Source organism: Pleurodeles waltl, chromosome 4_1 (genome assembly GCF_031143425.1).
Source record: "Pleurodeles waltl isolate 20211129_DDA chromosome 4_1, aPleWal1.hap1.20221129, whole genome shotgun sequence".
Classification (NCBI taxonomy): Eukaryota; Metazoa; Chordata; class Amphibia; order Caudata; family Salamandridae; genus Pleurodeles; species Pleurodeles waltl.
The window spans coordinates 28620426-28692514 of NC_090442.1; the positions used below are offsets into that span (position 1 = coordinate 28620426).

The 72089-nt window shown below is 47.7% G+C and overlaps 2 protein-coding genes across 3 annotated transcripts; one reads left to right on the plus strand and one right to left on the minus strand.

The window, feature by feature from the left end:
- Positions 1–17056: 17056 nt before the first annotated feature.
- LOC138287304 (zinc finger protein 624-like) lies at positions 17057–47229 on the plus strand. Of its 2 annotated transcripts, XM_069227657.1 has the most exons (3): positions 17057–17253; positions 44164–44241; positions 44722–47229. In XM_069227657.1, exon 3 carries the CDS (start codon positions 45391–45393, stop codon positions 47227–47229), a length of 1839 nt encoding a protein of 612 aa, XP_069083758.1. In that variant the 5' UTR covers positions 17057–17253; positions 44164–44241; positions 44722–45390. The 2 variants fall into 2 exon arrangements, with proteins under 2 accessions (XP_069083758.1, XP_069083760.1); XM_069227659.1 differs by lacking the exon at positions 44164–44241.
- A 3095-nt stretch (positions 47230–50324) lies between these two features.
- LOC138286947 (antifreeze protein Maxi-like) lies at positions 50325–50804 on the minus strand. Its single transcript, XM_069227320.1, has one exon. The coding sequence runs from the start codon at positions 50802–50804 to the stop codon at positions 50325–50327; it is 480 nt and encodes a 159-aa protein (XP_069083421.1).
- Positions 50805–72089: the final 21285 nt, after the last annotated feature.

Below are 72089 nucleotides of genomic sequence, written 5' to 3' on the forward strand. Positions count from 1 at the left end.
TTGACTTTGACTTTGATTGTAAAATATAACTGAAATCAGGAAAGCAAAGTTAAATACTGCCTGGAAGAAAGTCAGGCATGTGGTCACTTATGAATATGTACATATAAAAATTGTTTAAAATGGTGCCCCATTGGGACTAAGCCCTCAGCTCCCTGACCATTGTAAAGGTGAACAACGGTGACATGAAGTATAATTAAGCCGAAAACAAATATTTGTATATCTTTTTGCAGAGATAGCACTCTTCTGGTCTGAATGCAGATAGCATGGGTTGGAAGGAGCGAATCACAGCAGCATCTGCCCTGCCTCCTGACATTTTAATCTCTGAGCAGAACCACGCGCCATCCTCTTGCTTCAGATGTGAGCTCAGGTAAGGACCCCAGAGAGCTCAAGGTTTTGAGATTCTTAGGAACCAAAATTAATAAGCCAATTAACGACCTCACAGGAAGTGATGTCACATATCCTTTGCCTTTGATAATATCAGAGGAAGAGACATAAGTGGAATTATAGAATTGATCAGTATACAAGTAACATTCAAATCACTAATACCGACATCCAAATGAACATTAAACTGAATGTATAATCTGAGTAGGATTCAAGGTGGAATATTGAATAGGTGGCGCTATTTAAAAGTAGGACAGTGGGTATTCTGAATAGTTATTGTACTCTACGAAATCTCCCTCTTTAGCTGTGAGCAGCTCCTGTGCACACAGTAGAAGTGAATGCAAAGTCACATGTGGAGTTCTCGTTCTAGCCCCCGTCTCCCAGTCATAAGACTCAGCTGGGGTGAGTGAGACCTCAGCACGGACTCTAAATGTGTGAGTGTCACTTGCAATGACAGAGACTTGAAGGCCATGATGTGTGTGGCTGTCAGATCTGATCTCACTGCCGAGGCATCACATGCACCTTGCATGACAATGCGATGCTGCACTCGCTCATTGATGATGTGTGGACGAGGAGTGTCTTACGCTATAGGAGATATTGTTATTACCTGGCCGGCCTTTTACAGGCATGACCAGTATTTTAATGTTCTGGCCAGTGTAAAACAATAGAAAGATCACCTAAAGTTGGTATTTTTTCCTCGGTTGTATGATGGAACAATGCATTCTGTTGCAATGCATGCTGTTACTACCTATGTGTTACAACGCAAATGCCACCACCACACATAACCTTTAACACATTTTTTTCAATTAATATATGCCTTTACTATGCATGCCTTTACAACTAATTTCGTTGTAAAATCGTGAATGTTAAAGGTATATGTGCGGTAATGGTTTTGCCTGACCCCGACCCTGAGCCCTAAAACCAGACCCTAGTGTGACTCTCCTGGCCCCCAAACCTTGTAAAAGTATCCATCCCCTGCCCTGAGCCCTAAAATCAGATGCCAGCGTGACCCCTCCCCTCTTGACCCCTAGCCCTTCTAAAAATACTTGGCCCCTAGCCCTGAGCCCTAAAACCGGACCCTGGAGCGACCGATCCCCATGACCCCAGCCCTTCTAAAAAATACTCAACCCCTGCCTTGTGCCCTATAAACGAACCCCAGCACAACCCTCCTCTGGCCCCTGATGACGCAGAAATGAAGGTTTTACATTTATTAGCGCTTAAACGTAGAGAGAAATAATCATGTGTGACTTTAACCGAACTAATAAAGATTGTTCGGGGACAAAATGTGCCCTCAGAGTAGTTTGCCAACATTTATAAGCGTGCTTTTATAACGTAATGTATTAGAAGTGCACTAATCCGACATAACCGTAAACGTGTGCTATGATTTGCTTGCTTGAAATGTTTAGCTTAGCATAACTTTAGTAGAGGCTTCGGCCTAGTTGCCTGGTCTCACAGTTTAGATGCTCGTATTTTTCCAATGTGCTAATAAACGTGTATTTTTGCTTGAAGCTGTACTTTTCCACTGAGATCGTTCACATGCTTATCTTAAGGTTTCGTGCCAGCTTGGCATTTTTTTCTCTTTACTCCAAGGTCAATCTGCAGGTGCGGACAATGGAAGCTCTGAAAGTGAGTTAATTGGTATAAAATGTTGCAACTTGCGTACCCATCTCCAAGGATAATGTATGCTTAAGTAAAAGCTTGAGAACTGTTGTTTTTGATTGGACAATTTGAAGCCAACCTATGAACCCTCCAATGGAAGACCCTACTGGATTTGAACTATTGTCTATTTAAACCAGGTGCACGAGAAGAAAGTAGCCATTACCAGCTCGATACCCGCCATTTTGCAGGACATTGCAGCTATTATGGCCCACCTTGCTGCGACGCCATTTTGAAAGAGACTTTGATGCTTTCTCTAATCGAGAGAAAGAGACTTTAAATGATTCTTGCCCTAGAGACTTTAACTTTGATCCCTTTGCATGAAGTAGTAGTTTTATTTTGCCGCTGTGAGGCAATTGCCCCGTCCACCCCTGCCCCTTTGTCCCGTCCCATGCTGATCGAAACGGTACCCATGCTGATCGAGAAACGGTACCTGTGAGACGAAGACTTCCTTGAATGCTGATTGTAATTGGTAAATATGAAAGGAAATTGTACAATTGCATTGTGTTTCTTTTAGGTAACCAACTGCTGATTTTGATAAGATCCCTAGTTAGGAGTTTTTTTCCAAATTAATGTAACTAAATTGTTTTCGCATGAAGCCCCACATGCCAATGCTAATTTGAGGTTAGATGAGGATTCTTTTTGTTGCACGATGCAATTTGAGACCTTGTTATGCTGACTAAATGAATGCAATTAGTTCATTACAGATTATAGTATTAGTGATTTGCATTGCTATTATCGAATGCCTTGTTATTCAAATGCTGCATAGATTGCACTTGTTTCGCCGCTATGGACAGCTATTAATGTCCATTTATGTTTATCATTTGGTGTTGAGACACATCTATATTGTGCTAGCTTTGTTAATATAGGGAAATAAATTCACTAACTTTGAATAAACTGGTGTGGTTATTCCTGACTGAAAGGTCAGGGTTCGCCAAAATGTATTCTGGACTAATTGTCAAGTGTTATGTTGATCAGGGTATTGCTTATGTTCGTTATTGATTATTGATTTAATGAAATTGGCTGATTAAGGGTGTCGAGGGTCCCACTTAGCCAAAAGATTCATCGGCCTAAAGAGCGTCCAAATACAGGTAGATTATTAGTACGGAACGCTCTATCAGTAGATGGTAGCAGAGGACGGTTTCGCCTTTTGGGACCCCGTACTCTTAAAGTACATGGTGTTGAATTAACGGTTTCGACTTTTGACACTCCACTCGAGAAGTTGAATTAGATTTTTCTTGGGTAAAACTGATTGAGAAAATGATGATGGGCTAGGTCCACCGCGACTTTCCCGGGATCTCGGAGCTTGCGAATGAAGAGAATGGAGGTGTGGGATCAGCGTTGGCGGTACTAGTGATGGTATGAGTGAAATTAGGGTTTTGCGCTTGCACAGCTTATTGCCGCAGATTGGGTGAAAAGGTTGCGAGGAATTTTTTTTCTTTTAGAGGATAGCGGAGGTGCGACTCCGAGTGTAGAAGTAGAGAAGTCGTCGAACTTCATAGAAATAGCGGAGGTGCGACTCCGAGTGTGAGAGTAGGGAAGTCGTCGAACTTCATGTGCGTGTGGCGCTTTGTGCATAAAAAGGTCCACGTGGTTGTTGTTGTTGAGACGGGCCCTGCGAGGTCAAGAGACTCCGGAGTATGTTGTTTTATGTTGTGGTCTGGGCGGTTTAGTAGGTTGATCGGGCGTGGTCAACGAGTCGGTACGTGTGTTAAGGGAGTGAAAGGAACTTCGACTTCGGGCTTTGACAAAATTCTAAGTGCACTAGAATAGATCACTGACAAGTTGAGAGCAGTCTGCGGGTCAGATTTGCTTGCGAAAGTGGGGACCGAGAAAGATGGAATAACTGCCGAGGCTAGTGAAAAATCCCTAAGGTCCTGAAGCGATTGTGTTACCCTTCCTGTAGTAAACCGACAGATCTGTTTTATATTTTTGGTAGCTCGCGATACATGCAAGAATTTGTTACGAAAAGAGCTGAGTGAAGGAGGACTAGCCGCGAGGCTTTGTCAGCCGCAGTGTGTGTGAGTGTGACGTCACTAGGAGCCGCGCTGGGATAGGTTGGTTGTAGAGAAGGGTCGCGCACGGATTGGACGCAGTCCGTGGGGCTCGATTGGAAGGGGAAAGGCAAGCGAAGAGTATTCCGGGAATTAAAGTCACCTATTGATTACAAATTTTGTGAAATAAAAGACGAGAAAATGAAATTTTTTAAAGCATTAAAGAGTGCGATGAAGGGGGAGTCTTACATTAAAGCGAGCGTAGGAGAGGAAACGCCACCCGAAGGTACACCAGCTTACATTGTAATGGAGGAAAAAGGGGTAGCTCCGTGCCTTTGGCTAAAACAATGGCACAAGCTGACAGAGAAGCATGGGAGCGTAGCGTTCCCGATCCATGGGACATTCAATATAAGGATCCTAGAGATTTTGAGATTCGCGATGTACGACATGAAGGTACCTCCAAGGCCAGCAAAGTTTGAGGCTCTAGCGATTTGGGAACTGATGGCTAGACAGCAACAGCAAAATAAATTCGAGACCAGGATAAGGAAGGTAGAAAAGACACTAGCGGACGCTAGGTGGGATAATGCACAGAAGGTGTGGAGGTCAGATGTATTGCAGGGGATAAAATTGTTTCCCGCAATTACTAAGGAAGAAGAGGAGACAGGTAAGAAAGCTACCTGTAAGACAAACAGGAGGTGTTCCAAGGATAGAGAGGACGAGGAAAAGTTGAGAAGAGAAGAGGAGTTAGAGGATGAGGAGTTAATCATGCAATTGCTGAACGACCGTCCACCACCTTATGCAGAGAGTGGACAAGGTCCAAGTACCAGTTCTGCCCCTCCGGCATCGGTACAGAACAATGAAAGTCAGAGTTCAGGAGCATCATCGGGATCTAAGGACCCGAGTCTACTGTTCACCCCGCAGATACCGCAGGTTAGGAGAATATATCCAGATGTGCCCATGTTGAAACCAGCAGAAAATTATCCGCCGCAGATTCCAGGATACTATAGCAGTGACAACAGTGCAGGAATGATTCTAGATCCAACCGTAAGGGGAGTACAGAGTGGTCACAACCCGACATTGGCACAAGCCGAATCAACTCAGTTTCTGATGCCTCAAAAGAAAATGCAGGGGGGAAATGCACATGCTCAGATGACGGGGAGTCAGATGGGCATGCCGGCAATGATGACCCATAGTGTGGGAATGAACATGTCCCAGAACATGGGAAATGGACAGAACCCAGATGCGATATCCCTACCCATTACTGTAGGTCCACCGGTACCTTTGTACAGTCAGCCTAACTTAGGTATGAGCGGTCAGGGATCAATGCTGCAGAATGGGACAGAAAGGAGGTGCATAGAAAACACTCCAGGGATAACACCGATAGCGGCTCAGCCAACTGGATCTGGGTCCTTGATGGAGTTTAGTCCCATATGTGCTCAGTCAACACTGGTGAGGTCGAGTCCCCCACTGGTGATACCGCTGTCATCGAATACTGAAAAGTTGCCGCAACCATCGATGGCAGTCGATGTGAATGCTACACTGATGGGGTTGAATGCACAACAGCTGACACAGTGGTTCAACAGTCTGAATTCCACACAAAGCTCAGCCAGTGGGAAGGGAGAAGAATATCTGAATAGGGTCAGGTTGAGCATGGAAGCACAAGAATTGGTGGAAGGGACCATGGGTGTGAATAGGTTAGAGTCCTACTCGGAAGAAGAGCTGAGGTATCTATGTCCAAGGATTACGAGGGAAGTGGACAAGGTACATAGAAGGTTGCAAGAAATAGCAGACAAGAACGGGGTGGAGATAGACAAGATGAAACACTTGAGCAGGAGCTATAGGTTGGATTTCGGGACCACAGATTTTGAACACATGAGGTCAGCAGGCATGAAGGCGCACCTTAGAGAATTGCTGCAGAGTGCACAAGTGTGGAGGTGCTTAGACAAATGGGAAAGCAGATGGGTAAAGAGAAAGGAAAAGAGGAGGGACAGTGCTACAGAACTCAACGAGAAAAGACCACAGAGTAGTGATGCAGTAACCATGTTACCAATGAGGGAGACAGCAGGGGGAAAGTTAATACATGTACCATGGCACAGAAGCGACATTCAGTCTTTTACGGATGATTTTCCCAAACTGAGAGAGAAACCGATTGAATGGTATCAACAGACTGATAGGTTTGTGAAGCTTGCAAAATGTCTCTGGGAAGACCTGAACACTCTCTTTGAGATTGTGGTTCCGGCAGATTTGTGGGAGGATTGCAAAAGAGCTGTAGGTTGGCCGACAAGTGAACCAGAGAGAGACAGGGAGACGGGTGCACCATCACCTATGGTGATGAGCTTGTACTATAAGGTGATTGAGCATTTGAAGACGAAGGTTGCAGCGAAAAATGTGGATTGGCAGAAGATCGATCGAACTGCCCAAGAGGCTAAAGAGTCGATTCATAGTTACTAGGAGAGATTGTTGAAGGCGTTCAAGAACTACAGTGGCACGGAAACAATAGAGGCGAAGGACATGCTTCATTTCGTGTTTAGATTTGTGGAAGGGCTGAGACCAGAGATAAGTCAGATGATAAAGTCGCATTTGATTTGCTGGCAGTCGAAACCGATTGATGAGGTGTTGAATTATGCGAAATACTGTAGCGATGAAATTGAAGTGAAACAGAAAAGGTTGAAAGAGAAGGTGATGATGATGCATCTTAAAGCAGCTCAGACAGGTCTGCAAGGTTTGCAAGGGATACAAGGGTTCCAACAGCAGGTACCGCAACCGCAGCCGCAGTAGCAGGGAAATATGGTGTTTCAGCCACAGGCGAGAGGCAGAGGCAGAGGAGGTTTTGGGAATAATGGTCCGGATTTGAATACTGTTGTGACTTCGAATGGTGTGCAGGCATTGAAAAAGGTGATGCCGTGTCACGTGTGCGGAATCGTCGGTCATTGGAAACGCGAGTGCCCGATGGTGGTGCAGGAAGGTGCAGGTGTTGGTCAGCAAAGCAATGATGTCAATGCATTTCAGACAATGAGGGGACCGAAAATGAGAGGTCCTAACCCAAATTTCCAGACCGTAAATCAGTTGCAGGGATTACAACCTATGCAGCCGCAGCAGATGCAGATGCCCCGTATGCAGATGACGCAAATGCAGGCAATGCAACAGCAGTTTCCCATGGTACCTAATCAGCAAATGCAAATACCTTGGGCACCAATGAGTCAGCAGCAAGTGATGGTTCCTCCACAGGTCTCGGGTCAGGTAATGAGTACAAATGGCACAGTACAACAGTTCCCATTACACAGTGAGAGTGGAATAAACAATGTATGGGAGAGTGAAAGTTCAGGAGAGGAAGGAGATTGTGTGCTTGCAGCATCCTTGGAAGTTGATCAAAAGGGTCCGTACGTAGAGGGAAGAGTAATGGGTCATCGTGTTTCATTCTTGGTTGACACAGGAGCCACACGTTCAACTGTTAAGAGCAGTGAAGTACCAAATTTGCCACTCTCAGGGAGTACAGTTCAAGTGGTGGGAGTAGCAAACAGGCACCTGACAAACCCAATTACAGATCCGGTACCAGTCAGCATTGGCAACTATCAAGGGTTACACAAATTTGTGGTCTGTGACTCAAGCCCGATAGCACTGTTAGGGAGAGACCTATTGTGCAAATTGGGATGTTCGATTATGTGTTCGAACGAGGGAATTAAAATTCAGACGAGCAGTGATGGGGAAGAAGAGGACAGTGTAGAAGGGGACGAGATGGAAACTGTTGATGAAGAGTATCCTCTGATTTGCCTTTTCCCGATGATAACTGAAGAAGATATTCCAGCAGAATTACGGGAAACAGTCGGAAAGGAAGTGTGGGATATGACAGGGAAAGAGGTGGGATTGATGAAGGGAGTGGAACCAGTGAAAGTGACTGTAAAGCCCAATGCAATCTTTCCCCAGACCCCACAATACCACATGGCACAAGACACCCTCATGAAAGTTGCCCAACTCATTGACAAATTTGTAAGACAGGGGGTACTGAAAGAAGTGTTAAGCAGTCCATGTAATTCACCAATAATGGGACTAATAAAGCCAAGTGGAAAGGTCCGACTAGTGCAGGACTTGAGAAAAATAAATGACATCGTAATTAAATGTTGCCCTGTCGTACCAAATCCAGCTGTGATAATGTTTCAAGTCCCTTGCGATGCCGAGTGGTTCTCAGTCATCGACTTGTCACAAGCATTCTTCTCGGTGCCTCTTCATGAGGACAGCCAATTCCTCTTTTGCTTCAAGTTCTTAGACAGAGTGTACAGTTGGTGTCGAATTCCTCAAGGGTTTTCTGAGTCACCGTCAATCTTCAATCAGATTCTAAAGAAAGAATTGGAAGCATTAGAATTGCCATTCGAGTCAACCCTAGTACAGTACATTGATGACTTACTGGTTGCATCAAAGACAGAAAGTGGCTGCACAGCCGATACCATTGCCCTACTGAACCATTTGGGAAGGAATGGACACAAGGTGTCTCCTTCAAAGTTGCAGTTCTGTCAGAAGAAAGTGAAATACTTGGGTCACCAAATAGAGAAAGGGTCACAGAGAATAATGAAGGAAAGAATAACAAGTGTACTTCAAATGAGTCCACCCAAGACAAGGAGGGAGGTGAGGAAGTTTTGGGGAATGGTGGGCTACTGTCGCCAGTGGATTCCCAACTTCTCAACTCTAGCAAAGCCTTTACTGAAACTGACCCAGAAGGATGCGTTGGATCAAATTGAGCTGAAATGAGATGAGATGGATGCTTTTATTGAACTGAAAGAATGCATGTGCAGGGCTCCAGCTTTAGGTATGCCTGATTACACAAAGCCTTTCACATTGTTTTGTCATGAACGTGATGCATGTTCTCTGTCTGTCTTGACTCAAGCCCATGGTGGCATAAACAGACCAGTAGCGTATTTTTCAGCTACTTTGGATCCGGTCGCAGCAGCACTTCCAGGGTGTTTGCGCGCCGTAGCAGCAGTTGGTATCAGCCTCACTCAGAGTGAAGGAATAGTGATGGGACACCCAGTAACAGTCATGGTCCCTCACTCAGTTGAGATACTTTTGACCCGCTCCCGAACGCAACACATGAATGGAGCAAGACTCACAAGGTATGAAACGATAATTCTGGGCTCACCGAATGTGCAGCTGAAAAGGTGCACTACGTTGAATCCAGCAACCTTGCTTCCTGGTGAAAATGCTGAAATTGAGAACGCTGAGGACGTCGAGCATGACTGCCTTCAGGTGACTGAAATTTGCACAAAACCTCGACCTGACATTAAGGATACTAAGCTTGATGAAAATGACCAAATTGTTTTCGTTGATGGTTCATGTCTAAGAGATGGGATGGGAATTTTGAAAGCAGGATATGCTGTATGTACTGTAACAGGTCTTGGAAGCGGGCTGGCTTCAGGGAGTCTATTCGGCACAAGTAGCAGGACTTGTAGCCCTTACAAGAGCATGTCAACTGTCTGCATTGATGAAAGTCACCATTTACACTGATAGTCAGTACGGGTTTGGGATTGTGCACGACTTTGGCCAACTATGGTCACAGAGAGGTTTCCTGACTTCTTCAGGATCCCCAGTGAAAAACGGGGAGAGAATAAGGGAATTGTTACACGCCATTCAAATGCCAGCCGAAGTTGCAGTGGTAAAGTGTAGTGCTCATACAAAAGGACAGGACTATGTTTCTCTGGGAAATGCATATGCGGATCAAGTCGCAAGATTTTGTGCCTTGAACTGTATATTACTCAGGGATGAATGGAATTCGATAAATGAACCAGAACTCGAACCAGCTGAAGCATTTGCCTTGAAGGTCGTAGATACATTAGATGAACTAAAAGCATTACAGAATAATGTCCGGGAGGATGAAAGAGATTCCTGGATTAAATCACAATGTATAAGGAGACCAGATGAGTTATGGGTTTCAAATGAGGGAAAATTTGTTTTGCCAAATAGTCTCTTATCACAGCTTGCGCGGTTCTATCATGGGCAAGCTCACCTAGGGAGAGATGCCATGATAAGATTGTTCAAAACTGATTGGTTTAACCCCAGATTTCGCCAAGCTGCAGAAGCAGTTTGCCATCGATGTGTCACTTGCCAGCAGATGAACCCAGGAAAGGGAACAGTTGTGAACGCGAGCCACATTGGTAGAGCAAGTGGCCCGTTTAGTCGAATGCAAATAGACTTCATTGAGATGCCTGTGCATGGAGGTTTGAAATATGTGTTGGTGATTGTGTGCATTTTTAGTCACTGGATTGAGGCGTACCCCACACGTAGAAATGACAGCCTTACAGTTGCAAAGCTATTGTTGAGAGAGTTGATACCACGTTTCGGATTCCCGATCTCTTTAGAATCAGATAGAGGAAGTCACTTCAATAACGAGGTGATAAAGTTACTTTGCGAAGCGCTGAACATTGAGCAAAAACTGCATTGTAGCTATCACCCTGAAGCATCAGGATTGGTGGAGCAGATGAATGGTACACTGAAATCAAGAATGGCGAAAATATGTGCATCGACAAATTTGAAATGGCCTGACGCATTGCCTTTGGTGTTAATGTCAATGAGAAACACCCCTGACAGAAAGACTGGATTGTCCCCGCACGAAATTCTCATGGGCAGGGCCATGAGACTTCCTGCAGTTCCCGCAAACGCGCTTTTGAATATTACAGATGATATGGTGTTAGACTACTGCAAAGGTCTGGCTGACGTGGTTCGCTCTTTCTCTCACCAGGTGGAAGCACCCACCTTACCACCGATCCAAGGTCCAGGACACGCACTGAAAGCAGGTGACTGGGTCGTGGTAAAGAAGCACGTGAGGAAGTCGTGTCTGGAACCCCGTTGGAAAGGCCCTTTCCAAGTGATCCTAACGACAACTACCGCTGTGAAGTGTGCGGGAGTTCCCAACTGGATTCACGCCAGTCACACAAAGAAGGTGTTGTGTCCCACAGATGAGGAAGTTGAGGCGCTGAAACTGCCAGTGCCTGATAAAACAGTGCTGAGTGCTGAGACAGAACAAAACCGAACAGAAAGTGAACAGGCAGGAACGGAAGAGAGAGAGATATTCTCTGAGGACGAAGAGACCAACTCACTTGGGGAAGACCAAGGAGAAAGTTCAGACAGCGACGAAGCAGCTGAAGGTGACAAAGAACCTGAAGGCGCTGAGGGTAGCAAAGAGCCTGAAGCAGCTGAAGGTGACAAGGAACCTGAAGCAGCTGAAAGTGATAAAGAGCCTGAAGAAAGTAACGGTGACGAAGGGCTCGAAAAAGGTGAAAAAGCAGGAGAGCCTGATCAGAGGAGGGCTTTCCCAGAAGCAGACGATACAGAAAAAGAAAAAGAGAACGTGATCGATTCCCCAGAAGGAGGGGACAAGGCAGGACAGAACGAAAATGTTCAAACTTCCACAGAAAGGGTCGCAGGTCCATCAAATGGACATGGTGCAAAGAGGAGACTAAGTATATCACCAGTAAAACAAAGGACTGAAGAAAGTTTGAACGACGGAGAAAGGCCAAAAGTGAAAGAGAAAAGAAAAGAAGTAACTATCGTGGTACCATCCTCAAGTGAAGGAAAAGACTTGGCCAAAGAGGAAAGTACCAGCGAGGCAGAATCGAAAAGAGAAGCAAAATTGAAAAGGAAAAGGATACCGAATAGGAGATATTCCGGTCCAGAATGGGCATATGCAGTCAATGACGATTAGACTGACGAGTTTGTATCTCTAAGCCTCGAGAACGAAGAAGAAGAGATACCAATAGAAAAGAAAAGTTTTATGGACTCTGTTGATTGAAAGGGTGATAAATGACATTGCTTGCTACAATCTAACGTGATACAAACAACCAGCTGAGACATTGCTAAACCGGATGAGACACTTGCTGAACTGATAAAAGACTGAGTTAATGCCGAATTGAGACAAATGCTGCTAACTGATAAGTGACTGGCCTCCTGAAGAAGACGGTGTGAACACTGCGCTCGTTCAGCTCTGTAACTGAATTGCTAAATAGTTTCTTTTATAGGTGCTTCTAGCTCTCTGATTCTATACAGATCATGACGCAAAACAGCAGAAAGAAATATTGTAAATATGTGTGTATAGGCTTGATAATTGCATGTGTACTAATAATAATGGCAATAGTGCTTGCAATGCATGGAAAGGGTGAGAATGAGAAAATTGATGCTTCTACTTTTGCTCCTGTTACTGTCACTGAACTAACCGCATTGAAAAGACTAGAATTAGATGAGAGACACTTGCATGATAAGAAGGAGCTTTCGTATAATGTTTTCCATCCCTTATTAACAGAATATGTTGAGACTATGGATGCGAAAGATTGTTATGTGTGTACACAGATACCGACATCAGTAAAGGAAGGGGTGACATATCACCACATGCCTCTTACCTACGGGATTACATGTAGTATAGTAATGTCTAGATTTTATGGTCAAACTAACATACAGTATTTTTACTCGAATTATGATGTTACCTTTGCATATGTTCCTATAATAGCGCAGCTAAGCCAGATTGCTAAAGATTGGGATGCTAAAATAATGAGGGAATTTTTCGAGCCAATGCTACCTTTTGAAACGGCTCACGCTCATAGGGAAAACCTTACCTGCTCGCTCTCTGCAGTAGAAATAAGCTTTTTAGATCGCACAGATGATAGAAGGGCACAAATGAATGCGAAATTAGAAAAAGAGCTACATAAGAGGGCTTCAGTAGATAGTTATGATTTTGCCGCAATAAAAACACAAGGGAGAATAGCTTTAGATGCTTGGCATGTAGGGAAATTTTGTATATATCGTGGTGAGTCTTATTATGATAACATTTTTGTAGGAGCGAGTGAGTGTAAACATACGTTTATCTTTAAGGCCAAATGGACATTCATGATGAACGGACTTGACCCTGTCATTCCAGGTGTATATTACATTTGTGGGTATAATGCCTATTATCGTCTTCCGAAAGGATGGTGGGGGAGATGTTATTTGGGTATAGTGTTCCCAAAGGTTTATCAACTGGATGACTTATCGATGATTCCAAAGACATCTGGATCCCATCGTATCCAGAAAAGAGAGACCGCAGCTGCTGTGGTAGGAGATATATTTGGAGCCATGATTCCTTCATTGGGAGTTGTGCTGAATTCCATCAAAATAAGAAAGTTGTCTACTATAGTGGATAACATGTTGACAAAGTTTTCAGGTGCTATAATCCTGATAGATGCTGAACTTGCAGCGGAAAGAGCTATGACTCTTCAAAATAGGCTTGCTTTAGACATTCTTTTAGCAAAGGATGGCGGTGTTTGCAAAATGCTTGGTGCACGACACTGTTGTACGTATATTCCCGATAACAGTGTGAAAATTAAAACTATGCTTGCTATCTAACAAAAGAGAGTGCAGATTTGAAGGAATTGAAAGAACCAGGAGTGTGGGAGAAGGTTGGAAAAGGACTTGCTTCAGTGGGAAATTGGATTGGGGGAATTTGGAATGGAATATTACTAAAAATAATACAGGGAATATTAATTGTACTGATTTGCATATTTGGAATTTGGGGAATAAAAAGGGGAATAATAATGATTATGGAAAGAATTAAAAGAAGGAAGGAAGAGAAAATGATGAAAAGAATGGCAGAAGAATACAAAGCGAAAACTAGGGGAATTAAAAGGAAAAGAGAACTGACAGAATTTTAATGGAATAAAATTTGTGGAAATAGTTTGTGTGATGACAAGTAGTCATCAGAGGAGGGATTGATGACGCAGAAATGAAGGTTTTACATTTATTAGCGCTTAAACGTAGAGAGAAATAATCATGTGTGACTTTAACCGAACTAATAAAGATTGTACGGGGACAAATTGTGCCCTCAGAGTAGTTTGCCAACATTTATAAGCGTGCTTTATATAACGTAATGTATTAGAAGTGCACTAATCCGACATAACCGTAAACGTGTGCTATGATTTGCTTGCTTGAAATGTTTAGCTTAGCATAACTTTAGTAGAGGCTTCGGCCTAGTTGCCTGGTCTCACGGTTTAGATGCTCGTATTTTTCCAATGTGCTAATAAACGTGTATTTTTGCTTGAAGCTGTACTTTTCCACTGAGATCGTTCACATGCTTATCTTAAGGTTTCGTGCCAGCTTGGCATTTTTTTCTCTTTACTCCAAGGTCAATCTGCAGGTGCGGACAATGGAAGCTCTGAAAGTGAGTTAATTGGTATAAAATGTTGCAACTTGCGTACCCATCTCCAAGGATAATGTATGCTTAAGTAAAAGCTTGAGAACTGTTGTTTTTGATTGGACAATTTGAAGCCAACCTATGAACCCTCCAATGGAAGACCCTACTGGATTTGAACTATTGTCTATTTAAACCAGGTGCACGAGAAGAAAGTAGCCATTACCAGCTCGATACCCGCCATTTTGCAGGACATTGCAGCTATTATGGGCCACCTTGCTGCGACGCCATTTTGAAAGAGACTTTGATGCTTTCTCTAATCGAGAGAAAGAGACTTTAAATGATTCTTGCCCTAGAGACTTTAACTTTGATCCCTTTGCATGAAGTAGTCGTTTTATTTTGCCGCTGTGAGGCAATTGCCCCGTCCACCCCTGCCCCTTTGCCCCGTCCCATGCTGATCGAAACGGTACCCATGCTGATCGAGAAACGGTACCTGTGAGACGAAGACTTCCTTGAATGCTGATTGTAATTGGTAAATATGAAAGGAAATTGTACAATTGCATTGTGTTTCTTTTAGGTAACCAACTGCTGATTTTGATAAGATCCCTAGTTAGGAGTTTTTTTCCAAATTAATGTAACTAAATTGTTTTCGCATGAAGCCCCACATGCCAATGCTAATTTGAGGTTAGATGAGGATTCTTTTTGTTGCACGATGCAATTTGAGACCTTGTTATGCTGACTAAATGTATGCAATTAGTTCATTACAGATTATAGTATTAGTGATTTGCATTGCTATTATCGAATGCCTTGTTATTCAAATGCTGCATAGATTGCACTTGTTTCGACGTTATGGACAGCTATTAATGTCCATTTATGTTTATCATTTGGTGTTGAGACACATCTATATTGTGCTAGCTTTGTTAATATAGGGAAATAAATTCACTAACTTTGAATAAACTGGTGTGGTTATTCCTGACTGAAAGGTCAGGGTTCGCCGAAATGTATTCTGGACTAATTGTCAAGTGTTATGTTGATCAGGGTATTGCTTATGTTCGTTATTGATTATTGATTTAATGAAATTGGCTGATTAAGGGTGTCGAGGGTCCCACTTAGCCAAAAGATTCATCGGCCTAAAGAGCGTCCAAATACAGGTAGATTATTAGTACGGAACGCTCTATCACCCCCCACCCCAAAACCTAAAGCCGTACTCCCCACCCTAAACCATACCCCAAGCCATGAATCCGTATCCCCCCATCACCTCAGGCCCTAAAACCGTACCCCCCCTCACCTCACTCACCCCCACGGCGAGCCAGCTCTTCTGGTGCAGGTCGTAAAGAGGAAACAAAGGGCTCTCTCTGTTTCCTCTAATGATGCTGATAGCCTTTACCATACCGGTGCCTTTACCGTGCATATGCTCTTACCACCAGTACCACCCATATACCCTTACCACTCATACCTTCATAAGGTATATGCATTGGTAAAAACGTGTTTTAAAGGCTATGCGCACCTCAGCATACATTCAGACCTGCGACTGACACCCAGACCGCAGCCGCCACTTGAGAGTGGTGGTGCTTGCCTGAATCAATGCCTTGTGAGACGGTGCTGGGGGAGACCGGAATAAGTGTAACTCACAGCACTTCTTCTCATGGCTTCCTAATCTAATTTACTTTTTAGGAGCGCTTCACTCAGACTAAAGTTACAGCTGAGAGCTCTTCATTGCAGTCTGCACAAAGATGAGTTCAGTCCTTTGAGTGAAAGTTACAGCTGAGAGCTCTTCATTGCAGTCTGCACAAAGATGAGTTCAGTCCTTTGAGTGAAAGTTACAGCTGAGAGCTCTGCATTGCAGTCTGCACAAAGATGAGTTCAGCCCTTTGAGTGAAAGTTACAGCTGAGAGCTCTGCATTGCAGCGATCACACTGTCTGCACAAAGTAGAGCTCAGCCAGGTAAGTAGTTAGTACAGCTCTACATGGCAGTGAGACGCTGTCTGCAGTATGATCAGGTTACAAGGGCACCAGGTTAGTGCACTTCCATTTCTGATGATTTGCAGCAATTTACACATTTTCTTAGAGTTTCCCGTTGCTCAGATGGTTTCTGATATTTTTATGTTTCCCTAGTCTTCATTGCTTGATTTTGCTTTTGAGAAGGTGTCATTCATGGTCGTTGAATGTTGCTCCTAATTACACTGAAATTATGAAAATGTCACACATAAGTAGCCTGAAAGCTTGGAAGATATGTTTGTGTTTTATAAGTGAACCCTTGAAGGGATGGAAGGGGTCAACAAAGCAGCACAGATATGAAAACTTATTTCGGGCCAAAACTTCGGTGCGTTGTTTGCGGATATACAGCTTAATAAATATAAAGAAAAGGAAAATTAGAAAAAAAATGTCCAGTTTAATTGTTGCAGTTGCCTCCATTTTCACACTTTAACAATGAATTAAAAGTCATTATGTTAATTCACATTGACAATGCAATAAATAAAGAGAAATAAAGTCTCTGGTTACAAAGCCTGGTGAACAGAGGCCTCGGGAATAAAACTTTAAGAAGCAAATAATGTCCTTAATCCCACATGCCAAACTCAGTTTGGGCTAAACTGCCACAAAGATGTATGAAGATGAGCAGCTGTATTAAATATAAATAATATTACACACGAACGATAAAAATGAGTACAAAGTGCAGTTTAAATGCAGCAGCTGTCTACAATTTCATATATTTAATAATGAAACACAAGGTGTCATTTGTATTCCCTGCTGGAGCCTGGAGGCTGCGGTTCTCTCAGCGGTCACCAGAGGGCGCTCCTCGCCTGCTGATGAAATCCACTGAGCACATTGTTTGAAAGGGAGAAGGGTTTCCTCTTCCGGGTCAGCGGCGGCAGAGACAGCACCAGCAGCGGAAGCTGACATCACTTCCGGCCTCTCCCTCTGTGTCCAGCCTGCTGCAGAGGAGGAAGGACCCCCTGTCTGTGCAGTTATCTTCAGACCCTCACAGACCCCCTCAGACCCCAAATCTGCACCTGACCCCTCCCCCCCCCAGCCCCAGGAGGAGGAGAGAGCCTGGAAATGTCTGCACAGGTTTCTGCTCAGGTAGGAGATTGTCAGCACCTTCTGCTGTGTTTGTAGAAATAGACTGAATAATCCTGGAGGAAATCTCTGCCAGGAGCCGGGCTGAGCTGGGCTCTTCTATCCGGGGACCTCTGGGGGGCTTTCCTTCCGGCCCAGGGGGTGTTTGTGTCATCATTTGTGTTAAAGAGAGGATCTGTGCACTGCACCTTACTGCACTGTGAGAAATCTCTGCCAGGAGCCGGGCTGAGCTGGGCTCTTCTATCCGGGGACCTCTGGGGGCTTTCCTCCCGGCCCTGGGGGTGTTTGTGTCATCATTTGTGTTAAAGAGGGGATCTGTGCACTGTACTACATTTTACTGCACTGAGGAATCTGTGCACTACATCTTACTGCACTGTGAGGAATCTGTGCACTGCATCTTACTGCACTGTGAGGAGTCTGTGCACTGCACTGCATATTACTGCACTTCGAGGAATCTGTGCACTGCATCTTACTGCACTGTGAGGAGTCTGTGCACACTGCACGGCATCTTACTGCACTGTGAGGGATTTGTGCACTGCATCTTACAGCACTGAGGAATCTGTACTGCATATTACTGCACTGTGAGGAATCTGTGCACTGCATCTTACTGCACTGTGAGGAGCCTGTGCACTGCACTGCATCTTACTGCACTGCAAGGAATCTGTGCACTGCATCTTACTGCACTGTGAGGAGTCTGCACTGCAAGGAATCTGTGCACTGCATCTTACTGCACTGTGAGGAATCTCTGTACTGCATCTTACTGCACTGTGAGGAATCTGTGAACTGCATCTTATGGTACTGTGAGGGATCTGTGCACTGCATCTTACTGCACTGTGATGAGTCTGTGCACTGCATCTTACTGCAGTGTGAGGGACCTGTGCACTGCACTGCATCTTACTGCACTGTGAGGAATCTGTGCACTGCACTGCATTGTATTGTACTGCACTATGAGGAATCTGTGCACACTGCACTGCATCTTACTGCAGTATGAGGAATCTGTGCACACTGCACTGCATCTTAATGCACTGTGAGGGATCTGTATACTGCACCTTATTGTACTAGGAGGAATCTCTGCACTGCATCTTACTGCACTGTGAGGGATCTGTTTAGTGCATCTTACTGCAGGTGTTTGTGGTTATCACTTGTGTTAAAGAAGGAATCTCTGTGCGCTGCACTGTATCTTACTGCACTGTGAGGAATGTGTGCACTGCACTGCACCGTATTGTACTGCACTATGAGGAATCTGTGCACACTGCACTGATTCACACTGCATTGTGAGGAGTATGTGTACAATGCACTGCATATTACTGCACCGTGAGTAATCCGTACACGCTGCACTGCATCTTACTGTACTGTGAAGAATCTGTGTCACTGCACTGCATCGTACTGCACTATGAAGAAGCTGTGCCACTACACTGTATCTTACTGCACTGTTAGGAATCTGTGCACACTGCACTGCATCTTACTGCACTGTGCATAATCTCTGCACACTGCAGTGCACCATACCGCACTGTGAGGAATCTGTGCATGCAGGACTGCATCTTACTGTACTGTGAGGAATGTGAGACTGCTGCACTGCATCTTACTACACTGGGAGGAATCTGTGCACACTATATTGTATCTTACTGCACTGTGAAGAATCTGTGCACGCTCTACTGCTCACTGCACTATGAGCAGTCTGTACATGCTGCACTGCATCGTACTGCACTATTAGGAGTCTCTGCCACTACACTGCGCTATACTGCACGTTTGAGCAATCTGTGCATGCTGCACTGCATCTTACAGCACTTTTGAGCAATCTGTGCCCACTTCACTGCATCATACTGCACTTTTAAGCAATCTGTGCACACTGCACTGCGTTTTACTGCACTGAAGAAACTGCATGCTACACTGATTCTTACTGCAGAATTAGGAATCTGTGCACACTGCACTTTGTCTTACTGCATGGTGAGAAATATGTGCACTCTGCACTTCTTCTTACTATACTATGAGAAATCTATTCATTGTGCAATACTCTTTACTGCACTGTGAGATTTCTGTGCACGCTGCACTGCGTCTTACTGCACTATGAGGAATTTGGGTACACTACATTGTATCTTAGTGCACTATGAGGAACCTCTGCACATAGCACTGCTTTTTAAAGTTTGGGGGGGCATTGATAGAAGAGGAAATTTGGGCACACTGCACTGCTTTTAACTGTCCCATGAAAGCGGAAATTGATGCACACCGCTCTGCTTTTTGCCACACTAACAGGAGTGTTTCCAGCATGTAGGAAGTCTGCACTGCACTGCACTACACGCGGTGATTAAAAAAGAGAAAATCTGTGCACACCGTACGTTGTTTTGGTCACGCTATGGGTAATCTTTCTATAATGCGTTGCTTTTTCCTAGACTATGAGGAGTGTTTACAGAGCAGTTATTCTGTGCACACTGCACTTCTTTTTCCTAAATTACAAAGAGCAGTTACAGAAGACTAAGGGGCATGTTTATGAGCCCCTAACGCCACCTTGCAAATACGAACGAGCCCTTCACACGCAGCCCTTTGCGTGGAAGGGGCATACAATGGGTATTGCTGTGGGCGTGCCACAGCAACACCCATTGCATTTTGACGCTGCCTCAGATTTACGAGTTTTCATAAACCTGAGGCAGCAGCAAAATCTAACGCAACTCCAGGAGTGACGTTAGCAAGGCGCAACGAGGAGGAATACTTTTATTCCTCCTTGTTTTTTTCTTTTTCTATGTGTGCTGCATTCTGCAGCACACATAGAAAGAGCAAGATGCCAGAAATGATTATGCGAGGGAAGATGTCCCTTACTAAACACAAACAATCATTTGAAAAGAATGCAGCACTCACAGAAGCGCCAAATCGGCATTAGTGATTGTTTATGTGCAGGAAGGGACACCTTTCCGCACATAAGCAATCACACCCTTCAACGCAGACATCCTTGCACGAAGGTGCAAGGATGCCTTCGTTGACGCTGGCAGCTAAATGTAGCACCAGCACAGGGGGAAACGCAGGGGTGCACCGTATTCAATTAAATATGGCGCATCCCTGCGTTGAGAAAATGATGGAGCGCGGCGCTGCCAATTTTGGCGCAGCGTTGCTCATCATCACTTTCCTATAAATATGGGCCTAAATATGCACATTGTGATATTTTTTTAACCGGCACTGGAAGGGGTGTTTACAACTACAGGAGGAAATCCGTTTTTCAACTGAATGAAGAGTGGTTACAAGAGTTGATCTGTACACTGTGCTGTGCTGTTTACTGACACTGTGAGGCGCCTTTAAAGAGAAAAGCTGTAAACATTGCACTGCTTTTACCTGCACTATGAGAGGCAGAACAGGAGGAAAGCTGTAAACATTGCACTGCTTTTACCTGCACTATGAGAGGCAGTAACAGGAGGAAAGCTGTAAACATTGCACTGCTTTAACCTGCACTATGAGAGGCAGTAACAGGAGGAAAGCTGTAAACATTGCACTGCTTTTACCTGCACTATGAGAGGCAGTAACAGGAGGAAAGCTGTAAACATTACACTGCTTTTACCTGCACTATGAGAGGCAGTAACAGGAGGAAAGCTGTAAACATTGCACTGCTTTTACCTGCACTATGAGAGGCAGTAACAGGAGGAAGTCTGTGTACAGTGCATTGCTCTTTATTTCACTATGAGGGACATTTACAGAGGAAAACTGTGCACAGTGCAGTGTGTTTTTACAACACAGTGAGTGAGGGGTGTTTACAAAAGGGTGAATCTGTACATACTGCTCTGCTCTTTTACTACACTAAGACAGTGTTTAGAGTGGATTATATCTGTGCACAGCACACTGCTTTTTACTGCATTCTAAATGATATTTACAGATCTGTAATGCACTGATTATTACTCACACTGAGGGTGTTTAGCGTGGATTATATCTGTGCACAGCACACTGCTTTTTACTGCATTATAAATGATATTTACAGATCTGTAATGCACTGATTATTACTCACACTGAGGGTGTTTAGCGTGGATTATATCTGTGCACAGCACACTGCTTTTTACTGCATTATAAATGATATTTACAGATCTGTAAGGCAGTGAATATTACTCACACTGAGGGTGTTTAGCGTGGATTATATCTGTGTACCACACTGCTTTCTTCTCTGGTGTCCCCCTCCTAACCTTCTTCCTAGTTCCATCTGCGTAGATAAATATCTTTACACAGAGAGCCGATCATGGTGGTGGCTGGAGGATACCAACCTGGACTCGCATAAGTATGTTGGTCAAGTTGCCGTGGCCTATCACATGTAACCGACTGAACTGGTGGTGGACTTCAGGGCAATGAAACATACATTAGTGGAAGAGAAATCCAGCAGAGTCATGGGCAAAAGTTGATGAAAGGCATTTCCGATGGCCAACTCTAGGGGACTGCCAGCTCAGCTATTTAGGATGTGGCTCCCAACACATTTTTTCCTGTTAACCACATCATGAAATGAATGTTAGAACAAGATGACCACAGCACACAGAAGTGTATAGTCCATTGTGTAGCAAGGATAAGTATCCCTGATGGTGTATTTGAGGTCGGAGAAAGCTAAAAGTTGTAAAAGTCCCAAATCTTGATCGTAGAAAGTGTCTTTATTTGTAGGTACTATTGGTGAAAGGATTGTGCCTTCGTCGAGATACAGCCAACACGTGTTTCGTCACTCAGGTGACTTCATCAGGCCCGCCAGCACAACCTCAGCATCCTCACCTACGCCGACAACACACAACTCGTCCTCTCCCTGTCCAAAGATCCTCTCACCGCCAAAGCCAACCTCCACGAGGGACTGAAATCCATCGCCGAGTGGATGAACAACAGCCGCCTGACACTCAGCTCCGACAAGACGGAAGTCCTCATCCTTGGGCGCACCCCCTCGGCCTGGAACAACTCGTGGTGGCCCACCCCCCTGGGCCCCCCACCCACCCCAGCCAGCCATGCACGAAATCTCGGCTTCATCCTCGACTCCACCCTCACCATGTCCAAACAGGTCAACGCAATCTCATCCTCCTGTTTCAACACCCTCCGATTACTCCGCAGGATCTTCAAGTGGATTCCAACAGGAACCAGAAAGACAGTGACCCAAGCCCTCGTCAGTAGCAGACTCGACTACGGCAACGCACTCTACACAGGCATTCCAACAAAAGACATCAAACGACTCCAACGCATCCAGAACGCATCCGCAGCCTGATCCTCGACATACCTCGCCGATGTCACATCTCCCCTCACCTGAAGGACCTCCACTGGCTCCCCGTGGACAAGAGGATCACCTTTAAACTCCTCACCCACGCACACAAGGCTCTACACGACACCGGACCCGCCTACCTGAACACCAAACTCAACTTCTACATTCCCTCTCGACAACTTCGCTCTGCCAACCTTGCCCTCGCCATCGTCCCCCGAATCCAGCGCAAGACCTCTGGCGGCAGATCCTTCTCCTATCTCGCCGCCAAAACCTGGAACTCACTCCTGACCTCACTGCGCCAGACCCAGGACCTCCTCACCTTCAGGAGACTCCTCAAGACATGGCTCTTCGAACAATAGCAGCACACAAACCCCCCCCAGCGCCTCGAAACCCTAACGGGTACATAGCGCGCTTTATAAATTATTGATTGATTGATTGATTGACTTCATCAAGGCTGGGCCGTCCTGCCAGAAAGGTAGGTTGTGAAAGAACCCTGCGGTAAGGTGAGTAGGCCTTAGGTGGTGGGTTAAATCTTAATATAATTGAACTGTGAGTTGGCGATAGTGCCCAAACAGCAGCAGGGGAGTACAAATGGTAACCGTGTATAGTTAGGGAATTGAATGTTGGTCACAAAGATACTAATGTTGTCCAATCCTATGAGAAGTATTTCAAGATTTTGCTGTTTTACCGCTTGAAGAGAATCACCTAAGGATATAGTCAGGGCCTCTGGAACTGTGTGTCCAGGCTGTCTAATTTGTGTGGCACGTAAAGGCAAAGTATGCATTACATTTTTCATAGTATTACTTCATTATTTTGTAATTTTTACAAATGGTAATACTGTCAAGGCAAAGATTTCACATCATTAGCACCAGTGTAACAACCAAATGCAGAGAAAAGCAAGAAAGATGAACTGTTAACCTTTGCGAAGGGCCTTCCACTGAGCGCAAACACAGGTGGTCACGTGTGATCCATTTGCGTAAGAAATCTCCATAATGTGCAAAATCTGGATATTATGCAGCAGAACAGGGATCATGTGACAGATCCATAATTATGCAAACAAAAGCCATGGCTGCAGAATCTCATAATTGCAGTGCGCCTGCATATAGGAATCTCTTTCTCTATAGAGAGGAACTTGAGGGTATGGTAGTCTCGCCCCCCGTCAGATCCTGTTCTCTTTCCTTGAGCACATTCCTCTCCTTTCTTTTACCTTCTCTCTCCTTTCCTCTTGTCCCTGGTGAGCTAATCCCACCTTTCCGTCTCAGACTCTCTGGCTTTCTCACCTTTCTCAGTCTTAGTTTTATGGATAGTTCAGGGTCTCAGTCAGACATAACCTACCCGAGGGAATAACTCCTGGAGTTTGTGACAGTGGTACCCTTGAAATCTGAAGGGAGGGAGAATGTCTGTAGGAAACCTTAGAAAGGAAACATGAGGTGCGTCTGATGAAAACCTGTGGTAAGAGACTAAGACAGACTGACGCCACAGCACTCCAGTTTCCCAAATTGTCCTTAATAAACGCACAAGAATCTTCCTACCCTTGTTTCTGAGATTCCTCCATGTTACCTCAAAAGACAAAGGCCCTCATTACAACCCTGGCAGTCGGTGATAAAGTGGCGTTAATACCGACAACAGGCCAGCGGTAATACCCGCGGAATTATGACCACGGCAGAAACAGCTCTGACAGACAGCCACTTTAACACACCGACCGCCAGAGTGGAATCAACAGGCACCACGGAATAATGCAAGGACAACTACTATAGAGTAAAAAGAGTGTAATAAGATAAATTAGTAGCAAGATGTGCATCCAAATCAAAAAGTATATACATATTTACAAATCAAGGGACACTGCCCAGTCCTCAATGTTCGTGGGCCATAGGGCCACATCACAAAGTCCAAGGCCCCACCTCACTCCTGCAACAACACGGAGAGAACACTGCCCGGGGCGTCAGGTCGAAAATAGCCAGGCACCTCAGGGGGACAGGGAACGGGTGGGGGCACCTCAGCCAGAAGATGGTACAACGCCACTGGTCCAGGTGGGTGAATCATGCCCTGTCCTGGGGAGTGCAAGGCCACAGTCTCTCAAGTGGGTGACTTGCCCACATGCTCTGGAGGGGGCAACATGCCCTGTGCTTCGTCCTGGGGAATGCAAGGCCACAGTCTCTCGAGTGGGTGATTTGCCCACATGCTCTGGAGGGGGCAACATGCCCAGTGAGCTTCATCCTGGGGAGTATGGGGTGAGTGGAAGGCTTCTCCACTGGTTCTGGAGGGGGCATTGTGCCCAGTGATCTTCATCCTGGTGAGGATGGGGTGAGTGGAAGCTACTTCACTGGTTCAGGAGGGAGCATCGTGCCCAGTGAGTTTCATCTTGGGGAGGATGGGGGTGAGTGGAAGGCTTCTCCACTGGTTCTGGAGGGGGCATCGTGACCTGTGATGTAGATCTTGGTGAGTGCAAGGTCACAGTCTCTCAGGTGGGTGTCAGACCCACAGGATTTGCAGGGGCCAGGCCGCACAACAGCCCATTGACGCAGGGCTACACACTGTCCGCTGGCGGTGACGGCTGCTCAGAGGTGGCAGTGGTGGTGCTGCTGGTGGAGCTGGTAGTGGTGGGGGGAGGCTCCAGCCCATCCCCTGCAGCCTCGGACAGGTTGCCCACTAGGGCTGCTGCTGCAGGTGGTGGTGCTGGTGGTGGTGCTGCTGGTGGAGATGGTAGTGGTGGGGGAGGCTCAAGGCCATCCCCTGCAGCCTCGGACGGCTGCACCACCATGGCTGTTGGTGGTGGATACGACTGAGTCCCAGCACCAGGCCCCTTGACTCTACTGCCTGCTGTTGCAGGCCCCTTGCCCTTCCTTTCTGCAGCTGGGGCTGCCTCCTTGCCCTTCCCTCCTGCAGCTGGGTCTGGCCCCTTGCCCTTCCCTCCTGCAGCTGGGACTGGCTCCTTGCCCTTCCTGCAGCTGGGGCTGCCTCCTTGCCCTTCCTTCCTGTAGGAAGGTAGCCTCTTTCTAGCCTTGTTACCCCCACTTTTGGCCTGTTTGTGAGTATATGTCAGGGTATTTTCACTGTCTCACTGGGATCCTGCTAGCCAGGGCCCAGTGCTCATAGTGAAAAACCTATGTTTCAGTGTGTTTGTTATGTGTCACTGGGATCCTGCTAGCCAGGACCCCAGTGCTCATAAGTTTGTGACCTGTATGTGTTCCCTGTGTGGTGCCTAACTGTATCACTGAGGCTCTGCTAACCAGAACCTCACTGTTTATGCTCTCTCTGCTTTCCAAATTTGTCACTGCAGGCTAGTGACTAAATTTACCAATTTACATTGGCATAATGGTACACCCATATAATTCCCTTGTATATGGTACTGAGGTACCCAGGGTATTGGGGTTCCAGGAGATCCCTATGGGCTGCAGCATTTCTTTTGCCACCCATAGGGAGCTCTGACAATTCTTACACAGGCCTTCCACTGCAGCCTGAGTGAAATAACGTCCACATTATTTCACAGCCATTTACCACTGCACACAAGTAACGTATAAGTCACCTATATGTCTAACCTTCACTTAATGAAGGTTGGGTGCCAAGTTACTTAGGGGGTGATTCTAACCCCGGCGGTCGGCGGAGAGGCGGCGGTCGGACCGCGAACAGACCGGCGGTCCAAAAAATGGCATTCTGACCGCGGTGGTCACCGCCGCGATCAACCGCTACTTTCCCACTCCGACCGCCACGGCGGTCATGACCGACGGGCTGGAGTTTGCGCACTCCGGCCCGGCGGTCGACCCAAGACCGCCACCCGCATCATGACCCTGCTTACCGCCGCGGTTTTTGGCGGTCGGGAACCGCCATGCGAACCATGGCGGTAGGCACTATCGGGGCCAGGGAATTCCATCCCTGGCACTGATAGGGGTCTCACCCACCCCCCACTACCCCCCACGAGTCCCCCCCCCACACCCTCCACCCCCTGCCACCCCCCAGAGATGTTACAAACCCCCTGCCCCCCCCACCCCGACATGCACATACACGCACCCCGACATGCACGCACCCCCAACATGCACATATGCACACCCCCTACACACACACATACACAATGGGGGCACATACCCGCACACATACATGCCAACATGCGCACCCGCCGAACTACACACATTGCCCATAGGCACAGCAGCACCCCCCGCCCGCATGCACGCACACACCCCCTCTACACACCCCCATGCACGCACACATCACACAACACCCCCCCCACCCCCTCCCCTCACGGACGATCAACTTACCTTGCGTTGGTCCTCCGGGAGGCGACGGGAGCCATAGGGACGTGACCGCCAACAGAAGACCGCCAACAGAAGACCGCCACACAGAAATGTGGGTCGTAATTCTGTGGGCGGTGTTCTGCTGGCGTGGCGGTGGGGGTTGACCAGTCTCCACTTTCCCGCCGACCGCCAGTGTGGCTGCTGGCGGTTTTCCGGCGGAACGCTCCCAGCGGTCGGAATACGCGCCGCGGCATACCGCCGCGGTCGGCGGTCTTTACCGCGGCGGTAACTCAGCGGTCTTGCGAAAAGACCGCCAAGGTCAGAATCACCCCCTTAGTGTGTGGGCACCCTGGCACTAGCCAAGGTGCCCCCACATTGTTCATGGCAAATTCCCCGGACTTTGTGAGTGCGGGGACACCATTACACGTGTGCACTATACATAGGTCACTACCTATGTATAGCGTCACAATGGTAACTCCGAACATGGCCATGTAACATGTCTAAGATCATGGAATTGTCACCCCAATACCATTCTGGTATTGGCTGGACAATTCCATGATCCCTCGGGTCTCTAGCACAGAACTCGGGTACTGCCAAACTGCCTTTCCGGGGTTTCCACTGCAGCTGCTGCTGCTGCCAACCCCTCAGACAGGTTTCTGCCCTCCTGGGGTCCAGGCAGCCCTGGCCCAGGAAGGCAGAACAAAGGATTTCTTCTGAGAGAGGGTGTTACACCCTCTCCGTTTGGAAATAGGTGTGAAGGGATGGGGAGGAGTAGCCTCCCCAAGCCTCTGGAAATGCTTTGATGGGCACAGATGGTGCCCATCTCTGCATAAGCCAGTCTACACCAGTTCAGGGATCCCCCAGTCCTGCTCTGGCGCAAAACTGGACAAAGGAAAGGGGAGTGACCACTCCCCTGACCAGTACCTCCCAGGGGAGGTGCCCAGAGCTCCTCCAGTGTGTCCCAGACCTCTGCCATCTTGGAAACAGAGGTGTTGGAGGCACACTAGACTGCTCTGAGTGGCCAGTGCCAGCAGGTGACGTCAGAGACCCCCTCTGATAGGCTCTTACATTTCTTGGTAGCCAATCCTCCTTTCTTGGTAGCCAAACCTCCTTTTCTGGCTATTTAGGGTCTATGCTTTGGGGAATTCTGATAACGAATGCAAGAGCTCATCTGCATCTCCCTCTTCGACTTCTACCAAGGATCGACCACTGACTGCTCCAGGATGCCTGCAAAACCGCAACAAAGTAGCAAGACGACTACCAGCAACATTGTAGCGCCTAATCCTGCCGGCTTTCTCGACTGTTTCCTTGTGGTGCATGCTCTGGGGGTCACCCGCCTTCACCCTGCACTGGAAGCCAAGAAGAAATCTCCTGTGGGTTGATGGAATCTTCCCCCTGCTAACGCAGGCACCAAAAAGCTGCATCACTGATCCTCTGGGTCCCCTCTTATCCTGATGAACGTGGTCCCTAGAACACAGGAACTCTATCAAAGTGACTCCCACAGTCCAGTGACTCTTCAGTCAAAGTTTGGTGGAGGTAAGTCCTTGCCTCCCCACGCCAGACTGCAAACCTGTGTACTGCGTGATTTGCAGCTGCTCCGGCTTCTGTGCACTCTTCCAGGATTTCCTTCGTGCACAGTCTAGCCTGGGTCCCCAGCACTCCGTCCTGCAGTGCTCAACCCGCTGAGTTGGCCTCTGACATCGTGGGACCCCCTTTTGTAACTCTGTGAGGACTCCGGTTCACAAATCTTCCAAGTGCCTGTTCAGGTACTTCTGCGGGTGCTGCCTGCTTCTGTTAGGGCTCTCTGAGTTGCTGAACGCCCATTCTGTCTCCTCTTCCAAAAGGCGACATCCTGGTCCTCAGCAGCACCCAAAAACCTCTACTGCGACCCTTGCAGCTAGCAAGGCTTGTTTGCGGTATTTCTGCGTGGGAACACCTCTGCAAGCTTCATCGCAACGTGGGACAATTACCCCCTCCACGTTCCATGCATCGTACTCATGGTGTACTCACCTGTTGGTCTGGAGGCCCATAAAGCAGTCGGTACCGGGGTAGTCACCCCATCCACCAGTCGCTCCAACTCTGCCGAGGTGAAGGCAGGGGCCCTTTCCCCTGTAACACGAGCCATGGTCGGTTCCAGACACAGGTCACAGCAACACATGCAGTGTAGGTCCTCTCCTGTTGAAGGTGAGGTAGTAAGTGAGTGAACAGATAGAAAATGGCGGTCACGACTGCTGCGGTGCGTACCGTCACCGCCGGCGTACTTCACCATTGGCCACTGTACCCCATAGGGCCCAATGAAAACCAATGAGGAGTTGCACGGCGGTTCTCGGCCGCCTCCCGCAACAGTGCACAACGCCAGCGGAATTACCTAATTTCTACCTGTCCCTCCATACTCGACAGGTGGACGCCATTTCAGGGTTGGGCAGGCCATAGATCCTAATTGCGTCACAGTACACAAATTAAAATTATGGACATATCCCACCACAATCATGTTACATTCACAATATGCATTGCATTGTAGTGGTTCGAATGTACAGATAATGACCAGCTGCTCACTCATAGATTGCAACCGCTGCGGATGAATAGGAGATGGAGACATCCCCCCGTGTACACACCCCTGGTGGACTTGGCAACAATGGAGGACAGGCACATTATCCTCACCTATAGACTTGACAGGGCCACAATCACTGAGCTGTGTGCCCAATTGGAACCTGACCTCATATCTGCTATCCGTCACCCCACCGGGATCCCCCCTCTTGTGCAAGCGCTATCTGGGCTCCATTTCCTGGCAACAGTTTTTTTCCAAGTGACTGTGGGCTTAGCAGCAGGAATGTCACAGCCAATGTTCTCAATAGTGCTGACCAGAGTGTTGTCTGCCCTGATTAAACACATGTGCAGCTACATCGTTTTCCCCCAGGTGGAGGATTTGGCCTCAGTGAAAGCTGAATTCTGTGCAATGGGACATATCCCCAATGTCATTGGGGCAATAGATGGAACACATATTGCATGTGTCCCCCCCTGGCGAAATGAACAGGTGTTCAGAAATCGAAAGAGCCCAGATGGTGTGCCTGGCAGGCCAGTACATCTCCTACGTCAATGCTAAGTATCTTGGGTCTGTGCATGATGCCTTTATCCTGAGGAATAGCAGCATCCCAAATGTGATGGCCCAACTACAGAGGTACAGGGTGTGGCTAATAGGTGAGCCCTGGTTCCCAACCAGTTGGTGTATGGGTATGGTGTGGGCCCTAAGGGTGAGTGTGTGGCTAACAGTTGTCACTCAATATTTGCAGATGACTCTGGTTACACCAACCTCTCATGGCTACTGACCCCTGTGAGGAATGCCAGGACAAGGGCAGAGGAACGTTACAATGAGGCACATGGGCGAACAAGAAGGATTATGGAAAGGACCTTTGGCCTCCTGAAGGCCAGGTTTCGGTGCTTCCATCTAACTGGTGGATCCATGTGCTACTCACCCAAGAAGGTCTGCCAGATCATCGTGGCATGCTGTATGTTGCACAACCTTGCCTTGCGACACCATGTGCCTTTTCTGCAGGAGGAGGAGGCTGGAGATGGCTGTGTGGTAGCAGTGGACCTTGTGGACAGTGAAGATGAGGAGGCAGAGTATGAGGATGAGGACAACAGGAGTGCAGTCATTCGTACATTTTTCCAATGAGACACAGGTAAGACAGTGTTATTTCGCATATTATAGACAGTTTGATGTGTGACATTGTCAGTGGCAGGCTGTGGATTCCTACTTCTATGCCCACTCACTGTACTCTTTGGCATCTCTTTTTGCAGATGTTAGTGCCCCACTATAGCTCCTGGTGTGTACAGTGCAGCCAACTACAGGTCTTTCCTATGTAAACATTACTGTACAGTTGAACTGCAATGTTTGAACCTTGTTAAACAAATAGATTTTGAAATCATTTGGCATACACCATACTTGCATTTTATCAAAGTGTGTTTATTGCAGTGCTCTGAAGAAGGGGGGTAGTGTAATGGGCTGGGAGTGATGATGGAGGAAAGTCCAGGTTAGAGTCCAGTCTATTTGTATCACAGGTGCAGTGTCCAAGGGGGCATAGGAAGGGGAGCAATGGCAGTTCAAGGTGGACAGGGTGACAGAGTGGGACACAAGAGTGACAATCAGGAGAATCTTATTTCCTGGCGGGGTCTTGGCAGTGGTCTCTGGCTTCTGCCTGGATCACAGGGAACGTTTGTGGGGTGGTTCTCAATCTGCAGGGGAGGGGTGCTGGTGGCCTGTTGGTCCTGTGTTGGGGCCTCCTGTCCACTAGCGGCAGCGGAGGTGGAGGGCTGTTCAGTAGTGTGGCTAGTGTAGTGTAGGGCCTGGCCACTGTGAACCTCTCTACCATAATACAGAGTGAAGAGCTGGCGTGCCACTGCCTTCCTCATACTGTTGGCCATGTCTGCCAGCACCCCTGCAATGGAGACCAGGGTGGTGTTAATGGCCTTCAAGTCCTCCCTGATCGCCAGGTACTGTCCCTCCTGCAGCCGCATGTTCTCCTGCATCTTGTCCATGATCTGGCCCAGCGTATCCTTGGAATTTTGATATGCTCCCAGGATCGCAGTGAGTGCCTCCCGGAGGGTCAGTTCCCTGGGCCTGTCCTCCCCCTGTCGCACAGCAGTCCTCCCAGCTTCTCTGTTGTCCTGTGCCACTGTCCCCTAGCCCACTGCCACTGACCCCAGGTCCCTGATTGTCCTGTGTTTGTGGGGTGGCCTGGTGTCCCTGTAGTGGTGGACACACTGCTGATTGACATGTCCTGGGAATAGAGGTATGGGCCCGCTGGGTGGGTGCTGTGGTGGTGTTTCCTGAGGGGGGGGCTCTGTGCTGGTGTGAGAGTGTGCATAGGTAACCGACTGTCCGGAGGTCCTTAATGGGCCAGGTTGGTCATCAAGATCCAGGCGACCAGAGCTGCTGTCATCACTGTGGGCCTCTTCTGGGGAGGGACTGGATGTTGCTGGCACCTCTTCGCCAGTGACATTGGCTGGGTTACCTGTGGGGATGTAAATGCAGTGTTATTGTTTCTGCGTGTGACATCTTGTGCATGGGTATGTTGCCCTCTATGGTTGTTATTGCCCTGGCAGATTTGCCTTGTGTGAGTTGTTATTTGGTGGGCTAGGTAATTCTCTCTAGTGTGCATGCTTTAGTGATAGGTATCCATGCAGGTTTGTGAGTGGTGTGCATGCAGGGCTTGGCATTGGGATGAGTTGGTTGTGATGGTGGGGTGATGGGAGTGAGGGTAAGGGTGGTATTATGTGATGGCATACAGGTAGGGGGGTGAAAGTAGTAAGGAGTTGACTTACCAGAGTCCAGTCCTCCTCCTACTCCTGCCAGGCCCTCAGGATGCATGATTGCCAAGACTTGCTCCTCCCTTGTTGTAAGTTGTTGGGGAGGAGGTGGGGGTCCACCGCCAGTCCTCTGTACAGTCAGTTGGTGTCTTGCTGTAATGGAACCCACCTTCCCCCATAGGTCGTTCCACCTCTTCCTGACGTCGTCCCTTGTTCTGGGGTGCTGTCCCATGGCATTGACCCTGTCCACGATCCTCCGCCATAGCTCCATCTTCCTAGCAATAGATATCTGCTGCATCTGTGATCCAAATAGCTGTGGCTCTACCCAGATGATTTCCTCCACCATGACCCTTAACTCCTCCTCAGAGAACCTGGGGTGTCGTTGTGGTGCCATGAGTGTAGTGTGAGTGGTGTGGATGAGGGTGTGTAGGATGGTGTGTTGGGGTGTATGATGTGGGGTGCGTGAGTGGTGTATAGGTGATGGTGGTGTGTGGCTGTGGTCTTGTCTGTGGTCGTGGTGTCAGTCTTGTGCCAATTGCTTGTAGTTGTAAGGGGTTGTGGGTAATGTGGGTTTGTGTTTTATAGTGGTGTGGATGTGTGGGTGTGGTGTGTGTGTATAGGTGTCAGGTACGGTATGTAGTGCCAATGGTTTATCGCCATTGAATGTCCGCCATGGTGATTCGTAGATCATAATGTTGTGGATGTAGTTCTGTTGGCGTAACGGTGTGTGTTTTGATACCGCCAGTTTATTATTAACCTTTGGGCTGGTGGACTTTTGTGTGTGGCTGTATAGTGACGGATTGTTATGTGTATGTCATAATATGGTAAGCGGATATCTACAGCGAGGGCGGTATGTTAGTGGCAGTCGGCATGGCGGTAAGTGGGATTTACCGCCAATGTCATAATGAGGGCCAAATTCTTTAACTGACTGACTGTGAGAAAGTAGCCTCTTTCTAGCCTTGTTACCCCCACTTTTGGCCTGTTTGTGAGTGTATGTCAGGGTGTTTTCACTGTCTCACTGGGATCCTGCCAGACAGGGCCCAGTGCTCATAGTGAAAACCCTATGTTTTCAGTATGTTTGTTATGTGTCACTGGGACCCTGCTAGCCAGGACCCCAGTGCTCATAAGTTTGTGACCTATATGTATGTGTTCCCTGTGTGATGCCTAACTGTCTCACTGAGGCTCTGCTAACCAGAACCTCAGTGGTTATGCTCTCTCTTTACAAATTGTCACTAACAGGCTAGTGACCATTTCACCAATTCAGATTGGCATACTGGAAAACCCTTATAATTCCCTAGTATATGGTACTGAGATACCCAGGGTATTGGGGTTCCAGGAGATCCCTATGGGCTGCAGCATTTCTTGTGCCACCCATAGGGAGATCTGACAATTCTTACACAGGCCTGCCAGTGCAGCCTGAGTGAAATAACGTCCACGTTATTTCACAGCCATTTACCACTGCACTTAAGTAACTTATAAGTCACCTATATGTCTAACCTTTACCTGGTAAAGGTTGGGTGCTAAGTTACTTAGGGGGTCATTCTGACCCTGGCGGCCGGTGACCGCCAGGGTCACCGACCACGGGAGCACCGCCAACAGGCTGGCGGTGCTCCCTCGAGCATTCTGACCGCGGCGGTTCAGCCGCGGTCAGAAACGGAAAGTCGGCGGTCTCCCGCCGACTTTCCGCTGCTCGGGAGAATCCTCCATGGCGGCAGAGCGCGCTCCGCCGCCATGGGGATTCTGACACCCCCTACCGCCATCCTGTTCCTGGCGGGTCTCCCGCCAGGAACAGGATGGCGGTAGGGTGTGCCGCGGGGCCCCTGGGGGCCCCTGCAGTGCCCATGCCAATGGCATGGGCACTGCAGGGGCCCCCGTAAGAGGGCCCCACAAAGTATTTCAGTGTCTGCATTGCAGACACTGAAATACGCGACGGGTGCAACTGCACCCGTCGCACCTTCCCACTACGCCGGCTCAATTCTGAGCCGGCGTCCTCGTGGGAAGGTAGATTTGCCCTGGGCTGGCGGGCGGCTGCCCGCCAGACCAGGGCAAATCTCAAAATACCCTCAGCGGTCTTGCGACCGCGGAGCGGTATTTTGTCGGGGGAACTTCGGCGGGCGGCGGAGTTAGAATGACCCCCTTAGTGTGTGGGCACCCTGGCACTAGCCAAGGTGCCCCCACATTGTTCATGGCAAATTCCCCGGACTTTGTGAGTGCGGGGACACCATTACACGCGTGCACTACACATAGGTCACTACCTGTGTGTAGCTTCACAATGGTAACTCCGAATATGGCCATGTAACATGTCTATGATCATGGAATTGCCCCCGCAATGCCCTCCTGGCATTGTTGGCACAATCCCATGATCCCACGGGTCTCTAGCACAGACCCGGGTACTGCCAAACTGCCTTTTCAGGGGTTTCACTGCAGCTGCTGCTGCTGCCAACCCCTCAGACAGGTTTCTGCCCTCCTGGGGTCCAGCCAGGCTTGGCCCAGGAAGGCAGAACAAAGGACTTCCTCAGAGAGAGGGTGTTACACCCTCTCCCTTTGGAAAATGGTGTTAAGGCAGAGCTGGAGTAGCCTCCCCCAGCCTCTGGAAATGCTTTCATGGGCACAGATGGTGCCCATTTCTGCATAAGCCAGTCTACACCGGTTCAGGGACCCCTCAGCCCTGCTCTGGCGTGAAACTGGACAAAGGAAAGGGGAGTGACCACTCCCCTGACCTGCACCTCCCCTGGGAGGTGCCCAGAGTTCCTCCAGTGTGCTCCAGACATCTGCCATCTTGGAAACAGAGGTGCTGCTGGCACACTGGACTGCTCTGAGTGGCCAGGGCCAGCAGGTGACGTCAGAGACTCCTTCTGATAGGCTCCTTCAGGTGTTGCTAGCCTATCCTCTCTCCTAAGTAGCCAAACCCTCTTTTCTGGCTATTTAGGGTCTCTGCTTTGGGGAATTCCTTAGATAACGAATGCAAGAGCTCATTGTAGGAGGCTGGACTGGCTTGTAGTGAGTATCAAGGGGTACTTACACCTTGCACCAGGCCCAGGTATCCCTTATTAGTGTATAGGGTGTCTAGCAGCTTAGGCTGATAGATAATGGTAGCTTAGCAGAGCAGCTTAGGCTGAACTAGGAGACGTGTGAAGCTACTACAGTACCACAAGTGTCACTTGCACAATACCATAAGAGAACACAATACACAGTTATACTAAAAATAAAGGTACTTTATTTTTATGACAATATGCCAAAGTATCTCAGAGTGTACCCTCAGAGTGAGGATAGCAAATATACACAAGTTATATGTACACAGTACTAAAAATATGCAGTATAGTCTTAGAAAACAGTGCAAACAATGTATAGTTACAATAGGATGCAATGGAGACACATAGGGATAGGGGCAACACAAACCATATACTCCAAAAGTGGAATGCGAACCACGAATGGACCCCAAACCTATGTGACCTTGTAGAGGGTCGCTGGGACTATTAGAAAATAGTGAGGGTTAGAAAAATAGCCCACCCCAAGACCCTGAAAAGTGAGTGCAAAGTGCACTAAAGTTCCCCCAAAGACAAAGAAGTTGTGATAGAGGAATAATGCAGGAAAGACACAAACCAACAATGCAACAACAATGGATTTCCAATCTAGGGTACCTGTGGAACAAGGGGACCAAGTCCAAAAGTCACAAGCAAGTCGGAGATGGGCAAATGCCCAGGAAATGCCAGCTGTGGGTGCAAAGAAGCTTCTACTGGACAGAAGAAGCAGAGGTTTCTGCAGGAACGAAAAGGGCTAGGGACTTCCCCTTTGGTGGACGGATCCCTCTCGCAGTGGAGAGTCGTGCAGAAGTGTTTTCCCGCCGAAAGAACGCCAACAAGGCTTGCTAGCTGCAAATCGTGCGGTTAGCGTTTTTGGACGCTGCAGTGGCCCAGGAGGTCGCAAATTGGACCAGGAGGTAGAGGGGACATCGAGCAAGACAAGGAGCCCTCTTAGCAGCAGGTAGCACCCGGAGAAGTGCCAGGAACAGGCACTACGAGGATGCGTGAAACGGTGCTCACCCGAAGTTACACAAAGGAGTCCCACGTCGCCGGAGACCAACTTAGAAAGTCGTGCAATGCAGGTTAGAGTGCCGTGGACCCAGGCTTGGCTGTGCACAAAGGATTTCCGCCGGAAGTGCACAGGGGCCGGAGAAGTTGCAAAAGTCGCGGTTACCAACAATGCAGTCTGGCATGGGGAGGCATGGACCTACCTCCACCAAACTTGGACTGAAGAGTCACTGGACTGTGGGAGTCACTTGGACAGAGTTGCTGGATTCAAGGGACCTCGCTCGTCGTGCTGAGAGGAGACCCAAGGGACCGGTAATGCAGCTTTTTGGTGCCTGCGGTTGCAGGAGGAAGATTCCGTCGACCCACGGGAGATTTCTTCGGAGCTTCTAGTGCAGAGAGGAGGCAGACTACCCCCACAGCATGCACCACCAGGAAAACAGTAGAGAAGGCGGCAGGATCAGCGTTAGAGTTGCAGTAGTCGTCTTTGCTACTATGTTGCAGTTTTGCAGGCTTCCAGCGCGGTCAGCAGTCGATCCCTTGGCAGAAGGTGAAGAGAGAGATGCAGAGGAACTCTGATGAGCTCTTGCATTCATTATCTAAAGTTTCCCCAGAGACAGAGACCCTAAATTGCCAGAAAAGAGGGTTTGGCTACCTAGGAGAGAGGATGGGCTACTAACACCTGAAGGAGCCTATCAGAAGGAGTCTCTGACGTCACCTGGTGGCACTGGCCACTCAGAGCAGTCCAGTGTGCCAGCAGAACCTCTGTTTCCAAGATGGCAGAGGTCTGGAGCACACTGGAGGAGCTCTGGACACCTCCCAGGGGAGGTGCAGGTCAGGGGAGTGGTCCCTCCCCTTTCCTTTGTCCAGTTTCGCGCCAGAGCAGGGGCTAAGGGGTCCCTGAACCGGTGTAGACTGGCTTATGCAGAATTGGGCACATCTGTGCCAAAGAAAGCATTTCCAGAGGCTGGGGGAGGCTACTCCTCTCCTGCCTTCACACCATTTTCCAAAGGGAGAGGGTGTAACACCCTCTCTCAGAGGAAATCCTTTGTTCTGCCATCCTGGGACAAGCCTGGCTTGACCCCAGGAGGGCAGAAACCTGTCTGAGGGGTTGGCAGCAGCTGCAGTGAAACCCCAGGAAAGGCAGTTTGGCAGTACCAGGGTCTGTGCTACAGACCACTGGGATCATGCAATTGTACCAACAATGCCAGGATGGCATAGAGGGGGCAATTCCATGATCTTAGACATGTTACATGGCCATATTCGGAGTTACCATTGTGAAGCTACATATAGGTAGTGACCTATATGTAGTGCACGCGTGTAATGGTGTCCCCGCACTCACAAAGTTCAGGGAATTGGCCCTGAACAATGTGGGGGCACCTTGGCTAGTGCCAGGGTGCCCTCACACTAAGTAACTTTGCACCTAACCTTTACCAGGTAAAGGTTAGACATATAGGTGACTTATAAGTTACTTAAGTGCAGTGTAAAATGGCTGTGAAATAACGTGGACGTTATTTCACTCAGGCTGCAGTGGCAGGCCTGTGTAAGAATTGTCAGAGCTCCCTATAGGTGGCAAAAGAAATGCTGCAGCCCATAGGGATCTCCTGGAACCCCAATACCCTGGGTACCTCAGTACCATATACTAGGGAATTATAAGGGTGTTCCAGTAGCCAATGTAAATTGGTAAAATTGGTCACTAGCCTGTTAGTGACAATTTGAAAGAAATGAGAGAGCATAACCACTGAGGTTCTGATTAGCAGAGCCTCAGTGAGACAGTTAGTCACTACACAGGTAACACATTCAGGCACACTTATGAGCACTGGGGCCCTGGAGAACAGGGTCCCAGTGACACATACAGCTAAAACAACATATATACAGTGAAAAATGGGGGTAACATGCCAGGCAAGATGGTACTTTCCTACACTCATCAGAGTTCCTCTGCATCTCTCTCTTCACCTTCTGCCAAGGAATCGACTGCTGACCGCGCTGGAAGCCTGCAAAACTGCAACAAAGTACAAAGACGACTACTGCGACACTGTAACGCTGATCCTGCCGCCTTCTCGACTGTTTTCCTGGTGATGCATGCTGTGGGGGTAGTCTGCCTCCTCTCTGCACTAGAAGCTCCGAAGAAATCTCCCGTGGGTCGACGGAATCGTCCCCCTGCAACCGCAGGCACCAAAGAACTGCATCACCGGTCCTCTGGGTCTCCTCTCAGCACGACGAGCGAGGTCCCTTGAACTCAGCAACTCTGTCCAAGTGACTCCCACAGTCCAGTGACTCTACAGTCCAAGTTTGGTGGAGGTAAGTCCTTGCCTTCCCACGCCAGACTGCATTGCTGGGAACCGCGTGTTTTGCAGCTACTGCGGCTCCTGTGCACATTTCCAGGATTTCCTTTGGCACAGCCAAGCCTGGGTCCACGGCACTCTAACCTGCATTGCACGACCTCCTGAGTTGTCCTCCGGCGGCGTGGGACTCTCTTGTGCAACTTCGGGTGAGCACCGTTTCACTCCACTTCGTAGTGCCTGTTCCGGCACTTCTGCGGGTGCTGCTTGCTTCTGAGAGGGCTCCTTGTCTTGCTGGACACCCCCTCTGTCCCCTCACGCAATTGGCGACATCCTGGTCCCTCCTGGGCCACAGCAGCATCCATAAACCCTAACCGCGAGCTTTGCAGCTAGCAAGGCTTGTTTGCGGTCTTTCTGCAGGAAAACACTTCTTCATGACTCTTCACGACGTGGGACATCCATCCTCCAAAGGGGAAGTTTCTAGCCCTTGTCATTGTTGCAGAATCCTCAGCTCCTACTGTCCAGTAGCAGCTTCTTTGCACCCACAGCTGGTATTTCCTGGGCATCTGCCCACTCTCGACTTGATCGTGACTTTTGGACTTGGTCCCCTTGTTCCACAGGTACTCTCGTCTGGAAATCCATCGTTGTTGCATTGCTGGTTTTGGTCTTTCCTGCAGGATTCCCCTATCACAAATTCTGTGCTCTTTGGGGAACTTTAGTGCACTTTGCACTCACTTTTCAGGGTCTTGGGGTGGGCTATTTTTCTAACCCTCACTGTTTTCTTACAGTCCTAGCGACCCTCTACAAGGTCACATAGGTTTGGGGTCCATTCGTGGTTCGCATTCCACTTCTAGAGTATATGGTTTGTGTTGCCCCTATTCCTATGTGCCCCCATTGCATCCTATTGTAACTATATATTGTTTGCACTGTTTTCTATTGCTATACTGCATATTTTTGGTATTGTTTTCATATATCTTGTGTATATTTGCTATCCTCATACTGAGGGTACTCACTGGGATACTTTGGCATATTGTCATAAAAATAAAGTACCTTTATTTTTAGTATATCTCTGTATTGTGTTTTCTTATGATATTGTGCAAGTGACACTAGTGGTACTGTAGGAACTTCACTCGTCTCATAGTTCAGCCTAAGCTGCTCTGCTAAGCTACCATTTTCTATCAGCTAAGCTGCTAGACACCCCTATACACTAATAAGGGATACCTGGGCCTGGTGCAAGGTGTAAATACCCCTTGGTACTCACTACAAGCCAGTCCAGCCTCCTACACTGACGTCAAGGTCTAATCCCACAAAGCTTGTATCTGCTACTGTTCCGCGCAGGTAATGCTATGTTTAAATTGAACATATTGTTCTGTCCAAGACAGTTGGAGATAGGACTTGCAGATATTCCACCATTTACTAACTATTTGGGGGTCACAGCACAGATCTGCTACGGACCCCAGCCGTGGTGGGTGTGATTGTTTATCACTGGCATCCTGGGGTCCGTCCTAAGATGGCTCTGGAAGATGGAAAAAGCTTACCACACTTTATTCCAAAGGCAACAAGGCTGAGCAGTCTCAGGCTTCTCTGGGAGGTGGTGTGGGGGTGCCAAGATACAGAAGTCAACAATCATCCATCAGGCGCAATAACATGATGTGCAGCCTAGTGCTTATCTTTTACATGAAAATAAAGTATTTAATGACACAGCATAACTAAATACTACACAACACAATAAGAATATAAAATGGGGTAATAATCAGTAGCATCTGAAAGTGAACGTTACGCCATCTTCTTTTCTCTAGCAGCCTTCTTCCTGCTATAGTCAAGTTCTGTCTCTAACGTTCCCAAAGCTTTATGGAGTAGGCAAGAATGAGGCACAGTTGCAGACCACTCAAAGCAGCCTCACTCAGCGGACCACTCAAGGCAGCCTCACTCAGTGACTGGCCATAACTGTACAGAGTAGGCAAGAGTGAGGCACAGGTGCGGAGCACTCAAAGCAGCCTCTCAGTGACTGGCCATAGCTGTATGGAGTAGGCAAGAATGAGGCTCAGGTGCGGACCACTCAAACCAGTCTCACTCAGCGGACCACTCAAAGCAGCCTCACTCAGCGGACCACTCAAAGAAGCCTCACTCAGTGACTGGCCATAACTGTATGGAGTAGGCAAGAGTGAGGCACAGGTGCGGAGCACTTAAAGCAGCCTCTCAGTGATGGCCATAGTTGTATGGAGTAGGCAAGAATGAGGCTCAGGTGCGGACCACTCAAAGCAGCCTCACTCAGTGACTGGCCATGGCTTCAAGGCTTTGCATACATCTGTTGTTGCAAAGCTGGCACACTGCATTCTAAAATGTATTGAATGATAGCACTGTAGCCTACAACACACACTGACTGCTGTCTCTCTGCTGGTGACCTGGAGCTATGCCCCTCCACCCTCAGTGGGACAGAGGGGAAATCAGACCTAGTCACAGGAGATAACATACCTGACATACCTCACTGTTCTACTGTAAGGAGGCACAATATTTTTGCACTTTTCCTTGCCAAGCCTTATAACTTTTCACATAGTTTAAGAAAGATTGTTTCTTGATTTCATAGTCCCCTGTGCAGTCACCGAGAAAAAGTCTCTATGTTCCCATTTCTATGCTTGGTGAACAGCTTGGTCCATCCGCTCTCATAGCAGATGCAGAGTTGGGACTGGCCTCTTTGGACATCTCTACCATAACATAGAGTGCAGAGCTTGGCTTCTCCAGGTCTGTGCTCCAGTACACTAGGGGCAGAACCTGGCTTTGCTAAGTGTCTCTCTCATAATGGGTGCAGATCCAAGCCTCTTCAGGTTTTTCTCCCATCATATTGGGTGCAAATCCAGGCATCTCCGGGTCTCTTCTCCATACACAGTGTAGGGCCTGGCCACTCTGAACCTCTCTACCATCATACAGAGTGAAGAGATTGGCCTCTCCAAGTCTCTCTCTTACATTACACTGGGTTTATAGCCTGGATCTCCCCTCTATCACAGTTGGTGCAGGCGTCTCTGGTTCTCTCCTCTGTCACACCGGATGCAGAACCTGGTGTCTCTGGGTCTCTCTTCTGTTACACTTGCTATACAGTGGGTGCAGAGATGGTTCTCTTTCTACCCCTTCCTTGTCACACTGACAGGAAAGCCTGGGCTCATGCTTTCTCCTCTGTTATATCTGGCAAAGCGCATTCCATCCCTGGAATCCCAGCCCCAGTATCAATGGAAATGTGGCAAAATAAGGGAATTGCTAGAATTCAAACCGTACTATAATAGTAGGCCTTACATAATTAGAGAGGCTATAATCAGAGCTATTATAAAAAGAGATTGCTTCCATAATTTGTCACCGCAATATGTGGCACCAAAGGGGCAAGTAGATATATGAAGCAACCTGTCCCACGGACAAGTAGATATTTTATTAAATTCCACACATCTGAATGTAACACATTGCAGGCTGTGTGGGACAGACAGTGAAACACGCTCTTCCCTTCATGTACGGGTAATACATTGCAGACTGTGTGATGTGGGGGGGTTGAAACATGCTCTCACCTTCATGTATGGGTAAAACATTGAAGGCCGGGCGGGGCAGTGGAAAATGCTCTTACCTTCTTGTATGGGTAAAACATTGCAGGCTGCGCAGAGCGGGGTGGTGGAACTTGTTCTTACCTTCATGTATGGGTAACACGTGGAATTGCGGTTAAATACTGTGATACAAGCACTATATTTTGACTAAGGGATCTATTTGAAGTATCTAAAGTCAAGGTATATTTTCACTCTGTACTGTGAGTGTTTGTGCATCACATCTGAGCTGGTTAATTGTTGCTAGAGAACAGCACCTTATGACTGTCTCCAGTGATGCCACTCTTGACCTGGTGTGCTACCTGTGCTGTCACAGAGACAGAGGACAGGACATGTGTTCTAGGTAGACCTGCGTCACCCTTGAGGGGGACTGTTCCTCCTCCTGGAAGTCCTGGACTCAGGGCACAGGCCCTGGGTGAGAAATCAGTCTCAAGCCACCACCCCTGAGATGGCAGCAGTGTGAGTGGAAGGAGGGTGTCTACCATTTGAGGGTGTAGCCCACCCCCCACTATGAGAAACCTAAAAGGCCAGGGAGACCTCCGGAGAATGGGAGGGACTTGTTGCTAGACTTTGGCCTGGAGATGGGGCCTGCCCAAAGCCTCCAGACTGGAACTTTTACCTGGCCTGACCCTTGACACTGATGTCAGTGCCCTCTGTTGGTTACTGTCTTTGGGGACAGACGTTTTTCTGGGTTGAGCACAGAAATGTGACTCAGGGGCAGAATGGGCTGCACCACCTAGTTGGACATAGTGGTACTATCTCCTTAGTGGAATCACAGAGGAAGCCTCACAGATGATGTCTGAAGATGATAAGTGTTGCCCAGTAGCCCAGGAGGGCGGTGACAGGGGTACAGATAGGTTCAAAGGAGCCTAGAACAGACATGTTCCACTGCAGAAGAAAATTTACCACATTCCATCGCCTGAACATGGTGATGATCAGTCTATGATAGTTTGTGGCTACGTGGCGGAGTAACTCTTCGCTGAAAAACTTAGTGCACTTTACCCCTGCCAACCAGTAGTAAAGTGATTTTACTCCTCCTTTCCACACTATACAATTGGTATACACCAGATTGGTTTGTTCAATTTCCCATACGTCCCTAGTATATGGTACAAAGTCTACACCGGGCCTGTAAATTAAATGCTACCATTGGTCTCAGCACACATTGTGGCATCCACTGCAGTGGCCCTGTTAAGCAGGTCTCTCAGCTTACCATTTCAGTCTAGCCATGCATTTTTAAACTGCAAATTCGACTCAACAAAATAACTCCTTTTGGCAGGTCCTGCTTTCCTTATAAATATGAATAAGACCCCCCTATTTAGGCCTTATTCCCCATAAGGTATAGTACACCGCATTTAAAAGTAGGACATGTTAAGGTTTATTGTTCTATATGTCAGTGCAATGAAAAACATCTAAAAGGCATTTTTACTCTAGCAAGGCTGTGTGCTCTGTAGGAAACCACTGGGTTACATTATTGCATCTAAGCAGATAGAAAAACAATTCAAGAACTCTTTTCAAGAAATATTCAAACTTCAATTTGATGGTAAATTTCCCTGCCTGAGAAGATCCCAGAGAACTGGGCCTTCTTGCTCTTCTACCCAGGACAAAGAAGTGGACTGCAAGGGTTATAAAGCTGACCTCCGGTTCAAGCTGCAGTGATCCATCAAAAAACCTTTCTGCAACTTTCCAGTTGATCAGTGGCAACTGGGCCTGAGCTGGACTCTGCTGAACACCTCGTAAGTCTCTAATTGCCTCCGCTGAGGTCCTGGGGGGGCTTTCGAAGTGTACTCATGTGGTTAGTTGGAATTTGAAGGACTAAAGCCAGGAGGTAAAATCTGTGACCGCAGCAAACCCGGTTAGTGTATCTGACCAGCGCTGCTTTGTGGTTCTACAGGTGATGTCATTGGTATTTTGTGCTTTGTGATGCTTTAGGAAAAATGATTAATATGGAGGATGTGGGGATTTGTCAGGTAAATTGTTGGTTGTCATAGATTCTCTGTTATCAAAATTGAATGACTGATATCGTTAATTAATATTAAATTATGAATCAATGTTTTTTTGCCTTATCTGCGCGCATAATGTGAAAGCATGACATAGCAATGAACCCCTCGCTCTGCTTTACAAGAAAAGTCCTGGAAGGAGCTGAACTTTATTTTCTTTAGGAAGAACTAAAGTATCTCTTTTCTTTATAATGTGTTTGGGCCAGAACCAGGCACTAGTTTTAGGGAGAAATATGGATGATACGGCAAAAACAAATCCCCCTCAAAGAACAGTAATGCTTTAATTTTTCAGGTTAGAAGAAGCCTGAAATACTTGAACTAACCAGAGGGGGAATGGGAGAGTGGCAAAGGATACTTAACAAACAGCAAGGTAAAGACATGAATTGGCACTTAAGCTGATACGAAGCGAACAAAAAAAGCATTGAAGTTTGTGAATGCAGTTACCTTTGTTGTATACTTCCTGAAGAGTTATCTTTGTTATTCACTTCTTGAAACTTAAGTATCAGCAGCATATCCTGCTCCATCTCTTTTTCCACAGTCTGTTCTTGTATAAATGAAATCCTGTCCATGTGCATCTTCTAAAGCTGTACCTGTAGCATGTGTGGGCTCCCTGAGCGCCCGTTCTTTACTGAGTTCCGCTGTGAACAGTAAATCACCTCCTTTTCTGAAGTAAATACAATGAGACGTATTCAACAGAGCATGTATTTAAATATCTGTGTATGGTGAAATATCCTTTGGTACGATTCAAAGATAGCAAAGAAGAGATGTCTTTTACAGCCAGATAAATATTGTGTATTCACAGTACATTACGTTTGCATTTATTAATTTTGAATCTCTTTGCAATCAACAGGAACACATTGAATGCACAAAATGATTTTGAATAATGAAGGTAATACTTGAAATCTGCAAAACAGCTGTATGAAACAATTTGTTTCAGTATTCCGGTAAAGATCAGTGCAGTCAGAGAGAGAGGAGTCTTACCATAAACTGACAGATCCTGGAAGAATCAGTCAACGGCAGTTCAGTGAAAGTCTGAGCTGCGCACCTTCCCGCCACACGACCAAAGAAATTAACTCTAGAAAATTAAGGCAACAACCCTCATAAACCACCAGCTTGGAATGGATCTGTATGAACTGGTTACCGCAGTGCTCTGCTTCCTAAAATGATGACAGACCATCATTCAGCGCTCTAGGTGTATTGTAAACTCTTTCTGGCCAAACCACAGAACCGGAGAAATTCACAATGGAGTGGAGACAAACAACTGAAGGGTGAAGGTAAGAGGGGTTCTGCTGTTTAAAATACAGAGTACAGTCCCCTTTTGTACCGACCAGAAGGAAGATTAATCTTTAATCACAACCGTCAGAAACTGTTATCTATTCTAAAGACGCCGTCACTCACAAAGAAGCCTGACACATATTGTGTGTGTGGCAAGAATTTAGTGACTGTTGAATGGAAATCAAAGGTCCTAAATATCAGCTCTTATAGGAAATGTGAGAATAGCACAAGTGCTTTATCAACCATGTTGGCCCGTCAGGAAACACAGTCGTGGGAAGTGGACAAATATATACCCAACCCAGAGACACCAACCAAGAAAGAAGAATCATACACGTGCAGTGAGAGCTTTAGTTTGTCATCACCACTAAAAGAGCATCAGCGAACACACACAAGAGAAACACTGTTCTATTGCACTGAATGTGTGAAAAGCTTTAGTCAATTAGCAATCCTGAAAGAGCATCAGCGAACTCACACAGGGGAAAAGCCATTCAGATGCAGTGAATGTGTGAAGAGCTTTAGTCTATTATCACACCTACAAAGACATCAGCGAACACACACAGGAGAAGAACCATACCACTGCAGTGCATGCATGAAGAGCTTTAGTCGGTTATCACACCTACAGCAACATGAACGAACACACACAGGGGAAAAACCATACCACTGCAGTGAATGTGTGAAGAGCTTTAGTCAGTTACCACACCTACAGCTACATGAGCGAACACACAGAGGAGAAAAACCTTACCATTGTAATGAATGTGTCAAGAACTTTAGCTGTTTATCAGACCTCCAAAGACATCATCGAACACACACACAGGAGAAACCATACCATTGCAATGAATGTGTGAAGAGCTATAACCTGTTATCACACCTTCAAAGACATCAGCGAACACACACAGGAAAAAAACCATACCATTGCAGTGAATGTGCGAAGACCTTTAGATGTTTTTCAAACTTACAAACACATCAGCGAACGCACACAGGGGAAAAGCCATTCAAGTGCAGTGAATGTGAAAAAATCTTTAATCAGTTATCAAATCTGCAAACACATCTACGGACACACACAGGGGAAAAGCCATTCCAGTGCAATAAATGTGTGAAGAGCTTTAGTCATTTATCAAATCTAAAAAGACACCAGCGAACACACAGGGAAAAAACCATACCATACCATTGCAGTGAATGTGGGAGTAGTTTCAATGACTCTTCCGCATTAAGGAATCATCAGCGAACGCACACAGGAGAAAAACAATTCAAGTGCACTGAATGTGTAAAAAGCTACAGTCGGTTATCAAACCTACATTGTCATCAACGATTGCACACAGGAGAAAATCTGTTCTATTGCACTGAATGTGTGCAAAGCTTTAGTCAATATGCACTCCTAAAAGAGCATCAGCAAATTCACATGGGGGAAAAGCCATTCAGATGCAGTGAATGTGTAAAGAGCTTTAGTCAATCATCAGACCTCCGAAGACATCATCAAACACACACTGGAGAAAAACCATACCATTGCAGTGAATGTGTGAAGAGCTTTAGTCTGTTATCACACCTACGAATACATCAGCGAACACACACTGGGGAAAAACCATACCATTGCAATGAATGTGTGAAGAGCTTCAGTCAGTTATCACACCTACGAATACATCAGCGAACACACACTGGGGAAAAACCATACCATTGCAGTGAATGTGTGAAAAGCTTTAGTCTGTTATCACGCCTACGAATACATCAGCGAACACACACTGGGGAAAAACCATACCATTGCAATGAATGTGTGAAGAGCTTCAGTCAGTTATCACACCTAAGAATACATCAGCGAACACACACTGGGGAAAAACCATACCATTGTAGTGAATGTGTGAAGAGCTTTAGTCACTTATTAACCCTGCAACAACATCAGCGAACACACACCGGGGTAAAGCCATACCAATGCAGTGAGTGTGGAAGTAGCTTTAGTGACGCATCAACATTAAGGAATCATCAGCGAATACACACAGGAGAAAAGCCATTCAAGTGCAGTGAATGTGTGAAGAGCTTTACTCGATTCTCAAAAATTACAAACACATCAGCGAACACACACCATCACTGAACAAACATAGAAATAATTTATAGAGATGCAGCAAATTTGGCAAGAATTTAAGTTCAACAACAATAATACTAACCCATCTGCAGACACACACAGGAGCAAAAAAGTGCAGTCTTGTGTGAGATGAAGGCATTACAGAAAGGGATAACATTACAAATATGTGGAACATTCAAATACTAGGTGATAAAAAGCAGATGATAGAAGACCAGACTACTCAGAATGAAGAAAAGCATGGATCTTTATAGGATTATAAAAGTGTCTGTAAGAAATAGGATTATTTGTTGAAGGGGTGACAATCCTGTTCTAATAATAATCACAGTTTTTGTCAGGGTGATACACAAAAGGGACTAAATGAACCTGAGGTTAACCCTCTGGTGAAGCAGTCGAGCTTAACTTATGGGCAACGTGTAAAGTACTCATGTAACACTCTAAGAGTAATAAAGTGAAAATGCCACACAAGAAGAATAAGAATCCCAAACCAATTTAGAAAAATAGAGGATATTTTCATAAATAAGCTGGTGCCATGACAACAAAAATCCAATCAGGAGAATCGGTGTTATGTTTGTTTTAGTAAAAAAAAGCACCAATTGTGAGTATCTAATTGCACCAAACCGGGACAAGTTCAGGCTGATCAGGATGGAGCGCGGGCCGGGTGAAAGACTAGGTTTATCTTGCTGGAAGTTTTACCTTATGACTTTGGTGCGAAGACAGCGCGGTGTGGCTCTGCAAGGCTCTGCATCACCCTGTGCATGAAAAAAACAAATATCCATAAAATCATAAAAGTGTCTGTTCTCAGCGATTGCTCATTTCTCCATAGATAAGAAAAAGACATGAAATAGCACGAAACACATTGGGACTTTGGCACAGTGCCGACTAAAACAAGATACTGTGTTGGTTTTTATTAATTGAAGTAGAGATCTAAAGAAAAACATCCAAGCACACCGGATCACGCTACCTGTGTAAACACTGTGAACAATGCTTAGACTAACAAGGGTATTTTCAGCTAACTGGAGGGATTAGTGATAAAACCCATAAACCCAACACACTTGAACCGATTTAACAAGCGCACACTGTGGAATCTTTGTAGCTGATTGTGGTGTTTCTTCATTTTATGCAGCATTTGTGGTTCTGTGACAGCAGCCAGAGAACACTGTCGGAAAGTAGAAGTGAAAGTAGTTAAATGTGAGAAGTGATGCTCGTTTCCATCATCACATCCGTCTGTAAATGCACTCACTATAGTAGCACTTCCCCAGAGGTGCCCAACAGCTTCATCCTTGGAACCCTCAAGTACTCAGGGGCATATTTACAAGCCCCTTGCGCAGCCCTAGTGTCTTTTTAGATTTTTTTACGCTAAGGCGGCGTACAAAGATTTATAAAGTGATGCAATGCAAGCATTGTGCCACTTTGTAACCCCTTGCATAAAGGATGGAATTCAGCAATCAAATATGCATGTCAGTAGTAAGAAAAGGAAACATCTTCAGTAGCCAAAGATGGTAAAAACTTATGCATTCCACTGAATTAATTTTAACAAAGTGCTGAGTCCCTGCTGCCGACCATCTTTACCAACACCTAGTAGTGGTAGTTTGGGACGAGGTCACTTTTAGAAATTAGAAAAAAAACTGTTACTTGCTGCTAAATACCAGAGTGAGCACAGCACATCTATGCCCCAGAGATTGTCCATGCAGGCGTTTTTCGTATATTGAAGGTTTTGTGAACCGATGAGAGCCGAGAGTCTCCGCACCTTTGACTAAAGAGAGACCACTTCTGATTGATAGTAACCTGCAGATTCCGCACCTATAAAATAATCCTCAGGCACCAGTCTGGATCTGAAATCTTCAAAGCCATCATGTTGCCTGTAGATGTCGCAGGCTTTGCATCGGCACCGCAAGTGACATCCTATGACATCACCCAAGACATATAGCGCTCACCCCGGAACAAGCACATCTGTTCCCTTTTTTTCTGTGCCTTTGCGCAGATCCGCCACGTGCTTTCTCGAAGAGTCTAGAGTTTTCGAAACAGACATTTTTTTGAGTGCTGTACCATGTCTCCTCCCAAGAGATTAGGGGTTGATGATCTTCGTGTGATGTATCTTGTTAGATTGCATCTTCAAGTTACCTAGCTGCTGCTGCTGCTTTCTGGTTTGCACTAGCACTTTGCCGCTGACCCAGACCCCCTCTTGTCATCCTTTGAAACCATCTTATATGCTTGAGAAGTATACGCAGCATCATAGTTGTTGCTTGGTGGCGATATTGCTGCCTGTTGTGTTTCTGCACTAGCACTTTCGTTTATTGCGGAACAGTAACTTTTGTGTGTTTAGTTTTACGACTTAAAAGGTTGTTTTATTAAGTATACTTTTGTATACAATTGTGATTATTTTGATTAATTCTATACAAAAAATCTTATTCCAGGTGTCAAACCCTTTAGGGATTGTGAAGGTCAGGTGCCCATAACGGATCCCCACTACCTCTGGTGCCTAGGTTCGGACCACGACTCCAGGTCCTGTGCCAGAGCATGCACCCAAAGGCTACCAAGGACCATGAGGCGAAGCTCATCATGCCCTGGGCAACGGATGAGAAGCACAGTCGACACTGCTTCCATCCTTGCTCCAGGTCACAGCCGTTCTACTCTTCAGGTAGAGCGAGGGGAAAGCACAAGAAGCATTGCTAAGGGAAGTCACCTCAATGTCCTCTGACTCCCCCAGTATATCCGCTCTGGAACCACAGTTATTTGTCATGGAAGTGGTTCCTTCTCCAACCAGCCCTGCTCTGGTTACTCCACTGGACTTGGCCCAGAATAGCTTTGACTTCCACTTGGTCCATCCCTGAACTTCCTGGATCTATTGCTGCAGAGGCCCTCCCTCCCGGCAGGTATGAATTCCAGGGTCCAGGTTCTGATCCGACAACATTTTTTTATGGGATGTACTTAGTCTTTGCCAGGGCATCAGTTCCATCTGGCACTCCTTCAAGCCTAAGCATTGTACACGCTCCATATGTTTATGCCCTTGGTTCTGACGCTGTTATTCTCTATCCCATCTGGACCAACGACAACTCATCCATCCTTCAGTTCAGCTCTTGGATACTTCAAGCTGTTTCAGCCTGCTACATGGCCAGCCCCACCACCACCGATGCCACTACTCCAGCTTCCACCGATGCTGCCGCTACTCCAGCTTCCACTGATGCTGCCACTACTCCTGCTTCCACCGATGCTGCCACTGCTCCAGCTTCCACCAATGCTGTCACTACTCCAGCTTCCACCAATGCTGTCACTACTCCCGCTTCCACCGATGCTGCCACTACTCCAGCTTCCACCGATGCTGCCACTACTCCCGCGTCCACCGATGCTGCCACTACTTCCGCTTCCACCGATGCTGCCACTACTCCAGCTTCCACCCATGCTGCCACTACTCCTGCTTCCACCCATGCTGCCACTACTCCAGCTTCCACCGATGCTGCCACTACTCCAGCTTCCACCGATGCTGCCACTACAGCTTCCACCGATGCTGCCACTTCTCCGGCTTCCACCCATGCTGCCACTAATCCTGCTTCCACCGATGCTGCTACTACTCCTGCTTCCATCATGCTGCCACTACCTCAGCTTCCACTGATGCTGCCACTACTCTAGCTTCCACCGATGCTGCCACTACTCCCGCTTCCACATATGTTGCCACTACTCGCGCTTCCACCGATGCTGCCACTACTCCTGCTTCCATTATGCTGCCACTACTCCCTCTTCCACCGATGCTGCCACTACTCCTGCTTCCACAGATGCTGCCACTACTCCCTCTTCCACCGATGCTGCCACTACATCCGCTTCCAGTGCCGATCCCTGAAGTTGTGCCTCCGACCAAGTCACGGAGGAAAGCACAAAGACTGTTGGAGGAAGAAGAATATAGAAATAAGATCTGTGACCTCTTCAGATCGGATTCAGACCCTTTGAATTTATACGTTTTGGGCAGCAATGACTAAGGGTAAGAGTTTGTGGGCCTGCCTCTTCAAGCAGGTTAGACACCTCTCCAGGGATGGAAATGGACATTCCAGCTGGGCTGCCATCACTGAAAGTGATGTCCTTCTGTTTGGTGGTAAAGAAGGCAGATGAGGTCCTAGAGCTTCAACTCCCTATAGTTGAAGTTAAAACTAACGTTCTCATAGGAGGTCCTCGTGCGGGTGGAGCCTACTGCTGAACCATTACTGCCCTTCATTGATGCCCTTCTGGATCCAGCCCTGGGAGAAACCAGCCTCCACCCCAACAGGCTCACGGCACACCACTAGCACTCTGCCACAGGAGACCCTCCATTTCTCTCTTCCATCCCCACCTGGAAGCTTAGTAAACCATGAGTCATGATCCTCATGACAGTGGGCTGGTAGCTTCCCAACAGTCCCCACAGACAGAGAAAGTAAGTGCCTGGGGTGAAATTACTGTTTCAACAGCAAGCATGGCATTTAAGTTCTTAAATACAAACTGCCTGCAAGCATGCTACACGCATGCCGTATGGGATAGGGCTCAAACTGTTGTGCCTCATGTGCCAGAGTAAATGAGAGTGCACTTCTTAGCGGTGGTCCTGGATGGTCAGAACGCATCACTCCATATAATAAAATGTGGACTGAACACTGCTTATTTGGTAGTCAGAGCCCTGGGGACTTCTGTCTCCATCCGTAGACACGCCTGGCTGCGCACTTCTGCCTTCTGCCCTGATGTCCAGGCCAACCCTAAGACCTCCCGTTTGACTGGACATATCTTGTCGGATTTGGTATTAGAGAAGTTCAAGGCCAGCAAAGCTACTGTCCGCTCCTTTTGACTTCAGCTGTCACCTCCTACGAGACATTATCACCAATTTTGGCATTTTCGTGGCTTGTTAAGGGAATTCTCCTTTCCCTAATGTCAACATTACCAGCTCTAGTCCCAGCAGCAGCAAAATCCACTGGTCAAACAGTAAAGGGGCAGAGCCTGAGGAAAGGGCTATGGATCCATCCAGCAAACCTCCTCTTCCTTCTCTTCCTCCCCCACACCAGCAGGAAAGAAGATCTAGGTCACTTATCCTAACCCACTCACAGCGTGAGGGGGTGGGGTTGGCCTCCTTTCACCTGGCCTGAAAGGCTGTTACTTGAAACTAGTGGGTCCTCCAAATTGTAAAAGGAGGCTTCACCCTTCCATTCCTCCAGGCTCCACCCCCATCCATGTCTGTCTTCCTCCCTTTGTCTGGATTTATCTTTGCATTCTGAGCAAGAGGTGGCAGTACTCCTACAGAAAAGAGCTGTGGTGCAAGTATCAGAGTTGGAACATGGTCAGCTTCCTTGTTTTCTTCAAAGACTACTTTCTGCATCTCATCCCGGACCTCAGAGAATTGAACTTCTTCCTCAAAAAAGAAAAGAGACAGACCCTAGCAAAAGTGTTACTGGTTTTGGATGCTGTAGAATGGATGGCGTCACTTGACTGCAGCATGCGCACTTCCACATCCCGATCATGCGGTTGCATCTGAGGTATCTGTGTTTTGTAGTGGCTTCCACACACTGTCAGTTTGAGGTGTTCCTGTTTAAGTTAGCATTGTCACCTTGCGTTTTCACAAAGATGATGCCACTGGTTGCAGCCCATCTACGAAGGTCGGGCACACAATTGTCCCATGCTTGGTTGACTGGCTAATTAAAGTTGAATCACTTTAGTTGGTGACTTGCCATGTGCAGCCAAGAGTAGCCCTGCTGTTCGACCATGTGCAGTCAAGAGTAGCCCTGCTGTTCGACCTGGGTATCTTGATCATCAAGCTGAAATCCCACCTGAAGCCCTCCCAATGACCCCAGTTTATTAGATCAGTGCAGGACAACATCCTTCTCCACGCCTTTCCTCCACCTCAGAGGATTGCTGACATTCAGAAATTGGTTCCCTCTTTCCATCATGGCACATTAGTCCCAGAGGTCTCCCATAAGTCTGATAAGTTCCTCCGGTCTCCTAGTCCCACATGCACTTTGGCACATGAGGGCCCTCAGGTGGTGCCTCCACATGCAGTGGCTACAGTATGGGGGTGACGTGTTGGACTCTATCATAATCCCCGACCAGTGCTGCTGCAGAAGTTGTGTAGTGGGGTCACGAGGTGAACCTGAGTTGCAGGATGGCTTTCGCTCTCCCTTCAGTTGTGGCTATGGTTGTAATGGATGCATTCTCCTAAGGATGGGAAGCTCGCCTAGTAGATCTGGAGATCACAGACCTCTGGTATCTGAAGAACAGGTTCTCCATATCAGCTGGTTGGGTTGACAGGCAAATTGGCTGATACTCAAGGCCCTCCTCCCATCCAAGGTTGCTCCATCTAGATTTTGACAGACAACTCAACAGCGATGTGGTATGTCAATAAACAAGGAGGAGTAAGGTCTCATCTCCTTTGCCTACTAGCATTGAGACTTGTCTTGGCACCACACCAAGGGATTTAGCTTACCAGTAATCACCTAACTAGAGGGCTTATTTACAATACCTGTGCTCCACTGCCCTGTGCCACCGGGAAAGGATAGAAATGCACCGTATCTACAAGATACAGTGCATTTCTGTCCTCTTCCCCTCCACTGGAGCACAAACTTCTGCCTAGTGGCAACACAGGCACCCTTGCGCCATGGTGCAAGGAAGCCTGCGTTGTGGGGATGATTGTTTTTGTGCAGGAAGCACAAACGTCTGCCTAGTGGCAACACAGCCACCCTTGCGCCATGGTGCAAGGAAGCCTGCGTTGTGGGGATGATTGTTTTTGTGCAGGAAGGGACACCTTCCTAAAAAAAAAGAAAAAAGTATCAAGAGAAGTGCTTCTATGTGTGCTGCACAATGCAGCACACTTAAAAAGATGAGAAACGGGGAGAAATAAAGATATTCCTCCCATTGCGTCATTTCTGCCCAACCTCTGAGGTGGTGAAGGAATCTGATGCATTCCCAGTCTTGTAAATCTGGGCATGCGTCAGATTCCTTAGCGTTCCCTGGGTGTTGCATGGGAACACCCAAAGCCACACCCATAGAAAGCCCCTTTCATGCAGTGTTATGCGTGAAAGTTGCCCATATTTACAAGGCCATGAAAAGCCACACAAGGTGGCTTTGCACGGCCTTGTAAATATGGGATGGCACACTGCACCACCAGAGAGTAAAAAAAAAAACGACGCTCCTGTGGCGCAATGTGCCGGTAGTGCCTTCTAGATGAGGCCCTGATCTCTGAATTTCAGAGCAAACCGCGTCAAGCAACGTTATCGAAGTGGACTATTCTGCTGGAGGTAGTCCAGGACATCTCCGTCAGTGTGTTACTCCTCTGGTGAACTTTTTTGCCTTCTTCAGAAAATGCACATCAGCTGTTCTGTGCCCTCCAGTATCCTTTGATGGGAACCTTGGGGGTCGGTTTCGTTTGAGGTGGAACTTTCAACTGCCCTACACGTTTCCCTTGATTCCTTGGGTTCTGTGGAACGCCCGCCAAGATTGTCCCCATTCATTCTAATGACCTGGATTGGCCAAAGTTAGAGTGTTAGGCCCACCTTCAGTGCTTCTTGATATGCCCCCTTCCCAAGCTGACATACAGACTAAACCTTCCCTCCTGCAGGCGATGTAAGTACTTTGAACCTTCAGGATCCAGACTGGCACCTGAGGTTATTCTACAGGTGATGAAACTATAGGCAGATACAAATATCAAGCAGAAATATCATTACCACTGGTAATTCACTTTTTTCTTCCTAGTCACATGGTTATCTGTCTGCGTGACATGGTGGGAGTTCACTCCTGGGCTGAGGGCATGTTTGAATAAGTTTAAATATCTAGATGATTAATGAGAAATCTGTCCCTATCTTTCAGTAAGTACAGAATAAGAAGGTACACATAGTCGCTATCAGACCCAGGTCTGTGACTAGTAGACGACAAATAACAGGAAAACAGAATTGCAAATGACCTAGCTGCTTTTGCTAATGCATTGTTGCCCTTAAAATCAAAATAACATTTTTAAATAAGCTAATGTGAGAAGCTGTAAATATTTAATAACATGACCCAAGTGTTCTATAATAATTGCCAAAAGTACGAAACATACTGAAACTAGAGAAGAATTGTCTGAGTATGTGGGTTTTAGGTCATAAATTGATATCTTTAGCCTAAAAAGTCATGTCATCCGTAGGTTGGAGGAAGCTGCTGAAACATGTTTCTGCACACGTTTCATTTAACCGTTAGTGTTTTAAACTATGAATTCCTTTAAGTTAGTCTGTTAATCTTTGAATATTTAATCAAATGTATAATAATTTTTAGACATTAGATGTATGTTATACTTTTGGTGCAGCAGTTCCTTGTTTCCCTACTACTGTTTATGAGTTGATTAAGTAATGTTAATATGCATTTTTGTCATTGATGTATTCTTCTGTACAACTAATGTAACAATTTCACGGAATATACATTAATGTATACTCATTCTAAAATAAATCCTGATTGATTCATTGTCTTACATTTTAACAACTCTTCTGTGATTTTCTTATTTATGAATAGAGAATACTGAAATGTACGTCTAGGGTCCTCCTCATGGGTGTGAATAGCCTAGTGTAACACTGTTGGTCAGTCAACCCTTAAAGTGGAGGCCACAGACTCAGCCAGAGTATTTTAGTCTTGAACATGTTGATCACCACTTCCTCATTTCTGTTCACCAAAGGACCTTCCACCACCCCATTACAGTAAGATTCAAATCATGAACCCCTAAGACCTACAGCCTGGACGTGGGAGGTGTTACTCTGCTTGGGGGTGCCATTGGAACAGGCCTGGTCAATCCTTAGTACTGGCACAAAACTTCTGAAGATGAATCCCCTTCTGATCTCAGGTTGAACATAACTACATGGCCATCACCGCCACAGCTCCAGTGGCTCTGTGGCCCACGGAGAGGGCCGAGGGGCTGCCTTTGCCCACTTGGGATCCCAGAGCTGCAGAGCAATAGGGTGAAGTCCCCAGGGAGGGCCCGGGACCATGTTTGCTGCTGGAGGTATCAGCGAGACCCTTTCTCATGAGCCTGCGGCTGCGCAACACCAGGTGGAGCTGCTCTCTCATGTGCAGGAAAGTAGCATCTTCCTTGGCATGTTACCCCCATTTTTACCTGTATGTCAGTATGTTTTTGCCTGTCTCACTGGGATCCTGCTGATCAGGACCCCAGTGCTCATAATTTGTGGCCTAATGTGTGTGTCTGTGTAGTGCTTGACTGTGTCACTGAGGCTTTGCTAATCAGAACCTCAGTGCCTATGCTCTCTCTGCTTTTAAATGTGTCACTGTAGGCTAGTGACTTCATTTACCAATTTTAATTGGCATACTGGACCCCCCCTTATAATTCCCTAGTATATGGTGCCTAGGTACCCAGGATATTGGGGTTCCAGGAGATCCCTGTAGCTGCAGCATTTCTTTTGCCACCCATAGGGAGCTCAGACAAGTCTTACACAGGACTGCCACTGCAGCCTGAGTGAGAAATGCACACGTTATGTCACAGCCTTTTTACACTGCACTTAAGTAACTTATAAGTCACCTATATGTCTAACCTTCACTTGCTGAAGGTTAGGTGCCAAGTTACTAAGTGTGAGGGCACCGTGGCATTAGCCAAGGTGCCCCCACATTGTTCAGGGCCATTTCCCGGGACTTTGTGAGTGCAGGGACACCATTACATGCGTACACTACATATAGGTCAATATCCATATGTGTCTTCACAATGGTAACTCCGAATATGGCCATGTAACAGGTCTAAGATCATGGAATTGTCCCTCCATTCCAAATCTGGTATTGGGGTGCCAATACCATGCATCCTGGGGGCTCCACCATGGACCCCCAGTACTGCCAAACCAGCTCTCTGAGGCTTGCACTGCAGCTACAACTGTTGCAACCTCACAGACAGGGTTCTGCCCTCTTGGGGTCTGAGCAGCTCAGTCCCAGGAAGGCAGAACAAAGCATTTCCTCTGAGAGCAGGGTGTTACACCCTCTCCCTTTGGAAATAGGTGTCACAGGCTGGGGAGGGGTAGCCTCCCCCAGCCTCTAGAAATGCTTTGAAGGGCACAGATGGTGCCCTCCTTGCATAAGCCAGTCTACACCGGTTCAGGGACCCCTTGTCCCCTGCTCTGGTGCGAAACTGGACAAAGGAAAGGGAAGTGACCACTCCCCTGTCCATCACCACCCTTGGGGTGGTGCCCAGAGCTCCTCCAGTGTGTCCCAGACATCAGCCATCTTGCTTTGCAAGGTGTGGGTGTACTCTGGAGGGCTCTGATTGGCCAGTGCCAGCAGGTGACGTCAGAAACCCCTCCTGATAGGTCCTTACCTGATAAGTGAGCCAATCCCCCTCTCAGGGCTATTTAGGGTCTCTCCTGTGGGTTCTCTTCAGATTCTGCTTGCAAGTTTCCTTCAGGAATCCTCTGCAACTACTTCATCATCCTCTGACCTCGTATCAACCGCAGCCTGCTCCAGGAACCGCTGTAACAGCAACAAAGTATCCACAAGGGATACTTTTCCTCTGCAACATCAGCTTCAGCCAGCAACTGCAACAGTTTCTACGGTGTGCACGCTCTTGGGACTCCCTGTCTTCATCCTGCACCAGAAGGACTGAGGAAATCTCCAGTGGCAGGCACCTTCCAAGATGACGACCGGTACCCTTGGACTCCTCTCACAGTGACGAGCGTGCTCCTAAGGACACAGAGGGTGGACTCCATCGACATAGACTGTCCCAAGGTCCTGCTGACGCAATTTGGAGGAGGTAAGACCTTGCCTTCCCAGAGACCGACGGTACCCCTGTGTACTGCGTCTTCTTCACCTCCTGAGGCTTCTGTGCACAATTTTTGGTGCACAGACAGGCACAGGTCCCCAGCACTCCATCCTGCGGCGCTCAACTCGCTGAGTTGTTCTCCGGCAGCGTGGGACTTTCCTTTTTTGTGCTGCACCAACTGCGTTTTACACCTCCGTTGTCCCAGTGTCCCAGGACTCCCGTGGGTGCTGCCTGCCATCCTGAGGGCTCTCTTAAGTGCTGAGAGCCCCCTCTTCCTCCTCACACAGAGTTGAGGCCCCAGGTCCCTCCTGGGTCCAGCCAGTGCCATTTTGACCAAGGCTTGTTGGCGACTTCCAACACGTCTGCATCCATCTTCACGTCGTGGGACATCTTCTGCATCATGCAGCAACCCGCTGGCATCTTCCTAGGGTACATTCTGGCAGTCTTTGACTAACCGGGGACTCTTGTTTTGCACTCTCTTCTGGGTTGGCAGAGGCTCCTGCCCATCCTGGAACTTCTTTCTACTTCTGGACTTGGTTCCCTTTTTTTGCAGGCCTTCAGGTCCAAGAATCCAGCAGTTGTTGATTGCAGACTTGGTTGGTTACTGCAATAATCAATATCACGAGGTGTAGTGTGTCCTAGGGAAACTTGCAGTACTTAACTTCTGCTTTTCTGGGCTCTGGGGTGGGGTAATTTACTTACCTTTACTGTAATCTTACTCTCCCAGCGATTCTGCATACACTACACTAGGGGGGGAATCTGTGATTCGCATTCCACTTTCTTAGTATATGGTTTGTGTTGCCCCTAGACCAGTGGTCTCCAAACTTTTTAATGCCGCGCCCCCCATTTGAAAAATAAAAATTCTTAGGCCCCCCCTCAGAATTTTTCACATTTTTTTTATAAGGATGGCAATGTTTAAATATGTCTAGGTCTATTTAAACATTGCAGTTAAGTAGTTACCTTTTTTTAAATGCAAAAACATGCTTCTGCTTAAAACAAAGGCCTGTTATCAGTATAATGCTTCTTTTGGCCAGAGTCTGACGCCCCCACTTGGATCACTTGGGGCCCCCCAGGGGGGCCCGCCCCCCAGCTTTAAGACCTCTGCCCTAGACATATTTTCTCCCATTGCATTCTATAGCATTTCCTATTGTTTGCATTGTTCTATGACTTATTACTTGTCTAATTTTGGCGTCTAGTGTATATATTGTGTATAGTACTTACCTCCAGGAGGAGTATTGCCTCTAAGATATTTTTGGTAGTGTCACCCAAATAAATACCTTTATTTTTGGTAACACTGAGTATTGTCTTTACTTGTGTATAAGTACTGTGTATAACTATAAGTGGTATTGCATGACCTTTGCATGTCTCCTAGTTCAGCCTAAGCTGCTCTGCTATAGCTACCTCTATCACCCTAAGCTGCTAGAACACTACTACTTCACTAATAAGGGATAACTGGACCTGGTATAAGGTGTAAGTACCCAGGGTACCCACTACAAACTAGGCCAGCCTCCTACATTGGTGGTGCAGTAGCGTGATAAGTACTTGCAATTGCTTACCACTTTGTTACCTGTGCTTTTCACAAGAAAAGCTTGCTCCAATACTTAGAGCATATATAATATATACTTAGAAACCATTTTCTAACTTTCTAAAAGTTCTTTAAACTTTGCAAACGTTTTTACAAAGTTCTGAAAAGTTTTCTCTTTTGTCTAAAAAGTTAGCTCTGTTATTCTATTCACTTTTTACTCACTTTCCTAAACGTTTTTTTCTTCCAATATGTCTTCTGTAGAAGCTACCCCTAGAGTTGTCAAGACTACCTATGAGAATCTAAACTTTAAAGGTTTGAGGGGTCTCTGCATTGAAAGAAGTTTAGGAATTGGGAATAACCCCAATAAGGAGTTCCTCTTAAATCTTCTCCTCCAAGATGACCAGGGACTCAGCACTGGTCAAGATCAGACAGGGGAAGAGTTAGATGATGACTTCAACCAGGAAGGCCCAGAGGAGCAGAATAACAGTCCTGGGGAGGGTCCTTCGACAGACCTATCTGTCAACAAGCCCCCTAGAATAACTGGTAGTGGGAAGGGTTCACACACAAGTAGGGGTCCCTTCAACCCTAGAGGCCAGGTCACTAGAGTGGCCCCTGTTAGAGATAGGTCTGCCTCTGCACACTCTCATGTTACCTCTGTTTTAGAGGCTTCACATAATTCTAACCCTGAGGACCAGTCCCTAGATAGGGAACTCAGAAAGCTGAGGTTAGAGGAGGCCAGACTGAGGCTAATGCAGCAACAGTTGGCCTTAGACAGGGAATCCCTGGCTGTGGAGAAAGAGAGGCAGGGTTTGGGGTTAGTTCCCCATAGTGGCAGCAGCAGTTATAGAAATACACGTTAGGGAACCTTCCTTTGATTCTAGAAATCTGCACAAAGTTGCCCCTCCTTACAAGGATGGTGATGACATCTATAAGTGGTTTGCTGCACTTGAGAGGGCCTGTAAAGTTCAGAGGGTCCCTCATGTACAGTGGGCTGCTATCCTTTGGTTATCCTTCTCTGGCAAGGGGAGAGACAGACTTCTTATTGTCAGAGAGGATGATGCAGATAATTACCAAATTCTTAAAGTTGCACTCTTAGATGGTCTGGGCTTAAACACTGAACAGTACAGACTTAAGTTCAGAGAGACCAGAAAGGAGTCATCGCAGGACTGGACAGACTCTGTAGACTGTTCTGTGAAGGCCTTAGAATGCTGGTTACATGGCAGTAAGGTGACTGACTATGAAAGCCGATATAACTTGATTCTGAGAGAGCATGTCTTGAATAATTGTGTGTCTGACTTGTTGCATCAATATCTTGTGGACTCAGATTTGACCTCTCCACGATAATTGGGAAAGGAGGCCGACAAATGGGTCAGAACAAGGGTGAACAGAAAAGTTCATACAGGGGGTGACAAGGATGGCAAGAAGAAGGATGGTAAGTCACATGACAAGGGTGGGGACAAAGATAAAAAATCATCAGAGGCTTCATCATGCCCACAAAAATCCTCTGGGGGTGGAGGGTCCAAATCCTCTTCTAACAAAGATAAGAAACCTTGGTGTCATATGTGTAAAGTCAAAGGCCATTGGGCAACTGACAATCATTGTCCAAAGAAAAACACCAAACCTCCCGCCACCACAACCCCAACTGCAACCACTAGTGCCCCTAGTAATAGCAGTGGTAGTAGGAAAAGCACTACTAATATCCAGTCAAAGGGTGCAGCTGGGCTCACCATTGGTAGTGTAGTTGGGGTTGGTCTAGTTAGAGAAATCACTGAGGCTGATTTAGTCTCTGATGGTGGCATTGACCTAGCCACTTTAGTTGCCTGTCCCCTTAATATGGATAAGTACAAGCAGCTACCCCTGATTAATGGTGTTCAGGTTGAGGCCTACAGGAACACAGGTGCCAGTGTCACAATGGTGATGGCCAAACTGGTTGCCCCTGAGCAGCACCTACTTGGTCACCAGTACCAAGTGACAGACATCCATAGCAACACTGCAAGCCACCCCATGGCTGTTGTGAATCTCAACTGGGGGGGGCGGGTTACTGGTAGCCGCTGAATTACTTGTAAAATATCTGCTAGACAATGATTTGGAGACTTCAGCCTGGGCTGAAGTGGAGTTGGAGGCCCATGCAGCAATGCTGGGCATTCCAGGGCACATCTTTGCTCTTACCAGTGCTCAGGCCAAGAAGCAAAGAGGACAGGGAAACTTGGATCCTGGAACAATGGACCAAGTGCTCCCCAAAAACTAGGGGTGAGAAGGGCAAACCCTTGTCCACTATCCCTCCCTCAACAGATGATTCCCCTTTTGAGGAAGATGAATTTTCTCCCTGTGCAGAAACTACACCAGAGGAGCTGGCAGCAGACACTGCTGAGCTTTTGGGTGCAGTGGGCCTGCCAGGGAAGAGATGAGTGTGGCACAGCAAACCTGTCCCACATTGGAGGGCCTCTGACAGCAAGCTGTCAAACAGCAAAATGGTGATGTCATTGACACACACAGAGTTTATTGGGAGAATAATCTTTATACGGAAGCAAGGGACCCTAAACCTGGTGCCACCAGGAGACTAGTCATCCCCCTTCAGTACAGGGAATTCCTCCTAACTCTGGCTCATGACATCCCTTTAGCTGAGCATTTAGGCCAGAGTAAAACATGGGACAGACTTATTCCACATTTTCACTGGTCCCATATGTCAGGAGACACAAAGGAGTTTTGTTGCTCCTGTGTCACCTGCCAAGCCAGTGGCAATACTGGTGCCACCCCAAAGGCCCCCTTAATGCCACTACCAGTGGTTGCGATGCCCATTGAAAGGGTAGGGGTTGATATTGTTGGCCCCTTTTGTAGGAGGCAGGCCTGGCTTGTAGTGGGTACCTGATGGTATTTACACCTTGTGCCAGGTCCAGTTATCCCTTATTAGTAGAATAGAGGTGTTCTAGCAGCTTAGGCTGATAAAGGCAGCTATAGCAGAGCAGCTTAGGCTGAACTAGGAAACATACAAAGTGTAAGGAAATGCCTCCTTGGCATGGTTACCCCCTGACTTTTTGCCTTTGCTGATACTAAGTTATGATTTGAAAGAGTGATGGGACCCTGCTAACCAGGCCTCAGCACCAGTGTTCTTTCCCTAAACTGTACCTTTGTCTCCACAATTGGCACAACCCTGGCACTCAGGTAAGTCCATTGTAACTGGTACCCCTGGTACCAAGGGCCCTGATGCCAGGGGAGGTCTCTAAGGGCTGCAGCATGTCCTATGCCACCCTAGGGACCCCTCACTCAGCACATGCACACTGCCTCACAGCTTGTGTGTGCTGGTGGGAAACAAAATGACTAAGTCGACATGGCACTCCCCTCAGAGTGCCATGCCAACCTCACACTGCCTGTGGCATAGGTAAGTCACCCCTCTAGCAGGCCTTACAGCCCTAAGGCAGGGTGCACTATACCACAGGTGAGGGCATATGTGCATGAGCACTATGCCCCTACAGTGTCTAAGCAAAACCTTAGACATTGTAAGTGCAGGGTAGCCATAAAAGTATATGGTCTGGGAGTTTGTCAAACACAAACTCCACCGTTCCATAATGGCTACACTGAAAACTGGAAAGTTTGCCAGTGTGCAATTTATTGTAAAATACACCCAGAGGGCATCTTAAAGATGCCACCTGAAAAACATACCCGACCTCTAGTGTAGGCTGACCAGTTCCTGCCAGCCTGCCACACACCAGACATGTTGCTGGCCACATGGGGAGAGTGCCTTTGTCACTCTGTGGCCAGGAACAAAGCCTGTACTGGGTGAAGGTGCTTCTCACCTCCCCCTGCAGAAACTGTAACACCTGGCGGTTGTAGGAGGCTGCCCTGGCTTATAGTGGGTACCTTGTGGAACTTACACCGTGTGCCAGGTCCAGTTATCCCTTATCAGTAGACTAGATGTGTTTCTAGCAGCTTAGGCTGATAGAAGGTAGCTATATCAAAGCAGCTTAGGCTGAACTAGGAGACATACAAAGCTCCTACTATACCAGTTATATCATATAGCACAATATCATGAGAAAACACAATACTCAGAGTTACTAAAAATAAAGGTACTTTATTTTTATGACAATATGCCAAAAGTATCTCAGTGAGTACCCTCAGTAAGAAGGTAAGTAATATACACAAGTTATATGTACACAAACCCAAAACAGGTAAGTAAGAGTTAGAAAAGTAATGCAAACAGTGTAGGATTACAATAGGATGCAATTGGAGAACATAGGTCTAGGGGCAACACAAACCATATACTCCAGAAGTGGAATGCGAATCACAAATGGACCCCAGACCTATGGGAGATAGTAGAGGGTCACTGGGACTGTAAGAAAACAGTCAGGGTGTCCAAGATACCCCACTCCAAGACCCTGAAAAGTAGGAGTAAAGTACACCTACTACCCCAAAAGGACACAATAGTCGTGATAGGGGGATTCTGCAAGAACAAAAAACACCAGCAAAGCACTGAAGACGGATTCCTGGACCTGAGGAACTGCAAGGCAAGGGGACCAAGTCCAAGAGTCGCGATAGTGTCCAGGGGGGACAGGAGCCCAGGAAACCCCGGATGAAGGTGCAAGGAAGCTGCCTCCAGATGGAAGAAGCTTAGGACTCTGTAACAACGAAGAGGACTAGGAACTTCTCCTTTGGATGGAAGATGTCCCACGTTGTGCTGAAGGTTGCAGAAGTGTTCCCATGCAGAAATGTCGCTAACAGGCCTTGCTAGCTGCAAGGGTCGTGGTAGAGGTTTTTGGGTGCTGCTGGGGACCAGGAAGGACCAGGATGTCGCCCCTTGGAGGAGGAGACAGAGGGGGCGCTCAGCAACTCTGGGAGCCCCCACAGAAGCAGGCAGCACCCGCAGAAGTACCAGAGCAGGCACTTAGAAGATTTGTGAACCGGAGCTGGCTCAGAGTCACAAAGGAGGGTCCCAAGACACCAGAGGCCAACTCAGAGGGTTTAGCACTGCAGGACGGAGTGCTGGGGACAGCCAGGCTAGGCTGTGCATGAAGGAAATCCTGGAAGAGGGCACAGGACCTGGAGCAGCTGCAAATTACGCAGTACACAGGTTTGCAGTCTAGCGTGGGGAGGCAAGGACTTACCTCCACCAAACTTGGACTGAAGGATCACTGGACTGTGGCAGTCACTTGGATAGAGTTCCTGTGTTCCAGGGACCACGCTCATCAGGATGAGAGGGGACCCAGAGGACCGGTGATGCAGTCTTTTGGTGCCTGCGTTAGCAGGGGGAAGATTCAGTCGACCCACAGGAGATTTCTTCTTGGCTTCCAGTGCAGGGTGAAGGCAGGTGACCCCCCGAGCATGCACCACCAGGAAACAGTCGAGAAAGCCAGCAGGATGAGGCGCTACAATGTTGCTGGTAGTCGTCTTGCTACTTTGTTGCGGTTTTGCAGGCATCCTGGAGCAGTCAGCCGTCGATCCTTGGCAGAAGTCAAAGAAGAGGGAGATGCAGAGGAACTCTGGTGAGCGCTTGCATTCGTTATCTGAAGAATACCCCAGAGGAGAGACCCTAAATAGCCAGAAAAGGAGGTTTGGCTACCAAGAGTGGTAAGAGCCTACCAGAGGAGGTCTCTGACGTCACCTGCTGGCACTGGCCACTCAGAGCAGTCCAGTGTGCCACCAACACCTCTGTTTCCAAGATGGCAGAGGTCTGGGACACACTGGAGGAGCTCTGGGCACCTCCCCTGGGAGGTACTGGTCCAGTTTCACGCCAGAGCAGGGCTGGGGGATCCCTGAACCGGTGTAGACTGGCTTATGCAGAGAGGGGCACCATCTGTGCCCATCAAAGCATTTCCAGAGGCTGGGGGAGGCTACTCCTCCCAGCCCTTCACACCTATTTCCAAAGGGAGAGGGTGTAACACCCTCTCTCAGAGGAAATCCTTTGTTCTGCCTTCCTGGGGCAGGGCTGCCTGAGGGGTTGGCAGCAGCAGCAGCTGCAGTGGAAACCCCGGAAAGGCAGTTTGGCAGCACTCGGGTTCTGTGCTAGAGACCTGGGGGATCATGGAATTGTCCCCCCAATACCAGAATGGTATTGGGGGTGACAATTCCATGATCTTAGGCATGTTACATGGCCATGTTCGGAGTTACCATTGTGATGCTATACATAGGTAGTGACCTATGTATAGTGCACGCGTGTAATGGTGTCCCCGCACTCACAAAGTTCGGGGAATTTGCCCTGAACGATGTGGGGGCACCTTGGCTAGTGCCAGGGTGCCCACACACTAAGTAACTTGGCACCCAACCTTCACTAAGTGAAGGTTAGACATATAGGTGACTTATAAGTTACTTCTGTGCAGTGAAAAATGACTGTGAAATAACGTGGACATTATTTCACTCAGGTTGCAGTGGCAGGCCTGTGTAAGAATTGTCTGAGCTCCCTATGGGTGGCAAAAGAAATGCTGCAGCCCATAGGGATCTCCTGGAACCCCAACACCCTAGTTACCTCAGTACCATATACAAGGGAATTATTGCTACTTTGTTGCAGTTTTGCAGGCAGAAGTCGAACAGGGAGATGCAGACATATGCCCAGTACACGCGTAAAATGGCATTCCTGCACTCACAAAGTCTGGGAAAATGGTCCTGGAGGTCGTGGGGGCACCCCTGCCAGTGCACTTAGGGACATGCACCCTGCCCTTGGGCTGAAGGGCCTAACAGAGGGGTGATTTATAGGGGCAAATTTAAGAGCCCCTAATGCTTCCTTGCACTACATTAATGTATTTTGTTACACAAATGTGGCCCAACGAGGCCAAAATGCGCCAGGCATTAAAAGGAAGCACACCATTATTTAGAATGGGCCTCAATGGGTTTTGCATGATTAGCGTCAACATTTTTTATGCTAATTCTGAAAAGCTCCGAACTAGCGTCAAAACGTTTGATGCTAATTCTCTAACAACCACCATGGTGCTCCATATCTTAGATAAAGCGCACACATGGTGACTTGAGTAGGGCGCAAGAAAAGTGTCGCTGCACTAGGTGCAGTGGCACTTTTCTTAAATCTGGCCCATAGTGTCTAAGTGCAGTAGCTAGGTTAGGTGGTGACAGGGTGCATGCACCATTTCACGCAGGCTGCAATGGCACGCCTGCGGACACAGTTTGCGCGGGCTCCCATGGGTGGCACAATACATCCTAGCCACCATATGCTAGTGACTTACATGGGTGCACCAGTATGCCAATTGTGGGTGTAAGAAGTTTATCAGCAACCACATTCAGGGGAGAAAGCACAGTCACTGAGGTCCTGATTAGCAGGCTGTCTGTGAACTATAGTCCAAACCCACTGACATGTGTAACTTAAGATAACAAACATCCTGCAGGCACATAAGTGTAAGAGGGAAATGTCTGCACATTTTACAATAACACTTTACCTACAGGCAGTTCCCTGCAGAGCTCCTATTTGGACAAGTCTTACTGACATTGAACGTAAGAGGGAGTTTCTTCTACAGCTTACAGCAGCATAAGTGACAGCGTGGGCACTCTGCAGAACATATAGGCACTCATTATGAACTCTGCGGGAAAACCCACCGAGTTTGGCGCTGGTGGTCTACAATGATCGCCACATAATGATCATTACGCTGGACCGGTGAACGGAAAGAGTGCTTCCGCCAGCCGGCCCAGCGGAATGCAGGGCCTGTACATTGACGCTGGCTCCACATGAAGCCCCAGAGTTCATGGAATCATACAACCAATACTGGCAATGGGGAATGATTCTGACATGTTTGATACCAAACATGCCTAGGTTCATAGGTACCATTAAGTAGCTGGACATAGCTAGTGACCTATGTCCAGTTCACACGTAAAATGGCGTCCCACACTCACGAAGTAGGGAGGTGTAAAGTTCTCTTTCCCAGGGGAGCCCTTGATAGGTGGGGGCCCTGGGCATTTACTCATTGTGCCCTTACCTTAAAATGCCTGTGCTTGGCGTTGGTTGGAAGTCCACTTATGATAAGTAATCTTCCAATTTCTGGGGGACTTGGTAAATCTGGAGGTATTTTCATTGGCTGAAATAGCGCCCCTACTAACATTTGAGGTAATTTAGGGTATGGCAGAAAAGGCTACCATATCAGTGGGGGCAACCCCCCTTCTGTGCAGTGGCAGACCCCCCACCCATTACCCTGAACGCCCCCCAAGCACCTCTACCCTCTAAACCTGCCCCCACCAGCATATTTAGAGATCCCCACCTACACAGCAGGTACAGTTTTTCCAAAAGTACATCTGCTGCATGCATCAGCCCTTAGACTAGGGTGGCCCAATGTGCCGGACTTCACCGAACAGTCCTGGTTTCCGAGGACTGACCCAGTGGCCTGACGCTTTACTCCGTTTTAAATAAAGACAGGTTAAGCCATCCGGAAAAGCAGAAATAAAATGCATGCTCTCCTTTCCACCTGGGCCTCTAGAGTCTGGAACAACATATCTAGCCAGTCTTGCTTTTTGCTTTTTAAAATGCTGCACCGGAGTCGCTCTAAGGGAGTGAAGTCCAGTATCCCTGGAAGCAGCCTGTCACTCTGAGGGAGTGAAGTCTAGTATCCGTAGAAGCAGCCGGTGCTGCAACGGAGTCACTCTAAGGGAGTAAAGTCCAGTATCCCTAGAAGCAGCCTGTGCTGCACTGGAGTCACTCTAAGGGAGTAAAGTCCAATATCCCTGGTAGCAGCCTGTGCTGCACTGGAGTGGCTCTAAGGGAGTGAAGTCCAGTATCCCTGGTAGCAGCCTGTGCTGCACTGGAGTCGCTCTAAGGGAGTAAAGTCCAATATCCCTAGAAGCAGCCGGTGCTGCACCGGAGTCACTCTAAGGGAGTAAAGTCCAGTATCCCTGGTAGCAGCCTGTGGTGCACTGGAGTCGCTCTAAGTGAGTAAAGTCCAGTATCCCTAGAAGCAGCCGGTGCTGCACCGGAGTCGCTCTAAGGGAGTGAAATCCAGTATCCCTAGTAGCAGCCGGTCCTGCACCAGAGTTGCGCTACAGGAGTGAAGTCCAGTATCCCTGTTAGCACCCTGTGCTGCACTGGAGTCGCTCTAAGGGAGTAAAATCCAATATCCCTACAAGCAGCTGGTGCTGCACTGGAGTCGCTCTAAGGGAGTGAAGCCCAGCATCCCTGGTAGCAGCCTGTGCTGCACTGGAATCACTCTAAGGGAGTGAAGTCCAGTATCCCTACAAGCAGCTGGTGCTGCACCGGAGTCGCTCTAAGGGAGTGAAGTCCAGTATCCCTGGTAGCAGCTGGTGCTGCACGGAGTCGTGCTAAGGGAGTAAAGTCCAATATCCCTAGAAGAAGCCGGTGCTGCAACAGAGTCACTCTAAGGGAGTAAAGTCCAATATCCCTAGAAGCAGCTGGTCCTACACCAGAGTCCCTCTAAGGGAGTAAAGTCCAGCATCCCTGGTTGCAGTCTGTGCTGCACCAGAGTCACTCTAAGGGAGTAAAGTCCAGTATCCCTGGTAGCTGCCGGTGCTGTACTGGAGTCACTCTAAGCAAGTAAAGTCCAATACCCCTAGAAGCAACTGGTGCTGCACCGGAGTCACTCTAAGCGAGTAAAGTCTAGTATCCCTAGAAGCAGCCAGTGCTGCACCAGAGTCGCTCTAAGGGAGTAAAGTCCAGCATCCCTGGTTGCAGGCAGTGCTTCACCAAAGTCTCTCTAAGGGAGAAAAGACTAGTATCTCTGGTTACAGCCTTTGCTGCAATGCAACGGAGTCACTCTAAGGGAGTAAGGTCCCGTATCCCTGGTTACAGCCTGTGCTGCAATGGAGTCGCTCTAAAGGACTAAAGTCCAGCTTCCCTGGTTGCAGCCTGTGCTTCACCTAAGTCTCTCTATGGGAGACGACTAGTATCTCTGGTGACAGCCTGTCCTGCAATGGAGTCACTCTAAGGGAGTAAAGTCCAGTATCTCTGGTTACAGCCTGTGCTGCAACGGAGTCACTCCAAGGGAGTAAAGTCCAGTGTAAGGAAATGCCTCCTTGGCATGGTTACCCCCTGACTTTTTGCCTTTGCTGTTGCCAAGTTATGATTTGAAAGTGTGCTGGGACCCTGCTAACCAGGCCCCAGCACCAGTGTTCTTACCCTAAACTGTACCTTTGTCTCCACACTTGGCACAACCCTGGCACCCAGGTAAGTCCCTTGTAACTGGTACCCCTGGTACCAAGGACCCTGATGCCAGGAAAGGTCTCTAAGGGCTGCAGCATGTCTTATGCCTCCCTAGGGACCCCTCATTCAGCACATACACACCGTAAGGGAATGCCTCCTTGGCATGGTTACCCCCTGACCTTTTGCCTTTGCTGATGCTAAGTTATGATTTGAAAGTGTGCTGGGACCTTGCTAACCAGGCCCCAGCACCAGTGTTCTTTCCCTAAACTGTACCTTTGTCTCCAGAATTGGCACAATCCTGGCACCCAGGTAAGCCCCTTGTAACTGGTACCTCTGGTACCACGGTCCCTGATGCCAGGGAAGGTCTCTAAGGGCTGCAGCATGTCTTATGCCACCCTGGGCACCCCTTGCCAGCTTGTGTGTGCTGGTGGGGAGAAAATGACTAAGTCGACATGGCACTCCCCTCAGAGTGCCAGGCCAACCTCACAGTGCCTGTGGCATAGGTAAGTCACCCCTCTAGCAGGCCTTACAGCCCTAAGGCAGGGTGCACTATACCACAGGTGAGGGCATATGTACATGAGCACTATGCCCCTACAATGTCTATGCAAAACCTTAGACATTGTAAGTGCAGGGTAGCCATAAGAGTATATGGTCTGGGAGTCTGTTAAACACGAACTCCACAGCAACATAATGGCTACACTGAAAACTGAGAAGTTTGGTATCAAACTTCTCAGCAAAATAAATGCACACTGATGCCAGTGTGCACTTTATTGCAAAATACACCCAGAGGGCATCTTAGAGATGTCTCCTGAAAACCTAACCGACTTCGAGTGTGGGCTGACTAGTGTCTGCCAGCCTGCCACGCACCAGACATGTTGCTGGCCACATGGGGACAGTGCCTTTGTGTAGGAGGCTGGACTGGCTTGTAGTGAGTACCAAGGGGTACTTACACCTTGCACCTTGCACCAGGCCCAGGTATCCCTTATTAGTGGTGTCTAGCAGCTTAGGCTGATAGATAATGGTAGCTTAGCAGAGCAGCTTAGGCTGAACTAGGAGACGAGTGAAGCTCCTACAGTACCACTAGTGTCACTTGCACAATATCATAAGAAAACACAATACACAGATATACTAAAAATAAAGGTACTTTATTTGTATGACAATATGCCAAAGTATCTCAGAGTGTACCCTCAGTATGAGGATAGCAAATATACACAAGATATATGTACACAATACCACAAATATGCAGTATAGTCTTAGAAAACAGTGCAAGCAATGTATAGTTACAATAGGATGCAATGGGGACACATAGGGATAGGGACAACACAAACCATATACTCCAAAAGTGGAATGCGAACCACGAATGGACCCCAAACCTATGTGACCTTGTAGAGGGTCGCTGGGACTATTAGAAAATAGTAAGGGTTAGAAAAATAGCCCACCCCAAGACCCTGAAAAGTGAGTGCAAAGTGCACTAAAGTTCCCCAAAGGACATAGAAGTCGTGATAGGGGAATTCTGCAGGAAAGACACAAACCAGCAATGCAACAACAATGGATTTCCAGTCGAGGGTACCTGTGGAACAAGGGGACCAAGTCCAAAAGTCACAAGCAAGCCGGAGATGGGCAGATGCCCAGGAAATGCCAGCTGTGGGTGCAAAGAAGCTGCTACTGGACAGTAGAAGCTGAGGATTCTGCAGGAACGACAAGGGCTAGAGACTTCCCCTTTGGAGGATGGATCCCCCACGCCGTGGATAGTCGTGCAGAAGTGTTTTCCTGCCGAAAGACCGCCAACAAGCCTTGCTAGCTGCAAATCGTGCAGTTAGGGTTTTTGGATGCTGCTGTGGCCCAGGAGGGACCAGGATGTCGCCAATTGCGTCTGGGGACAGAGGGGGCGTCGAGCAAGACAAGGAGCCCTCTCAGAAGCAGGCAGCACCCGCAGAAGTGCCGGAACAGGCACTACGAAGAGGAGTGAAATGGTGCTCACCCGAAGTTGCACAAAGGAGTCCCACGTCGCCGGAGGGCCACTTAGAAAGTTGTGCAATGCAGGTTAGAGTGCCGTGGACCCAGGCTTGGCTGTGCACAAAAGATTTCCGCCGGAAGTGCACAGAGGCCGGAGTAGCTGCAAAAGTCGCGGTTCCCAGCAATGCAGTCTGGCGTGGGGAGGCAAGGACTTACCTCCACCAAACTTGGACTGAAGAGTCACTGGACTGTGGGATTCACTTGGACACAGTTGCTGGATTCAAGGGACCTCGCTCGTCGTGCTGAGAGGAGACCCAGGGGACCGGTGATGCAGTTCTTTGGTGCCTGCGGTAGCAGGGGGAAGATTCCGTCGACCCACGGGAGATTTCTTCGGAGCTTCTAGTGCAGAGAGGAGGCAGACTACCCCCACAGCATGCACCACCAGGAAAACAGTCGAGAAGGCGGCAGGATCAGCGTTACAGAGTTGCAGTAGTCATCTTCGCTACTTTGTTGCAGTTTTGCAGGCTTCCAGCGCGGTCAGCAGTCGATTCCTTGGCAGAAGGTGAAGAGAGAGATGCAGAGGAACTCTGATG

Bases quoted from the DNA above. Each gene is read 5' to 3' on its own strand.
- LOC138287304 (XM_069227657.1), top strand. From the start codon at position 45,391: ATGTTGGCCCGTCAGGAAACACAGTCGTGGGAAGTGGACAAATATATA.
- LOC138286947 (XM_069227320.1), bottom strand. From the start codon at position 50,804: ATGATGGAAGCAGGAGTAGTAGCAGCATCGGTGGAAGCAGGATTAGTG.